At 32.4% G+C, this 72,089-nt stretch overlaps 6 protein-coding genes and 1 long non-coding RNA gene across 7 annotated transcripts in view; 4 read left to right on the top strand and 3 right to left on the bottom strand.

Annotated features, from left to right (window-relative positions):
* LOC131172594 (uncharacterized) overlaps positions 1-5,354 on the bottom strand; it is a 7,765-nt gene extending 2,411 nt beyond the window's left edge. The window contains exon 1 of the long non-coding RNA XR_009143121.1: positions 5,241-5,354. This is a non-coding gene — a long non-coding RNA (uncharacterized LOC131172594). The remainder of the gene's footprint in view (positions 1-5,240) is intronic.
* Positions 5,355-24,165: 18,811 nt separating this feature from the next.
* Positions 24,166-29,593, top strand: LOC110658801 (inactive receptor-like serine/threonine-protein kinase At2g40270). The gene is made up of 9 exons (XM_021816553.2): positions 24,166-24,558; positions 24,645-24,783; positions 25,654-25,725; positions 25,820-25,963; positions 26,056-26,196; positions 26,497-26,969; positions 27,557-27,747; positions 27,831-27,963; positions 28,747-29,593. The coding sequence occupies exons 1-9, from the start codon at positions 24,462-24,464 to the stop codon at positions 29,340-29,342; spliced, it is 1,986 nt and encodes a 661-aa protein (XP_021672245.2). The 5' UTR covers positions 24,166-24,461; the 3' UTR covers positions 29,343-29,593.
* Positions 29,594-30,751: 1,158 nt separating this feature from the next.
* LOC110658803 (non-classical arabinogalactan protein 30) lies at positions 30,752-31,530 on the top strand. Its single transcript, XM_021816556.2, has one exon. It carries the CDS (start codon positions 30,854-30,856, stop codon positions 31,394-31,396), a length of 543 nt encoding a protein of 180 aa, XP_021672248.2. The 5' UTR covers positions 30,752-30,853; the 3' UTR covers positions 31,397-31,530.
* A 104-nt stretch (positions 31,531-31,634) lies between these two features.
* LOC110632552 (uncharacterized) lies at positions 31,635-44,418 on the bottom strand. The gene is made up of 5 exons (XM_058133760.1): positions 44,174-44,418; positions 43,943-44,087; positions 43,306-43,463; positions 33,200-33,284; positions 31,635-33,108 (listed from the first exon to the last, which is right to left on the bottom strand). The coding sequence occupies exons 1-5, from the start codon at positions 44,266-44,268 to the stop codon at positions 31,894-31,896; spliced, it is 1,698 nt and encodes a 565-aa protein (XP_057989743.1). The 5' UTR covers positions 44,269-44,418; the 3' UTR covers positions 31,635-31,893.
* Positions 44,419-47,083: 2,665 nt separating this feature from the next.
* On the top strand, positions 47,084-52,999 carry LOC110658805 (uncharacterized). Its single transcript, XM_021816558.2, has 4 exons — positions 47,084-47,683; positions 48,828-49,310; positions 50,703-51,212; positions 52,509-52,999. Exons 1-4 carry the CDS (start codon positions 47,171-47,173, stop codon positions 52,590-52,592), a joined length of 1,590 nt encoding a protein of 529 aa, XP_021672250.2. The 5' UTR covers positions 47,084-47,170; the 3' UTR covers positions 52,593-52,999.
* Positions 53,000-61,688: 8,689 nt separating this feature from the next.
* On the top strand, positions 61,689-63,734 carry LOC110658806 (uncharacterized). Its single transcript, XM_058133759.1, has 6 exons — positions 61,689-61,824; positions 61,957-62,283; positions 62,437-62,513; positions 62,642-62,678; positions 62,793-62,892; positions 62,977-63,734. The coding sequence occupies exons 2-6, from the start codon at positions 61,980-61,982 to the stop codon at positions 63,605-63,607; spliced, it is 1,149 nt and encodes a 382-aa protein (XP_057989742.1). The 5' UTR covers positions 61,689-61,824; positions 61,957-61,979; the 3' UTR covers positions 63,608-63,734.
* Positions 63,735-68,777: 5,043 nt separating this feature from the next.
* LOC110649561 (GDSL esterase/lipase At2g40250-like) lies at positions 68,778-71,141 on the bottom strand. Its single transcript, XM_058135389.1, has 3 exons — positions 70,483-71,141; positions 69,304-69,565; positions 68,778-69,126 (listed from the first exon to the last, which is right to left on the bottom strand). Exons 1-3 carry the CDS (start codon positions 71,119-71,121, stop codon positions 68,930-68,932), a joined length of 1,098 nt encoding a protein of 365 aa, XP_057991372.1. The 5' UTR covers positions 71,122-71,141; the 3' UTR covers positions 68,778-68,929.
* Between the last annotated feature and the right edge of the window lie 948 nt (positions 71,142-72,089).

Here is a 72,089-nt window from a genome sequence, read left to right as displayed (position 1 = left end):
TATGACATTCTATTACTCTCTTATTCTACTATGGTGTCCTATTTGTCTTCATCTCTATCTAGAGATGCTCTTATCTCTTGGCTATTCATTGACCATTCTTCTGACATTTCAAGTATTCGCTATATCTCACTGTTCTTGACTTGATGTCTCATAACTTCAATCAACTTTAGTGCTTACCTCACTTTTATTACGCCCCAACATGTCTCTTGGTGACTTACCATCATTCCTTTGTTTTAATAATCTCTGTTTTCCCCAATGACATAACTTATGTTCCTTATTCCATGATATCCTATGAGTAGCTTTCCTGTAGCACCTAATCTAGGCATCTTGTTCGAGATCTTCACTCTTCTTATGACTTCAGTGGTTAAAACCTATAAATCTTCTCACTCCCATTATACTTTAAATTTTTAATCTCTCTTGTGTCATTACTAAGGTACTTAGACCAACCTCTATCGATCTTATGTAACTAGTCAGGTAGAGTCTCCTCCAAGGGCCAAGTGTATCATTTATCAATATTGGAAAGTAAACTGGGTCTCTCCTTCTAGGTAACAAAAGTGTTTATATTCTCTGACAACTCAACCCATGCGACTTATCAATTCTCACTCCTTCTCTGGAATATAAATATCTAGACTTCTTCCTATAGCTTCTTAGTATGTGGCCTACTTCTGACACATTAGCACTCAGATCGAGGCTCTACTACTCCTTTAATCTATCATCTCATAATAACTTGTTTTAAACGTCTCTTAGTGTGTTCCTAGCATACCTATTCCTCCTTATCCTCATCATTATAACTGGCTCTATCGAGCTCTTTTTCTGTCCTTTGCATCTTATCCACTTTCCTTTTCCTATTTTTTTGGTATTGTTGATATCTTTTCAACCTGCTGTACTTATTCCTTAATTTTAGTCCTATTTCACCCTTACACCTTTTTCCTTCAAGGATGTCCATCCCATCATCAACTTTAACTTTCATTTTATTTCTTAGTTACTAGTTCTATTACTTTGGGAATTCTAACCTTACGATTTTCTCTTACCAGCACATTCTTCACCTTTTGTAACACTTATAATTAACCATAGAAAATTCTTTTTTTTTTTTTTTTGCATCCCCTTTTTACCAATTTAACTATCAGAACATTATCATTCCCTACCTCTCTTAGTAGGAAATTACACATCCTAGATGGATATGAGCCCTTGAAACTATAAGTTCCATCTGAACTAACACGGCTGTGAGAAATGTGTGCCATGCCTTAATCCTAAATAAAATACTTCACATGTTCATTCTCCTTAATAAAATCACATATACTGCCCATAGCTTTCCAAACTTCAGCTTCATCTTTTCCTATTAGCAACAATCTCATTCGCTGTAACTCATTCACAATTAGTATTCTCTCCAGCTCATAATTTAAAATAGTCACAAGCCTTAGTAGCTAACTCAATTTGACTCCTGTTATTACTCTGATCGTCCTTTCATACTTAACACTAGGTATGCACTTACAGTCATTCTCATATCACGAAATTGTATATGAATTGGTGCCTACCAAACTCTCAAATAACTAGGTCTCCTTGACTCTGTCTCCGTTCCTTATATAACCCTCTAGAACCAATAGCACAAACTAAACTTGAAAAGAAAGAAAAATATCCTCTTATATTCAACTACGCCCGATTGTCCATATAATAACGTTTAATCTATGTTTCTTGGTCTTTCTCTTCAAATTTCATCATCTCTTAGCACAATTGTGCTCTACCTATAAGATATCATCTGCATTAACCCTTTACCGTACCATTTTCCTTCTTGACATAATATTTTATAATTTATTAACTTTACTTATACTCGACCTATGATTCATATCTATCATAGTTTATATTGTGCCCTAAACTTTTGTTGATTCCTGAAAGATTTCTCTCACTAATAAATTCTTCCAACACCAATTTCACCCTTATCTATGGTCATTAATTTGATCCTTGAACTTTCTAGTGATTTATAACCACCCAGACTTGTCACTTTTCGTTCTACCCCTACTATTGTCCTGTCGTTATTGCTTCACTACAAAGTGATTCTGTTGATCACACTAAAGACGCTTGCCTGACATTCATAACGAACCTCTAACTACCTTCTCACTATCTCAAAAGTCTAACCTAAAGCCTCTGTGTCATTATCTATCATTCTTTTCCTCTCATCATACTTATTTGATCCCTTAGATTAACTTTTATTCAACTTACTATTTACTAACTTCTTTTTCTCTACCTAATTAGGTAGTCCGCAATACCATCGCACACCTTCAAGCATTTACTCATTATTATTGTATTCCATACCTCCATCACTGTTCTCACTAATATGGTCCCATTTTGGGTTCTCCATCATTGTCATTCACCTTGCCAATAATAACACTTAGCCTACTCTATATCTTAACTTGTTCCTTTTATTACGCGTCCTTCAGGTTGTCCTTTCATTTATTTCCTTTGTCTTACCCAAAATAGAACTTGACTATTCTATCCCTGGTTCCATTCTTCTTCCTAACATGACAGCTGTACCTGCTAACTATATCTTCCAGAGTCTCTACCACATTATCACATATCTGTGCTACTCAGATTTGGTCCTTTGATCACTTTAGCTAGTACTCCCACTGGCATTTAAATTATATTGCATCTGCAATCAATTGTCCAAACTTTTATTCTGCACTTTCTTTATCCATTGGCCTTCTATGATTTATCTTCGCTAATTTATTACTCTTAATACTATTATAATTAGATTATATTATTGTTTTGAAAAATATGAAGTTAGAAAGGAACTCAGGAAATTACAGTCATACTTTTATCGTATGATTTCTATTCTTATCCTTTAGCTTACATAATACCCTTACTACCTCGAGAACTGATTCTGCAGTAATTTTTATTTATTATTATTATTATTTTCCATGTTTACTCAACTAGCCAAAACTTAAGATTCCGGGCACCCAAACCTGTCATCCAATTCAAAGGATTTACATCCATCATGATCTAATTATATATGATTCCTATAATGGAACTTGTATCCTCTGCAGGATACCCAAGCCAATTACTCTCTACCACACTCTACAGTCCCATCTGGGGCACTATTTGGTTGGTCACCATTATTAGTAATAACTTTCGATCCCTTCTGAAAAGATAGGACTACACCCTAACTTGCTGCAACAAAGGTACTACATTTACCACCTTGCCCAAACCATGTCAAATTAATGACTCTCCTATCATATCATATCTCTGTGAATCCTCAATTCATAGTTTCGACCTTCCCTAGGTAGTAGGGTTGCACTTTACATCTTGCTAATACACACAAGGTATTCTATTCTCACTAAGTTCTAAGCAAAACGTCTGTCATTCTGCAAAAATCATCCAAAATTCCATACCGAAGACTAGATGGTCTCACTCTATAGGTGTCACTTTTTTTTTTTTTTTTACTTTGCAACTAGTCCGAAACCTCTGGTCTGATGGCAACTTTTACTGTAACTCTAGCTCATGCTGGGGTAACTGAGTCACTGACTCTAGTTATCACCCAACTGTGACCTTTCAATATTCTAACTCTAGACCCCTAATCAAGAGTTTCCAACTCCTCTGCAGATATAGAACTCTGTTCTGGTATTACTGTACCAAAACAGAGACTGCCTGCAACATCCTCATCATAAGCACTACAGGGAAGTACGCAGCTCTACACAATAATCCCATGTCGGTACTGTAATCTGCAGCTTACAGAACAGATATCGAGAACATTGTATAGTTACTACGATACGTCCTGACAGACTAGGTCTCCCAATTTCTTATCTCTCTTGAATCTTTTATTATCACAAACTTATTCTGACTGGGTCATCTACTGATGACTGCCAGCAGTGGTATCCTCATCCTTATCTAGGGTAATCAGATTTTCAAGACTCACCTTTATGTATTCGTGCCTTGCACGAAATGGGCACACCATTTAAACCCATACAGACAGAAACATAGCATTTCTTGGAGTACGTATCCTCATGATAGACCTCATATGTCTACTAACTCTATTTCACATTTCTATGTACTCCACGAAAATCAAGACACTAATTGAGGAACTTTTATATTTCCCGAGGTATAACGCAGAATCTAGAAACAAAGATACAGAAAAGACAAAACAGAATCCTATACTCCGCATGTAACATCCTAACAAGACTCCTTTTACACTCCTAATTATATTATTTCCCATGAACCTAGAGCCTAAGCTCTGATACCACATTTGTCACGACCCAACCTATTGGCCGGACCGGCACTAGGACCTGGGCCAGCTTAAAGCCCCCGAGGCCCGTAGTAAGCCTAACTATTCCTCAAATCCATAACTGTGCCCACAATTTAGGCCCAATATGCATATAAAATGATTTAAATCAAATCGTTATAATTTCATTTCGAGCCAACTTAGCCTGAAATTTTGAAACTAAAATCGGGAGCCAGCTCAACCCTGTTACCTCATTTACAAACTGTTTAAATACCATACAAATCTTCATTTATTAATCTTAAAAATTTAAGTTCACACAACCTCTACCAAGGTCCACTCTATTTCTAACACATGCGGAGTTCTAGATTTTTAATTTAGAAAAGATAGTAAAACAATTAAATAATTGACGTTAAACTGCATGAGGAAGAAAACAGGTTGCTCAGAAAATAACTCCTCCCGTGGCTGTAAAATTTTTGAACAGAGTGAGCGTTCGACTCAGAGTAAAATATCAATTTTAACCATAATCTCTATAACTATCTGAAACTAATGCACCCTGTAGAGTAAAATGCAACATACACAATATTTTCACATCATAACATCAAAAAGGCAATTTGGAGCACTCACGCACCCTGTAACATCAATCATAATATATGGGAGCTGATCCCCTATACAGCTCTCTTAAATCCAACTTTGGTGCCGTGAAGAACTCACTGACTTCCACTTAAATACCAAATCGAGGGTCCTGAAGAACTCAAGCGTGACTACCCCTCAAGGAACGGTCCCAAAGAAAGAACTCAAGCCGTGACTACCCCGTCCTATCCATAGTCCACACCACATCACACGCACGCCAACGCACGCACACCGCTGCTCCAAATTACCACAACAACACTCATGGCACATTAATGATTATGAATGCAACATAATTCGTGCCTAGAGTTTAACTACATAAATATATGCATATAAGTGATGCATGTGCATTTTGAACATATAATAATATCGAAATTACAATTAAAATTAATATTTTACTCACAGTACACCGTCGACTATTGTGGCTGCTGGATGCAGGAAAATAGTTGATCTCGATCACCTAATAATTAAATTATAAATTTATTAGTACTAACTCAAAATAAAACTCTAAAGAGGCAATAGACCTAATTCATGCCTGGAAATCCCAGAGTTTCCTATACAGGACCTACCCAACCCGCAAAGAGGCTCAAATAACACTTCTAAATTCTCAATTTCCACAATCACATCTCATTAATATCACATGGCCCCTCCCGGGCCCTCCAAATCGACTATACTCAAAATTTTAAAAATTACGCTTTAGTCCATATAATTGACATTTTTCAAAAATCCACTCAAACAAGCTCTAAAAATTCTAAAATTTTGCCATGGTCCTTAATAATATTATAAGGCTATTGCAAAATGAATTTTAATTTTATAATCAACCATGAATATTTTATTCAAGATTTTTAGTCTATTCCATAAGTTTCCAACTTAACATATTCTTAATTCAACCCAATTAAATATTCACATATTTAAACCTCCATCCTCAAGCTTCAACCAATTATATAAAATTTAATTATCTTAATTTCAATTAATCTTATATGCCCACATGCTAAAAATATAACTAAAATCCATCCATATTTCTCAAAAATATTCTACGATCACCCAAAAATTCAACTAACACCATAGAATATCTCCAAATAATTTTACTTTCATCATATATTTTTCTTAGAATTTTTCTCCAATTTTTCCTGTTTAAGAAACATTGAATTTATGCTCAACAGACAGAGAAATAATAAAAATTGTCTTATCCGAAGTTTATCTGTGTCTCAAAATTCCAAAAATTTATGAGGAAGCCTCGAAGTTGAACCATCTCCATAGCTCATCGGCCATACCACCATGTTCCTCTCCTCTTCCTTAGTCCATATGTGGTCTCGGATCGTCGATCCAACGGTCGGATCGTCGTAGATCTGACGAAAAAGCTTGAAAAACCCGAAACTTCTCTCCTCCATATCTCACTCATCCGACCTCCATTTGCTTCAAAATTGGTGTCAAAAGAAAGCTCTCGGAACAAGCTTTCCAACGCCACCGGAATCGCCTCGATCGGACGTCGGACGAAGCCGAAATCGCGCCGGAAAGCCGCCCATCGTGGCGCGTTTTCTCTCTCCTCTCCCTCTCTTGCCGCCGTTTCTGGTGGTCTTGGTGGTCGCCGGAGGGTCGCCGGCCGGTGGGGAGCTGCTTGGGACGTCGCCGGCCGGTCACCGGAGAAAGGAAGAAGAAGAAGAAAGGGAAGGAGAGGGAAAGAAGAGAAATGGGGGGGGGGGTCCTCCTCCCGTTTTTCTTTTGAAATTTTTTTTTTTTTTTTTTTTTTTTTTTAAAATGGCTGCTGTGACAGTGGGAAAACCCACTGTCACACGCCAATTCCCATCAATCAATTTTTTTTTTTTTTTTTTTAAGGGTTGTTACAAGCTCACTCGATTGTTTTACTAGTCTCTTTACCTGCGACAGCAATTAAAGTCATAGCTGAGTACAATGACTTAGTGGTGCACAACATACTAAAAATACTAATTTAAGCATAAATTAAATCACACTTATCCAAATATGGTACTGAACATGGTACACAGATGCAAAACCCAATTTAAAATTTTAGTCAAATAATTTTTCACTTCAGAAGTCACAAAACAAATTTTATAAAAACACACATTCATATCATGCCATTAATATATTGTTTATCTTAATAGCCAGAGGCTTATGAGGCATACCAAGTCTAGCTAACTCAAACTATGGATACCCATTCAAATTTCTTTCTCTACTGGCACACACCTCAACACTTCAGCCAGAGAGGGAATTCAAAACTATTTTTTCCCACTAGTCATGCTAGTGAGGCATTCAGATATATGGTCATGACACTGTGGTTTCAAAACTATCTTAACAATTTTCTAAACATTTATTTGTAATTCATCACATACCACTAAATTTTCCAACAATTTAGGTCAAAACCATATTGTTCCATTAAATCACAATTTTCAATACAAATAAGTCACAATTTATTCATTCAAAACAATTTGCCAAAGAAGATTTACAGAAAAATTCTATGTTGTGCAGAAACCTGGTGAGAGTCACCTCTAGGCCTTGACTCAATGTTTCCTTTCCTTTCTCCGTATTCTTTTTAATTGAAACACATAATTTACAGTGTTTCAGTATCACAACTTATAATAAATCCAATAAATAAATTCATATCTACTTAATTCTAATCTTAATATGCTTAAAATCATGTTCTTAAAAATTTGCATTTCAGAATTACTATTTATGGCACTATTTAAGTCAAAATGTTGACTTTCTCATGCTTAGTAGGTATGTGAATTTCAATTACACCCACATACCACATTTTGGGTGCTTAATTTGTTGGTTTTGGTTGCCCCTTCAATTTTTAGGTCTCCAAATGATAATTTCAAATTTTTAGTTTTTGTACCCTGTCTTTCATTATTTCATTGGCCTAATTACTGTGAGAATTTGGCTAAGTGTCCTTTATCAAAGTTGTTCCTTATTATCTTATCTTTAATTCCATTTTTGAATCACTCCATTTGGAGTTTTGTAGCCCAAGATATGGTCATTTGAATAAGGCTAGCAGGATTGGTTCTTAACCCAGAATTCTGGGCTTATTTAGGTTCTGGCAGTTTTCGACAACTAACTTTAGATGGCAAAATGACTTGGTTATGGGCAGAATTTGGGTTAGTGTTCTTCATAAAAGTTGTAGTGCTATGTCATACCTTTCTAATGCCATAAAAATCAGGTCATTTGGACCTGTCTAGCCCAAGTTATGGCTAAATGAATAAATACTGTTCATTTAGTTATTTTTGTATAGTGGCAGTGCACATTACCCGGATTTGACCTAATTGTTCACTATCTAAGTGTCATTTTCTGAGCATGGTCTCCAAATGAAAATTGTGTCTTTATGTGTCTAATTTCATTCTAAATTTTCCTCACACAAATTGGTTGGTAAATTTTCAGTTTTGGTCCCTAAAAGAGACCTAGGTCAAGCTGCCAGATTAGGAACCCTACCTAATCCGAATTGCATTTTAATTCTACCAATCCCAAAACATCACAATTGGTCCCAAGTGACTATTTCTAACCTCAATTAAGGTCATTTGCATCAATTGACCATTTTCTTCTATTTTTCTCCCAATTTCAAGAGGCTTAAGAACCCTAATTCCTCAATTATGTAATCTAATGAAATTAAAGTTTATAGATCTTGTTTACATGCTTAATTCAACTAAATTAACACTTTAATTCCATCAAATTCTTGAAATTCCATTTCCCTCTATTGCTGGCCAAAATTTCCCTTTAGTCCCCCATAATGGTTTTTGTTTGATTTTAAATTAAATTCTAAGTTAAGTGAATTAAAAACATAGAAATTAAACAACAAAATTCAAGTTTATTTACTAACCTCAACTTTGATTTCTAATTCTCCAAATTCTTCAATCTTCTTTTCTAGTTGAGATAACAAGATTTTATGAAAAATTTTAGAGAACTTTAGGGTTAATTGATGGGATCAAAAGCTTGAAACAAGCTTTAATGAAAAGTTATCAATGGAGGTGGGGTGAAGGAGGGTCTCGGCCAAGTTGATGGGAAGAGAAGAAAGTGATTTTCCTTTTTAATTTTTTTTGTATTTATGTGTAATTATGTGTATTTGACTTGGTCAAAAAAATTGGGTAGTTAAAATTTAATTTTGACATCATTCATGATGTCGCAAAAGTGAGGTAATAATTCAATTTTCCTTACTTTTTCTTTTTCTTTAATTTTTTTAGTAGTTTTTTAATTTAATTCTCAATTTTGAAATTTTCATTTTTCCGATTTAATTGGGCAGTTAAGTCAGGAGTCGCCTCTAGGGGTGATTTGACCAAATTGCCCCTCGCCGGTCTGAACCAATTTACAAGTAATTCGATATTTCTTCCGGATCCCTGATTTAATTATTTGACCTACTTATCAACTCTTTTCTGTGATTTTCTCTTTTTCACTAGTTCGCAATAGTCCTTAGGATTGTAGCATCACAATTTCTAGTCCAACATTAGGGTTAGGACTGACCTCGCAGTCACTTCCCAGTAATTTCACCAATCAGTGTGACTCCCGGCTCATTTAACCTTTTATGTTCTGTTTTTCTTATTTATACTTAACTATCTGGAAATCACTAATTATTTGTATTCAGGGCTTATCTAGATGTCTTAGATATGGTTCTAATCCCCTTAATTGTTTGGATCAACACCGATCACGGGAACAGTGAAATATACCAGGCTATGCATATAGGGGTGTTACAATTTCAATACCCTTATAGGCTAGTCGAAAATCCCATTCAGTCCCCCAATGATAGTTTTCTTTTGATTTAAAGTAATTTCTAGGTTAAGTGAACTAAAAACACAAGTATTAAACTAAAATTTTAATTGAAAGAACTAACCTCAAACTTTGATGCCCAAATCCTCAATTCTCTCTCTTTTCTCCTTTCTTTCCTTCTTCAAACTCCTTCTTAAGTTGGGATAACAAGGTTTTATGAAATAATTGTAGGGGAAATTAGGGTTAAGTGAGGCAAATCAAGCTTGAGTTCAAGCTTTAATGGATGTATTTTAATGGAGGTGGGAGGTGGGTGCTTGGCCGACCAAAGTGGTGAGGGAGGAAGATAATGATTTTTTTCTTTTTCTTTTTTTTTTATGTAATTAATTGGCTATTTGACTTGGTCAATTATTGGGGAAAGTTAAAATTACTTTTGACATCATATGTGTTGTCATGTGTGTGATGTAACAATTCAACTTTTAATTCTTTTTATTTTTTTTTATTTTTCCTTATTTCTTTGATTTAATTCTCGATTCAAAAATTTTAGTTTCTCCTATTTTATAGGACAGTTAGGTCAGGAGTCACCTCTAGGGGTGAATTGACCAATTTAGCCCCCACCGGTCTGATCCAATTTACAAGTAATTCAATATTTCTTCCAGATCACTGACCTAATTATTTGACCTACTTATCAACTCTTTTCTGTGATTTTCTATTTTCCACTATGTTTCCAATAGTCCTAAGGACAGCAGCGTCACATTTTCTGGTTCAAAATTTGGGTTAAGACTGACCTCGCAGTCACTTCCCGGGAAGGTCACCCATCGCTGTGACTCCCAGCTCATTTAACCTTTTGTGTTCTGTTTTTCTTATTTATACTTAACTATTTGCAATTAATAATTATTTGTATTCAGGGCTTATCTAGGTGTCTTAGATGTGATTCTAATCTCCTTAATTGTATGGACCGACACCGGTCATCGGAACAGTGAAATATACCAGGCTATGTATATAGGGGTGTTACAGTTTTAAATATTAATATTAAATTAATTAACAAAATATATTATTGCATAATTGTTAGCTTTGGTTTTAAGATTTGATTAATTGTTATTAATTTGATTATTATTATTATTATTATTATTATTATTATTATTATTATTATTATTATTATTATTATTATACACATATTTGCAGTTTGGGATCCAATTGAAAAGAATTTTGGACTTATTTGAATTCACCCAAAAAGTTCAAGGACTAACAACGTAATTAAAAGTTTAAATAAAAAAGATTTTCAAAATTGCACAGAACCCCCCCCCCCCCCTTCATTTCTTGCTTCCCAATTTCATTCGCTCCCTCACTTTCTCTTTCTCGTTTTCCCTTTCGGCCGACCAGCAGTAGCACCGATGAGACACCGATGGATCCCCCCCATGCTAGGTCAACTACCTGACGATGGTGGCACACGGCAATAGGCAACAGAGAGAGAAATAGAGAGAGAGAGAGAGAGAGAGAGAGAGAGAGAGAGAGAGAGAGAGAGAGAGAGAGAGAGAAATTCTATGACCAAAATCTAGTCGTTTCAGCTAGTGCTCGGTGACCCCACTAGCCCCAATCGATTCCCCTCTACCTGGGGAAGCTTTTTCGACCAGTCTCACCGCTGGCAGCCACTGAATTCATGCAAAACAAGAAGAAAGAAAATGGGTTTTTTTTTTTTCGAGCTTTCCAATCAGATTTCCAGTGATCCGACTGTCGTATCAACAATCAAAGACCAGCGATAGACTCAGAGCATCGAGACTTTTGAGATGAGACTTACCCCGCTCCGATCGGACACCATTTGAAAAAGATAATCATCGGATGGTTCAGATTGCTTGGTTAGATTTTTTATTTTTTTATGCCTGAAAATAAAATATAATTATATGATTATTATAAACAATTTTTGGTCTTCGTTTAGATGCAATCGGATCGGCGATCAATTGCACTTGGGACCGAGTTTCCAGCTTGGTTTGGGTGTCCGATGAACTATCCTGAAAGAGGTCATGTTTATAGTCATTTCAAGCATTTTCAGACATTCCAGATATATTCCAGGTAGCAGAATTTATAAAGATAGTCTCTAACTCGAGTTGTATAGTTTTTACCTTGACTAAGCTAGCTGATTAAATCTATAATATATTATTGGCTTTGTAAAATTAGCTAAAATAATTTTGATTAATATAAGGACGATGTAGAGGAGCTCCAAGAATATTTTTATAATTTTTTGAAGTGCTGAAAATAATTAATTGGACTGTAGAGGATTTAGAAAATCAAGCTAGAGTTTGAAGGATTGGATCTAGATGAAGATTCTTATAGGCTCCGGATAAGCATTATAATTATTGTTGTGGGCCTAAGGCCCTGTGTGTTACAGTTGCTGCATTTTTCTTGTAGGAGGGTTAGGTCCAGTTATAAGGAAGATTCTGCTAAAATTTTGGCAAAACCTTAGGAAATTATTTTTATTTCTTTAATTAAATTAATTAATTAATTTTGTCAATTAATTTAATAGAGGTTAATGGGTCTGTCTAGGCAGTTGGTGCTGACCAGCCTTTTTTCTCATTTCAGCCAGACCAGCTGTAATCGGGTCAATCAGTCTGTGAGTTGAATATTAATTATTTTTATAATTTCAATATTAATTATATATTTAGCATGCTCATATATTTTATAAATAATTAATTATGCACATAAATAATTAGTATATTAGGGACATTTTTAGTTGCTGCATATTTAATTATTATTATTTAATGTGATTGCCGCTCTGAGAATAATTTAAAACGGTATGTGTGTATTGGCGTGAGCAAGGTGTGGATATCGATATAAATAAGACGGATAGTTGTGGCTGGAGCTTAACTTGCTGAGACCCGATCCTTATATATGGATAAGTCGGGGTGAGTATGGTTTTGAGTTGATCTCGCTGACTCCCGCACTTGGATTATTAAGTGAAAGTCTGTCTTGAATTGATTTCGTTAGCAGGTATTTAAATAAGAAAGCTGTATAGAGAATTAACTCCCATATATATATATTAGTGTGATACACTGGGTGTGTGAGTGGCTCCAAATTAACTTCTCGTATGAATATTGGGTGAATTATTTGTTTTATGTGTTGGATGTACATTTCATGGTAGGATTGTACTAATTTTAGATAGTTATAAAAATTGCATCTATAATCAATATCTAAACTCTCTGAGTGAAACTGTGACATCCTTATTTCAGATAGTCCATATGTTCTATTGTTCCGGTGACCAGTGGCTGTCTGGAGAGCCAGAATGTCTGTAACTATATTTAAACTAGAGTGAGGAGTCATAAATAACTTAAATAATGAAAATAAAAATTAAGGAAAAATTTGAAGAAATGAAATGGAGAAAGGTTAAATGAGCCATAGCCACAGCGATGGGTTACCTTAAAAGGAAGCGACTGTGAAGACAGTTGTCGACCCTATACCCGTAGAGAAACCCTGTGAAATAATTTTTGAGACTTAAGTGAAGAATTACTGAGGCTTAGATAACAATAGAATGCAAGGAAACCAATGTCAATCCGTAAAGACAAACCATGACCTAATGAAGGGCATTTTGGTCATTTCACTTAAAGAGTTGATTTTTGACCAAAATATCACATAAACTAAATGAAATTAAATGTATTGAAATGGATTTTAAATAATTGGAAAGGAATTATATATGAATGGAAAATGTGGATGGAAGAATGAAATTAAATTACAATTTTAAAAATGAGTAATTGGAAATTAAATTGCCTAATAAGACAAAAGCCGTTTAACTTTAAATTAATATAAATATCTTATTAAAAAGAAAAGGAAACAGAATTTTCTTTCTTCCTTATCTTCTTTGCCATCCCATACCCTCCCTTCTCTCTCAAAATTCCACCATTGAAGCTTGCTCCAAGCTTCCTTATCATCCATTCCTCCATGAAATTCCCTTGAAAGTGAGAAGAAAAGTTGGAATTAACGATTGAACACAAGGAAGTCAGCTATAAAACCAAGGAATTTGGAAGGAAAAGAAGAGGAAAAATTTAGTTGACAGCCCCAAAGAGGTGAATCAAGTGCTTTGGGTTGATTGAAGTTGAATTTAAGTGGAAGAGCTCTTGAAAATCAAGGTTAGTGCTATTAAATCTTTTAGATTTTGAAATTTTAGCCAATATAGTTAGGATTTTCTGAATTTGGAGATTTGTTAAATTGTTGCTGAATTGATGTTGTGAGATCAATTATGGATTATTTGAAGTGCCATGAATGTGAAGTGAAGTTTGGAAATTGGGTGGAATGGAAAATTGGGAGTATTGTTTCATTGCAGGAATTCTGGACCTATAAGTCCAGTATGTTTAAATGACCATAAGTAGAGCTATGTTGCTCTAATTGGTGTGAGATCAATTGAATATGAAACTTAGGACATAATATAACATTTTTCATTAAGAAACCTTGTCCAGAAACCTTGTCCAGAAACCAAACCCAAAATGACAAAAAATTGGCTTGAATCTGGGTAACTATATGCTAGACCTGGAAAAATGATCATATAAACAGTAAATTTTCAAATAGCCATAACTCACTCTAGGAAGGTCAGAATGACCCGATTTTTGAACCATTGGAAAGTTTAGACATAGGAGAACATTTCCTATGAAGAACTTAGAGCTCAGTTCTGATCCTAACCTAATCAAATTGCTAACTAAAATTAGCCCAATAAAACTACTAGAATCACAACTGCCCAAAAAATCTTGGATATTGACCATCCGACCAGTTGTGGAAAAAATACTATAACTTACTCTACAAAACTGAAAATGTAGTGAAACCAAAGCCAAAATCTTTATAAGACCTAGAACTATAATTTTGATGTTTTGACCAAAACCCATAAATGAATGCAACTTGGAAAATTGCTAGGAGAATTCAGGACTTCCTAATCTGAAAATTTCAGCACTTAGACAAATTGACCAATTCACACCCGAAGGGTAATTAAGCCATAACTTTTAGTAGAAAACTCTAATTGAGATGAGCCAAATTGATATGGAAACTTAAGAAATAGAACTACAATTTTGGTTTAGAAACCTCACTCAAAGTTTGAGTGTAAGAAACCCAAATGTGGGTTACAAAGACTGACCTGAATAATTAAGCCAAGTCAGTTATTTGGCAACAATTCACTCTACATAACTAGAAAAATTATGATTCCTGAACCTGAGTGATCCTAAGACATAAGGTAACAACTCATATGAAAGATATTAGGTCTAAAAAGGACTGTAGCATACCCAAATAATTAGACTAAATTGGACTCCAGAATCTGTCTAGTTCTAGATCCAAAAAGGGTCAATGAACCAGTTATGGTAATTTGACCATAACTTGAGTTACAAAACTCCAAATAGAGTGATTCAAAAAGAGAATTAAAGTAGAGACATTAAGGAACAACTTTGATGAAAAAAGTTAGTCAAAATCCCACTGTAGATAGGTCCAATTGAACAGTAAACTTAGGTGATAAAATTGAAATTTTAGAAATACATCTAGAAAGACTTAAATTATTATTGGCAACTAATGCTAATATGTTTATAACCCAAAATATGGTACTACCACACATTTAGAATTTGTATTCCTATTAATTATAAAAAAGTTAATATTTTGCATGACCAGTAAGGTGAATAGTAAACACAATGACACATAATACATAAGTAATACAACTTGAAATATGAAATGTAATTAACATAAATGTATTGTTTAGAGTATAAATGAGATAAAGTTATAATTTGGACTTACGTCTTTATTTCAAATAGGATAATAATACCTTGTATAGAAATTGGTACGTGAGAGGTAATAATGTGAATACTAATTTATATAAATATTATAATGATTAGATGAATCACATGAATGTGTGAATGGGTTAATTGCTCTCATCATGAGAGAAAGGAAAATATTTCGATGTACAAATGGTACATGAAAATCGATTAATGTGAATTGCAATTAACGTGAATGGTATGATGAATGCATAAATTATATAAAAAAAAAATGAGATTTGGAGATTTATGCTTTTACTATGAATAAAATTAAAATACTATGAACTATAATTTAAACATATAATAAAATAATAAAACTTATGAACATTTAATGGTACTAATGTGTCCATATATTGCCTAGACATGTGTGTCAGATTAGCATGCCAATAAGGTATTGTTTGAGCAGTACTGTGTAAGAATTTATGCTTGTATTTATGGCTTTATGCCCGCTTTCATGGCTTGTATGTTCGATTATCTGTTACCATGGCTTTTTAGCCATATCGATTGCATATGTGATTGACATTCCATATTTCACGTTCCATGGTATGACGGCCCGAGATACCGCAATGTCCAGTGCCCAGTGACCCGCTTATCCAGTTTAGTCAACCTGTCATAGGTTACTTAGGCAATGAAATAAATTAAGAATATTAGAAATTAAATAAATGAGTTAGAGAGACTTGAAAAGAATTCGTTAGAATTAAGAATATTAGTTATTATGAAATGATCCAAACCACATAAAAATATTATTAAGTAAAGTGATGAAAGATTAGCAAAAATAGGTATAACTTAAATAAATATTATAAATGTGCCTTCTATAACCATATGAATATAAACTTAGTATTTTTATTAATTTTATATATTAAGTACTTCCAAAGAGGAACAAATTAAAACAAAAGATGGTTAATACTAGAAATATATGTTAAAATAAATTAAATTATTGAGTATCCAAATAATGCTTCATTTCTTTTTTTATTTGTATATATTATTTTCTTGTTATATTATGGCACCACTAAGCAGCAATGCTTAGCGCGATGGATTATTTCCTTCGTGCAGGTACTGAAAATAAAACCCAATGGATATTAGACTGAGATTTTAGAGTCCGGATCTACAGAAGTGTTAAAAGTGTACAAGGTTGTCACCTCCTCAGCAATGCATATAGATAGGGCTTACAAAAGTCGTATTATGTATTTGTGCATTATAATTAGTTATTATATTGAAATGTAAAATTATAGAATTGTAATTAATTTGTATATCATGTATAATGTGAATTTATGTAATTAGTTTGTAAATTATATAATTAATGAAAATTTGAAAATTTTGATATATGAATTGAGCATGGAATGAGTTACAAGAGTTAAATGTGAAATGATTATGATGAGCATGGATGAGATTTTTATTGTAAAATATTGTTGAAATTTTCAAACAGGTAAATAGCGAGACACATCAAACGGTAATAAATTAGGAGAAATTTCGTTAGTTTCTCATATGAATTTAATTTATTTTAAAATATAACGAGTTCAAAATTTTTAAAGGGATAAAGTAAGATAAGATAGGGTGCTCCGGCACCGAGTGTGACATGCCTTACTTGGCTACACTGTAGATGGATGAGGGGTGTCACAGAAACGCTCATTCCTGTTTAAATTTTTTCTCATGTTGCAGGAGGAGCGAGTTTATTTCTTATAATCTAACTTGCATTTTTCCTTTGCAGGTTATGCTTCTTATTTTAATAGTTGTTGTATCTATTTATTTATTTGTTTACTTATTTATTTGTTTAATAACTAGAACTACACTATGATATTGAGTTATGTATTTATGGTATTAATTAATGAAATTTTTTTATGATATTAAATAGTTTATATATGATGGTGTCAGGGTTGAACTGGGCTCCCCCAGTTTTGATTTCTAATAGTTATCGGGTTGAGTTGGCCTAAATAAAAATATAATATTTTATTTTATTTTATTTACATGTTGGACCTTACTTTTGGCTCTGGTTATGAGTTTGAAAATAGTGAGACTTACTAAGGGCCTCAGAGGCTTTATGTTTGCTCAAATCCTAACGTCGGTCCGACTCATAAAATCAGATCATGACATTTTTAGCCATTAGTTTAAAAACCAAGAATGTGCTTAAAATCAAAGATACAGCATCAATCTTTACTTTATTTATTTATTTATTTATTTATTTATTTTTATCTTTTTTGATAATTTATGATAGTAAATTTTAATATTCAAGCAATGTAAAAAAAAAAAATAGCAAACTAATTTCTTTAAAATTTTCAAATGTATCAATGGCATAAAAAGAAATCATCATATGGTTCATGAAACATAATTATTCATGATTGATTGTTGTATGACCATCCTAGTTATAAATGGTAATTTTCTCTTTTTTTTACCCTAATAGCATTCTTCATCATTGAGGACAAAAAAGTATAAGAGAATCCAAAGGCCAAACATGCCCTTACCCCTCAACAACTTGATCCATAAAACCTCAAAGACTTGCCCATAACAATTAAGGTGTTTGGACTATGAAATGAAGCCCAGGATTTGATGGTTTAAACTCAAAACCCAGATAGTCCAAGTCTAAAAGATTTTTTTTTTCTTAATTTCTTTATTAATTTAATTTCAACTTAAACTCAAATTTAAAATTTTATAATGTTAAAAATAATTTTAGTATTATTAAATAAAAATTCATTAATTGAAAGAAATAATATATTAATTGATATAATATATTTAAATTTTTTAAATTAAATTTTGATTAATATAAAGAAGAGAGTCTCTCATCTTGTCAATAAGATTAATTTTATCAAGAGTTTACTAAATATTGATAAATGTTTGTAAAAAAAATATAAATTATTATTATTATTATTATTATTATTATTTCTCTATTTTTAATTTATTATTTTTTTATAAAAATAAGTAAGATTTTTTTTTTTAAGTACGTGGTTTTCATTCTTTATCGAAAATGGTATTCAAGTAAAATCGTCGTAATAATAATGATTTCAAAATTTAAACTTGTAAAATTTGTCTAAAAATAAATTTCACACTACTGATCCAAGCATTTGATAGTAAATAATAAATAAGAAAATTAAATATTCAACCAACTTATTCATGTAAGTTTGGTGGATTCGGATCCCACCATTTCCATTAATAAGAAGTAAATGCCCATTTCTTGGGGATCCGACCACAAGCCATGTTCCATCCGCTTTATACAAATGGAAACAGTTAAAATTTCCAGAGTTAAGTCAAATATTGAAGAATAAAAAATTATTAAAAATAATTATAATTTTGAATCACTAATCATTATTTTAAAAAATAATTTAAAAATTATATTTTTAAAACTTGAATTCGATATCTCATAATTTTAAAAATGATATGATACTATTGATTTAAACATCAGTGCTTATTTATTAAATATTTTTAATGAATAATTAATAATATAAAAATTAAAAAATAACATTCAATAAATCAATTAAATGAATACATGAGAAATTAAATTTTGATGCTACTAACAACCACTACCAAACAAATTTTAATTCTATTGATGTAGACAAGATAAATAAATTCACTATTGACTTAGACTTGTAGTGGGTTGCCTTATCCATGCAATTGGTTGGTGCAAAAAATTTCCATGCACTTGCAAGTGATTTAAACACAAATGTCACAAAAGCTTTTATGTTGGAATGGCTCAACAAAGATGGTAACTATTTTTCTTACCCTCTCAAAAAAGATTGTGACCAATGGCTATTGCTTTTGCTTTGATATCTAGCTAATTATCATTACATTTTTTAACTGTAAAATAAAAATATAAGTAATATAATATAAAATAAAAATACAAGCTATAATATTCTTTGATTAAATTAATTTTAAAAAAGAAAAAAATAATATAATATATTTAGAAACCCAATTTTTTATGCTTGTAGCATATGTAATGTAAGACTTGTTCAAAATGATAGGTAATGAGAATGAAATTTTGTCATGGCTCAAGACTAGATGAAGATGACCCATGTTTTACTTCATTCCTAATTTGGATGACCCATAAAAGAGGGCATTAACATTCCATATTCAACCCATTTCTGTCTCATATGAGTTGGGTGGCACAATTATTCACTTTTGGTAAAAGGACTTTTGGTCAAATTCTACTGCCCCTTCTCCACATATTCAATCAAAAGTTCCTAAATTTTCATTGTATTCAATCATAATGATATATAATAAATGAATCAACTCTATGTTACACTTAAAGAGTATTTAGTATGAGATTAACGAGAGATAATTATTATCTTATAACTTTTAACTTTTATTAATATTATTTGGGTATTTAAAATAAAATAAATTAACTTTTTACCTCATTAATATTTACATTTTTTTAAGAGGTTAAATATTAATTTAGAGATTTAAATTAATAATTACCCTTCTTAAAAATTAAAAATTATAAAAAATAACATTAATTTTTAAATTTTTAACTTTTTATTAAACTTACTTGTAACTTAACACTAGAATTTCATTTTAAAAATATAAAAAGAGTAAAAAAAATTTTACTGTTTAGTATTATTGTTAAATAAATTTTTTTAATAATAAATTAATTAAAAGTATGAAAAATTAATTTGATATTTATTATACTTAAAAAATAATATTTAATATATATATATATATATATATATATATATTTTTTTTTTTACTTTAAAATTTAACGCCAAATGAGGAATTGCTCATTTCCGTATGAATAAAAAAAATAGGAAATGCCACATGTGAATCAATCAAAGCATCATAAAGACGGCAAAACAAGTGGGTCCACTCAGTTCATGATGCCATTGACTAATTAATCATATGTTCATGACAACATGGAAATTATATATGCTAAAACACTTATGTTACTAATTAATTATAATTATTATTTTAAAAAATTAATTATAATTATATTAAGATTAATTAATTAGTATTTTTTTTTAATCATTGTATCATGAATTGCCCACGACTTATATTATATAGAAAATAATGTTTAACTTATTAATATTAATAAAAATGAAATTTATTTTTTCCCTTTTTATACTTATGGTTACTCGTTAATGTCAATAATTTGAAATTAAAAATAATAATAAATTTAAAGATATTAATTAATTAATTGATTAATTTTAATATTTTAACAATATTTGGTCTGCACCCAAATAAGTTAATCTCAAACTTCATCGACTCTTGCTTTAATTCAGTCATTCACCTATGTTTGTTTAACTTAATTCTAAAGGTGATATGATATCACAGCAATTCCAACCCGATTCAAATTAATGTTTTTAATATTATTACTGCATCAAAATTTAAAGTTACAAAAAAAGATTTTGTTGGTTTAAATTTGTAACATTCCTAATTTTTAAATTTATTATTTTATGGATAATTATTAATATTTTATTTTATTTAAATTTTGAGAAAATTATTTGAAATTTTTAAAATTTTTGAAACCGGATTTGATTTTTTAAAAATATAAAATTTTGGTGATTTTTAAAAATTAATTTAAAGACCATGTGACAAAATTAAAAATATATTTAGACCCTACGAATTTTTGTGAGTTTTTTAAAAACTTTTTAAAATTTTTGGGTATCGTTTTTGGTATCAAAGTAGAGTAAAAATTCAATTTCAGGTATTCTGAATCGAACCGGTCCTTTCTTCTTTTTTTCTCCTTCCTTCTCTCTTCCCCCGACGCCTTTCTTCCCTCTCTCGTTTCTCTCTCCTCCCTCTCCCTCCGGGCCGACCACCGCTCCCCCACCCCTCTCCGCGTCGTCGTCGGCCTTCCCCACCCCTCCCCCACCGCCGAAAACTGCGCGAAAGTCTCCTTCACGTGAGCGTGCCTCTTCGACTTCCAGGGCCGATTCCAGTCAATCCGACCTCCAATCGAACTGGGTCTTATCCCAAAACACATCTACACTTCGAGAACTTTCCATAGATAATAAGAACATAAAAATTCATTGAGCGGTTTATCCTATTTTTGCTCAGAAAGTTTTAGCCTATTTTGATTTTTGAGCTAGATTTCTCGAAAACCGTAAACCCTACCAAAAATCCGAGATTACCGGAGTGCTCCACTCCACGAGAGCTTCGCGGCAATACCCATTTCAAATTTTTTCGACATCATTTTCCTTTGGGCCCCGCGAAATTTCGCGGTATTTTTTCAAGCATTAAATGAGTTTAGAAAATTTTATAAAAATTATATACTAACCCCCGTGTTGTGAGCTTCACGTAGGTACCTTCAATTCGGGAAAATTCAATAGTTGCTCGGGTCTGTAAATTTCGGGTCAGGTAGGCAGGCTAAAAGTTTCAGATTTGGGTTGAAATTATAGGTTATCTCACCGTTTTCAGACGTTTCGGACGCGTCCCCAAGGTTGGAATTGGCATAGGTAAACTCGAACCCTACTTTTTCTTAATTATTTAGTGTCTGATTTCGATTAAAAATCTATAAAATATTCATGGTAGGTTGCAAAAAAAATATAATTCCTTTGTATTAGCTTAATAATATTGCTAAAAATAGCGGGGCAAAGTTTTAGAATTTTTAGAGCTCATTTGGGTAGTTTTTGCAAAAAGGGTAATTGTAGGGACTAAATTTTAATTTTTCAAATGTGGTTGTTGACTGTTTGATGGGCCCAGGAGAGGCCATGTGATGTGATTGAGTTGTGGATGTGTGACTTTATGAATATAGAGTGTATTTTGAGCCATTTTGCAAGTTGGGTAGGTCCTAGATATATGGGAGACTCAGCCAGATTTTCAGCACGACTTAGGATGTCTCTGGTCTTTTTTAAACTTGTATTGAGTCAAATATATTAAATAATTACAATGAAATTTGTCAGGTGAGTCAGGACAGCCTTCCTCCTCCTTCTAGTCGCCATAGTAACCTCGTTTCAAGTCTGTGAGTAAAATATTAATTTTAATTATAATTTCAATATTATTATATATTCAGACATGCTCATGCATCACTTATAAATATGTATATATGTAGTTAAACACTAGACACATTTTATATTGCATTCTTAATTGATGAAGTGCCATGTATGTTGTTTATGGTAATTTGGAGCAGTGTGAGTGCGTTGGCGTGCGTGTGGTATGCGGTATTGGATATGGATAGGACGGTAGACGAGGCTTGAGAGACATTCGCTGGGACCCGGTACTTTATGGATAAGTCGGGGTAGGTACGACTCAAGATGATCTCGCTGGCTCCCCGCATTTGGATTATCAAGCGAAAGTCCGACTTGAGAGACACTCGCTGGCAGAGGTTGGATTAAGAGAGCTGTATAGGGTATCAGCTCCCATATATGTACTATTTGAATATTATTAGGTGTATGAGTGCTCTGAATTGCCTTTTTGCTGTTATGATGTGATTTGTATGAAAATTATGATTATATTCTATTCCACTCTTTATGATACATTAGTTTTAGATAGCTATATAAATTGTGGTTAAAATTAGTATTTTACTCTCTGAATCGAACATTCACTCCTGTTCACCTTATTTTTCTAGGATACAGGAGATATTTTGTTGAGTTTTAATCTGCCTCCCTCTCCCTCGCAGGTCATCTATTTATGTTTGTGATAATTTGTATAATTTTGCTAACTTCTATAATTTCGCATGTGGTAGAAATACTTACTTAATTTGGGTCTATATTATAATTGCCATGTTGGAACTGTAAACGTATTAAATGCATACATGATTAGATTGGATAAGGAAGCTGAGCTCCCATTTGATTCTATGATATTATGCGTATGTGGAGGGTGAGTTGAGCTCCCCATATTGTTATATATTGTGTTTACAGGTCAGACGAGTTAAAAGCTCCCCGTTATCCACATTATGGCTGGGTTTTGTCCGATTGAATTCTTGAATTGGGCTTAAAATGGGCCTTAGAATTGGGTTAAGGAATAATTAGGCTTACTATGGACCTCGAAAGTTTTAGGCTAGCCTAGATCCTAGTGTCGGTCCGGCCCATAAGTTAGGTCGTGACAAAATTAAAGTAAGCTTATCTTATACTTTATTGATTCTGTCTAGGTTCAATCATTTTCTTTTGTTCGTTCATCTCAATTCAATAATAATTAAAATACCTTTAATCAGTTTTTATCCGGTGATACTAAGTTTTCTCCTAATATTGTATTAAAGATGCACTCTTTCATGTCATCTTAATACATTCACTCTTTTTTATAAAATTGAATTTTAGTTGATAAAAAGTTAAAATTCTCATTTTTATTGTTTAAATTATTTATTTTTATTAATATTTATTAATTATTTAATTATTTAATTCATGAAAAAGTGCATTCTCATGCAAAAAAAGGTTAAAAATGAGTTGATTTTAAGGTCATGAAATAGGACAATTAGCCGTTTTTGCATTGAATTAATCTCGCACAAATTGAAAGGCAACATCAAAGAAAGACACCAAATTAATTTAATAATATTTAATCTCAACGGAAAAAAAATAATAATATAATTAAGATTTTAATTAATAGCATAAACCGTCATTAAGAAATAATCCAATTAACTATAGGCCAAAGTGGGCCCCCCTGCCTTACACAAAGGTAACTGACCAAGTCTATTGTTGCGTTGCCCTACCCCTGCATGCACCCAACGTGACTTTATTTATTGTCTTTTTCTTTTTCCTTTTAATTTTTTTTTCCATTGAAAAATATTTTATTAATTTTTATATTTACAATAACATTCCAAAATGCCGGCAATTGAATGAATCCCTAAATTTGCTACTTTAATAAATTATTTAAATTAAAATTAAATTAATTTATTTATATATTAGTTCAACAAATAAATTAAATTACTCAAAAAATTTTATATATATTTATTATTTAATTATATTTTAATATAAATTTTTAACATGTTGAGAGAGAGTACGCGTTTTCCAAAGCTTTTCTTTTTTTTTTTTTCTTCTCTTCTCTGTTCCCTGGGTCCAATATAACAGCTCGCTAACGAGCGAACACAGTTTCTGAAAAATTCTCTTCTTCTTCTTCTTCTTCCTTTTATTATTACTATTTTCTATTCTGTTATTTGATTATTTTAGTCTCAGATATTTCCAGTTTCGGCTTCTTCAGTTCAATGCCTATCTGAAGCTTTTGATTTCTCTCTTCATAAGTTTTGGGCTCAGCTTATACTAATCCTCTTGTCGGTTAAGTTTTCTTTAGCTTTCATGGACAAGAGGAACTGGAAATTCAGCAGGTTTGGTGTTCTTCTGCTGTTTTTGCTCTACCGGAGCTTTATTTTGTGTTGGTCGCTCAACGACGAAGGTATGTATGTATCTAGGTACAAATGGGTTTCTGTTTGTTTCTTGGGAAAGTGGAGAAAATTTGAGTTGGTGGCGGTGTTTTTGTAGGTTTGGCGTTGTTGAAATTTAGAGAGAGAATAGTGAGTGATCCGTACGGCGCGTTGAAGAACTGGAAGGATGAAGATGGAGTTGTTGATCCATGTCCTTGGTTTGGAGTTGAGTGCTCTGATGGAAAAGTTGTAATTTTGTATGTATCTCTCTGTTTCTCTGCTAAAAAAATTTGCCTTTCAATTGTTTTTTGTCTTCTGATGCTGGGAAAATTTAAGGGAAAGGAAGAAAATTTTTGAAGTTTTGAGACTGGGGATCCATTGTTTCTTTATATGGATACTTAAGTTAGCGTAAAGTTTCCTTTTTTTTTTTCTTTTAAATTTGTAATTACTGAAGGTAATCAGGGAAGTCAACGACGAAAACATATACCTTTTTGGGGTTTTAGAAGGCAAATTTAAGTCTGTTTTGATTATTGGTTTTCAGTTTTGGAGGAGTGATACGTTGAATTTCAGTATCCTTAGGTAGTTAATTACACTTAGCATGCTAGAATCAAAGATTTTATCAGATCAAAGTAATTATTTACTTCTATAGAAATGTTTATATTGTTTGAGCTAATATTTTACATGTTGTGTTAAATGCTACCAACGAGCTTTGGCTTGACAGTCGTCTTCTCCAATGGGAGCCTTATGAACCAAAAAGAAATAGTGTTAATCGCTTCTTTGGCTGCAGCATTGTTAGTATATCTTGCAAAATGTATCATACCAGGCTCTACTGTCCTGGGAAACCCATAAGTTCCCAGGTGATATACAAGTTTTGCAACCTAGTTACCTAGAGTCCTCAAGTTTTACCTTTGGTTTAAAAGTTTCGTGTTTTGATTTGAATTTTGAACTTAATGGATATCAGTTCACTTTGAATAACATTTGAAAACTGAGTCACTAGTGGCCCTTTTTTGTTTTTCTTATTTTTGCTCACTTGCTCTCCATTTTCTAGTTATTGGTTACTTTTAAACATAATATTACCAGCTGATATACCCTCCATATGATTCTAAAGAAGAATCTATATCATGCAGGAACTTGAAAGATCTTTGTCTTGGAGGAACACTAGCACCTGATCTCAGAAACCTTTTTCACATAAAGTCTATGTGAGTATCATCTAGGCAACCGCAATTTTCAGAGATTTTGTTTTGATTGCAAAAATTTTTGCCTTTAACCCTAAGGCTTAATGCTTCACTGCAGTATTTTGCGCAACAATTCTTTTACCGGCGTAATTCCTGAAGGAATTGGAAAGTTGAAGGAGTTGGAGGTGCTAGATTTTGGATACAATAATGTCACCGGACCACTTCCACCTGATCTTAGCAGCAATCTCTCCCTGACAATCCTGTAAGTTGATAATGTCAAACAATTTTATTTTCATGGAGGTTAGGTTCTGCTTCCCTTAGTATATTAACCCAATTTTTCTGCACATATTTTAGTCTCCTGGACAATAACAGCCTTCTCGGCAACTTATCACCTGAAATTCAACAACTGAAAACGCATTCTGAATTTCAAGTGGATGAAAACCAACTAGAGACTGCAGATAAAGGATCATCTTGCAATAAAAGATCAACCATGTGGTATGTCAGTTGAATATTCTCTTATTGGTCATCATAAAACATTTCTCTGGTCGTCTATGGGAAACCTGAGACAAGTTTAGTAGCACTAATGATGTTTTTTCGCTCTCTGGGACTGAACCATTGGATGAAGCTTCTCCTTAATGCGTAACGTTAAGAAGGGAATGGTTCGCTGCTCTGATACATTGTTCAGTGTTTTCATGAATTTTGTCTTGCATATCCTGTTTTTTTGCCTTTTTTTCTTTATTTGATTCCTTGCTTTTCCTAGCTGTTACCTTACAATTTTTCCCCATTTTTTGACAGGAATTCTGTTCAAACTGAAAATGCAATCAACAAGCGACAGCTGCAAGTGACCAGTGCCCCTCAAGAAATTGGATCACCATACTTACGAAGCCGTTTCCTTTTTCCGCCACCACCTCCTGAATCTGGACATGGGAAATTTGTGCCACCACCATCTTTGCTTTTGCCTTCCCCACCTGTGAATGTTCCTTCCCCATCTCCTCCACCGGAACCAAATCCGCCTTCCTCTTCTCCCCGTGCAAATGATTCTTTTCCATCTCCACAGGAACCAAATCCGCCTTCACCTTCACCAATTGGTGCTGCTTCAAGATCCTCTAATAGTTCTAGCAAAAATATTGCAATAACTTCTGGAGCCATAGGGGGTACTCTATTTGTCATTTCCATTATCATCATATATGTCTGTAAAATTAATAAGGCTACTGTCAAACCCTGGGCCACAGGATTGAGCGGGCAGCTTCAGAAAGCATTTATAACTGGTAATTCTTCTTTCTAGGAGGAAAAGTTCAACTTATTATTTATTTTGTAGGATTTTTAATGACAATTAAAGAATCAAGAATGCATTAGTTAACGGATGACAAATGTTTACCAATTTTAGCACCTAATATTGCTCTTGGATAGATAGGCTGGCTGTGCCCATCTTGTTGTTCCTAGCAAATATTGCAAGTCATCCATTGAGACAATGAGCTAGTCAAGCTACTGGATTTTGATTTCTAAACTCAAGACTCCATTTTCATATCAGAAAGAAGTATTCCTGTTGAGTATTGGCCCCCGGCTCCTCCCCACAGAAGAGAGAGAGAGAGAGAGAGAGAGAGAGAGAGAAGGGAAGTAGTATATCTTGTGAATACTAGAATTTGGTCTATGTTTCATCAAGAAATGCCATTGGGTTAGTTGTTTGATGGTCAAGTGCCTGCCTCATAGTGCAGGATGCGAGGGTTTCTAACTTTGAACCATTTACATGTGAATCTAAAGAGCAAGCAGCTCCACATATTTCTGTTGCATGCTGACGTGTTGATGTTCTACCCTTGTTCTCCATCTACTCATATCATTCAGATTTGCATTTCAGGTGTGCCAAAGCTTAGGAGATCTGAGCTTGAAGCAGGCTGTGAAGATTTCAGTAATGTAATTGGTTCTTCACCAATTGGCACACTGTACAAGGGAACATTGTCCAGTGGTGTTGAAATAGCTGTGGCCTCAGTAGCAGTTACATCTTCCAAGGACTGGCCTAGGCATTTAGAAGTTCAATTTAGGAAGAAGGTACTCTATGAGCTAATCACATTTAACTATATGGGTTTATGATGCAGTCTGGCATTCTAATTCCTTCAGAATTTATGTTTCAGATTGAGACATTATCCAAAGTGAATCACAAGAATTTTATCAACCTTCTTGGATATTGTGAGGAGGAGGAGCCCTTCACAAGAATGCTGGTTTTTGAATATGCTCCAAATGGGACACTCTTTGAACATTTACACAGTAAGTTCTTAGCATTTGGTATTTTGTTGGACAGAACAGAGATGGGTTATCATAAGTTCCATTCACTACTTCTTGATCAGTTTTGCTTTAATTCAGAATCTAAATATTCATTCTATTGAAGAAACTATGTCATCAATTCCAAATATATGCATCTGGCTTACATTATACAATGAAAAATTGACGAAGTACACTTCTTTTTCCTTGTGTCCTATTGAAGAAACAATGCCATCAATACCAAATATAATCTTGCACAAATGACATGATAAACTTCCATTTGAGAAGATAAGAATATGAAGAAAAATAAATAACAGCAGAATGTAAATTCTCTTGTAACAGCAATGGTATGAGAATCTTAGCTATTAATTGATTGTTCAGTCTTCAGTATAATCTGAAAGGAACAAATAAAAGAGGTACGAGAAAAATGAGAGGAAGAGAGGCACATATAAGAATGTGGAATTATACATCTAAATGGAATTGTGGATACAGAAATGACAAAAGATGCCATTGCTTCCCCCACTTGCTGGCATATTGTTCTTTTGAATTAGACAACAAACTAAAGAAACTAGTTCTGCATCAATATTCAGAACCTGTAAATCTTTTGATACTACTTCTCTTCACATCATTTTTTAAGTCTACATTGAGTTCCTGCTCCTAGGGAAAGAAGGGTGAACATTTTACTCTCTCTCTCTCTCTCTCTCTCTCTCTCTCTCTCCCCCTTCATTGTTCATTTCCTTTGTGTTCAATTTGGTAGTAGCAGATATCTAACAACAGTTGGTCCTGCAGTTAAAGAATCTGAACACCTGGACTGGGGAATGCGGTTGAGAATTGCAATGGGCATGGCGTACTTCCTCGAGCATATGCACCAGCTGAACCCCCCAATAACTCACAACAATCTGACCTCTTCAGCCATTTCTCTTGCTGAAGACTACGCGGCCAAAATTTCAGATTTCAGTTTTTCAAATGTGATAACAACTAAGATGGAATCATCTGGCAAAAAGTTCTTGGATACTCCAATGGCACATCCAGACAGTAATGTTTATAGTTTTGGTGTGGTGTTATTTGAAATGGTAACAGGCAGAATACCTTACTCAGTGGACAATGGCTCACTTGAACACTGGGCATCAGACTATTTGAGAGGGGACCAACCCCTTAAAGACATGGTTGATCCGACTCTAGACTCCATTGAAAAGGAGAAGGTGGAAAGAATTGGTGGAGTGATAAAATCTTGTGTCCACCCAGATCCAGAGCAAAGACTAGCAATGAGAGAAGTCACTGCAAAATTAAGAGAGATAACAGGAATAACGCCAGATGCAGCAACACCAAAACTCTCTCCTCTTTGGTGGGCAGAGCTTGAAATTTTTTCACCAGATGCTAGCTAAAATAGGAAGACCAGACTGTAAGTACGAGCTTAAGTTCTCATTGGCTCTAGCATATAGTTGGCGAGGCACAAAAAAGCAGTTACCTATAAGTTTATACTCGTGTCTGAGAGTTGCTTGTATATAACTTAGGAAGGGCGGAAATATGGTAAATGCTTTCCATTTTCTTTTAATATTTTATTTCTTTTGGATTTTCTCTTTGGAATCTGGTGTGAATGCAACACAAGCACATCTATATACAGGGTTGTTAGCGATGTCTCTCTCTCCCCTCACCCTCTCCCTCTCCCTCTCCATGGAGTGTGAATGATTTTTAATAAAAGCTTAGCATATCCTAGACTAATTCAACTTCAGCCGTAAACTAGTTGTATCATTTGTTAATTTCAAGGAAGAGCTGCTGGCAGCCTGCTGAAATAAAATTTGCAAAGGTCAACCTCCAAGGCATATGCTGGAAACTGCAGTGTGATTTCGTGTAGCCCATACTTTTCTGCTCAACATTCAACAGGATGACTAAATTATCTAATGTTTGTGCTTATCATGCCAACTCACAGAAGGAAAAAAAAAAGTAAATTAAAAATATTCAATCCAAAACTAGATAATAATAATAATAATAATAATAATAATAATAATAATAATAATAATAAAGGAGAAAAAGGAAAAAAAAGAAAGAAAAAAAAATCAGAAACGGCTCTAGGTGTTGAACTCATATCCCCAAATACAGAGTTACTTTCGCACCGTATTTAGTTTTGATTGAAATTTAAATTGGAATCCTTATAGTTCTAAAAATTACCCTAATTCTATTAAGCTAAAGCTTTGCGTAATTTTTATATGAACTTCAGAATTATAATGCCTTTTTAGAATCCGTTTGTTTCACAGAAAATAATTTCTATATGAAAAATATGTTCAAAAAAATTTTTTCAATGAAAATATTTTTTGTTATTTTTTTGTAATGTTAAATTAATGGTATATGTTTATTTCATGTAATAAGTGTTTTCATATTTTAATAAAATTATTAAAATTTAAAAAATAAAAAATAACTTCTTTTTTTAAAAAAAAGTCATTTTCTTTAAAAATAATTTAGTTTTTTTATCAAAAAAATATTTTCTATTAACTAATTTTCTTAAGTGTTCCAAACGTTAAAAAAATATAGAAAATATTTTTTGAAAAAAAAAAATTCCGTGAAATAAACGTTGCCTTAAATTGGTTTTTCATGTTGTTAAGTTCTTTAACCTTCTTGAGATATGTCGGATCTAAATTGAAAATTTAAGGGAGAAAAAAAGTCTTCTTTCAGGGGCTTGTGTCTCATAGCTATTCTGTTGTATAGATAATAGGAGGAAGGTGGCCTCCACGTAAAAAATACCAACTAATATCATGAACAATGATGGTGGTTAACATGCAACTTAGTAGCCCCCACGTCAATCTATGGTTAAAAACTCTATATATGGCAATCTTTCCAAATAGCTCTATACCCTGTAGTGTTTGCTCTCTAATCTCCATTAATCTCCAAAACCCTCTCCATGAATATGGCAATCAACCAGCTCACAATAGCCATCTGCTCTCTCCTGCTGCTCCCTTTGGCCTTCCCTTCAATATCTGCATATGAAAGTGCTCCAACCAAACCAGGAGAGAAGATAGTTGATGTAGTTGTTGAAGGTATGGTCTACTGCCAGAGCTGTGACCACTATGGTTCATGGTCTTTGAATGGGGCTGAACCAATACCTTCAGCAAAAGTTAGTGTCATTTGTAAAAACCACATGAAACAAGTGAGTTACTACAAGGCATATGAAACTAATGAACATGGCTACTTCTATGCACAACTTAATGGCTTCAAGATGGATAACAACATTTTGGACCATCCTCTTCAATCTTGCCATGTGAAGCTTGTTTCATCTCCTCTTGCAAATTGCAGTCTCCTCTCCAATGTTAACTATGGAATCAATGGTGCTCCTCTTCGCTATGAAAACAAGATACTGCGAGGAAGTCATTATGAGGCTGTTATCTACGCTGCAGGTCCCTTGGCTTTCCGTCCTGCTTATTGCTCTCCTGAAACTCATGTCTAATATGATCACAATTCATGTGTTTAACCCTTCTTTCATCTTCATTTGGTTTCTTTTTCTTCTCTTTTATGGGTCTTAAGTTTGTTTTGTTTCTTGAATAAGTTGAAATTTGTTGCATTGGAATGTTATATTTTAAACTGCCAATTTCCCCTCTTTCTTGTTTTTCTTTGGTACTATGAGGAGCATTACCATAAGCCCCAAGACAAGTCTAGCCAGACATTGTGCAAACAGTGCAATGAAATGCAATACCAATTTTCCTGCTTCAAGGCTAGTAAATTTTCCAACTTTTTTAACATAAAAGTACCGGACACATGAAGACCACATAGATTAGAGGAATATAGCACAAGCATACACGAAATTTGCATCTTACAATTCGTATAAAGAAGGATCAAAGAGATGCCATCTACTTGAAAATTTTCGGAATTCAAGTACTTGTGCATGATTTAGATCACAACATGTCCATGAGCTGAAATTTCCTACAACACAATTAACACTTGCTCCTAAAAGTCCAATGGCATTCCAAACATCTTATTTATCTCATCCTTTGCTTCTTTGGTAAAAAAAGTAGGCTCAAACAAGTCAGTATCACTTCTGCCAGATGATCTTGGTGGTGGCTGATCTTTTTGATGTTCCAAATCATCATCAGGAAGTATTGAAAATACACCAAGATCTTGTTTTGTAACTGGTGCTTTTTCCTGCTTCTTTGGTCTCTTGGTCCTTACAAAATCTATTGGCTTGCCAAACATGTTGTTTATATCATCCATAGCCTCCTTCAAGTTAATTGTAGGATCTACTAAGCCATGGTGCCAAACATTTTCGACTGCTGGGTCATCCAAGATGGTAGACCCAACAAACCTATGAACAACTGTGTCTTCTCTAAGCTTTATTTGGGGTGAATTCTCTGAATCCACATCATCTGAGTTTTCAGATGGTAAATCCTTTGGAAATGGGAATACAAAAGCATTCAAATGTGAAGCAGATGAGCAAGAGCCTTCTGCCTGGATTTGACCGTCACTCTGTTCTGAGTTGTCATTCCCATCAGGTCTGTCTCCATTCTCATCACTTTCTTCATCGTCGATGAATATTTGAAGTGGTTCTTGTTGAAGCTGGAAAGTTTGAGCTCTACCATGCTTAATCAGTAAGACATCTTCTTCTTCTTTTTGATTTGATGATCCAGTTCTATTATCCAAGTTTTCATCTGCAAAGACAGTGTATCCACAGTTCAAGTTATGTTCTTTTGTTCGACTTCTCTGTGACCTCCTACTAATTGGAGCAGTCTCTAGAGGCTCTTTAAACATGCTATTGATGGCATTCATGGCTTCCTTCATATTTATGGTTGGATCCACCAGTCCATGATGACACGCATCTTCTGCTTCAGACTTTCCAACTATGGCGGTGTCTACAAACTTCACCACAACCGTGTCATCACCATGAAACATCCTGGATCCCTGTGACTCTGTTCCAGTAGTCATTTGCTGCTCAAATATATCTCTAGGTGTAATCTTTTGCACATTATCTTTCTTCACAGATGAATCACCACGTTCAACATTACATGAATTTCCTAAAATCATGGCATTGTTAGATTCATTCTGCAGCTTCACATTCTGAGAACTTCTATCCAGTATCTTTTTAGGCTTCTCCTCAATGTTGCATGCATTTTCATTGTTCTCTTCGGTCTTCCTGGATGACAGAGGTTTTCTGCCAGGCCTACCTTCCTGGAGCCACAGATCATTTTTCAAATGTTAGATAATAGACTTATTGTTAATGACAATGAGTTAAAACATGCAAAATCAACAATGGCACTACCTGGATTTTTTTGTTCTTGTGTCTCTCCATGCGTTGAAGGAACTGCTCATATGATTTCTGTAGTTCATCAACAGGCTCTGCAAGGCTGTTCAAAAGTCGTTCAATGATGAAAATAGCTTAGGTTCAATTTTCAAAAAAAAAAAGGGAAATCACAAAACAATATATGAGATTACGTAGCTATTTAACATCTAAAATCACAGAAAGCACTACAACAGTGAATATTTTTTTCCCACGACAATAGAATTCTCTGCATGATACAGGCACCACAAAAGGGCAAGCTCTGTGCAAGGGTTGTCATGATTATCTCAGTTTGATAATTATTAGCTCAAGGAGTAATAAGGACGAGTCCGCCTCTCAGGAGAAATAAGGATGCCGTGTTTTTAGGCTTGAGTAAAGGAGTGATAAGGTGAATTCTGTAAATATTGTATATTTGAATGAGTCTTTGTGGTTGAGATTCTTTGGGTAATTCGTTCCCTTCCAAGTGATAGTCTTCATTATTTTCTCCTCCTTTTCAGCAACCTCTGTTATTATTCTTTTTATTTAAGCTGAATGTATACTGTCAATTGGATTATTGAGGTTTCACATTAATAAAATTACATCTTCTTCACTTTATTATCTTGGTATCAGAGCCTCAACGATCTGCTCACCATGGCTTCTTCTCTGAATGTAGCCAATTTTGTTACCTTAAAGCTCAAACAATCAAACTATCCTCTGTGGAGAGAACAACTTTTGAGTTTAGCTGAAAGTCAGGAATTGTCGGATCATTTGGTTAATGGCTTTCCTGAAGATCAGAAATTCGTTACCCCTCCCAATCCAATTCCAGAAAACTATCAACCACAGCAATCAGATATCTTCAAGGCGTGGCAAAAGTCTGATAGATTACTTCGTGGGTGGATCTATGGCACCCTTAGTGAGGAATCACTCGGACTTGTCATCGGACTAAGTTCATACTGTTTGGAGTGCATTAAAAGATGCATATGCACAAGATTCTCAAGAGAGGGAATTTACCCTCAGACAGCAATTGACCTATTTTCGCAAAGATGAAAATCGGTCCATCACTGAACATCTGCGTTTGTTTAAAGAACTCTGCGACAGTTTAGCCGCTATCGGGAAAAAAGTACCCGATGAAGAAAAAGTCTTTTGTCTCCTTACGATGCAGGACCCGATGCGAAGCGTTTACTACGATGCTTAAACCACGCGACCCAATTTTAATGAACTGGTCTCTCAACTTAAGAATTTAGACCAATGACGAGTGTGGTTTTCCACACGTAGCGAATTTGGTCTTGATCAAATTTCGCATGTGGCTTTTATGGAAATCAACGAATTCATCCGATAATTCCTCGAATCGGCGTCCTAGATTTAATTCCCAAGGCGTGGTTTTCAAGCCCGACAAGCAAAACCCTTTTCCAAACAAAGAGTCGTATTCTTCCCAACGGCGACCTCCCCCGGCTGGTCGTAGAAGAATGACACCAGCTGAACGAGAGCTGTATAAGAACGAAGTGTGTCAATACTGCAACAGAGATGGTCACATCGCGAAGATTTGCTGGTGGATTCCACAAGAAAAACAAAGCAGCCCTGCTCAAGCTCTTTCGGCACTCACATTGGATACTGATGTTGTAGATACTGACTGGGTTGCAGACTCTGGTGCATAGAATCATATGACGGGTAACAAAAATCTATTCCATAAACTTACTGACTATTATGGACCTGATTCCATAACCATCGGCGATGGAACGTTTCTATCCATCGATGATGGTGTTGGAATGACGTCTATAGAACAGAAGCAAAAATTATCACTTTCAAATGTCTTTTCTGTTCCTGCTCTAAAAAAGAATTTACTTTCTGTAGGCCAATTAACGGATGATTATCACGTGAATTGTGAATTTTCTAATGTTTCTATTTACATTAAGGATCGTGAGGCCAGGCGAATGCTGCTACAAGGGCCACGGAAAAATAACCTTTATATCTTGTCAGGGAATCCGAAAGCATATTTTTCCAATCGATTTAGGTCTGGAACAGCAGACATATGGCATCAACGATTAGGACACCCTCAACCTTCTGCGATTTCTATTTTGTTTAATAAGAACCTTATTGATGTTAAAGGTTCCTTGCATTCTAAATTTTTATGTGATAGCTGCCAATTAGGCAAATTGAGCAAATTTCCATTTAGTTTGTCTTCCAATAAAAGTACCACTGTATTTGAAAAAGTTCATTGTGATTTATGGGGACCAACCCCTGTTTTATCTTTTGCCAAATTTAAATATTATGCTTGCTTGGTAGATGACTATTCTAAATACTCTTGGCTTATACCACTAAAGAAAAATCGGATTTCTTTGTTGCTTATAAAGCTTTTGAACAGTTTGTGCTAAGACAATTTGGGAAGACCATCAAGGTTTTCCATTCCGATGGAGGAGGTGAGTTTTTGAATAATGCTTTATCTTCACATTTTCTTTCACAAGGTATTAAACATCAAGTGTCGTGTCCTCATACACCCGAGCAAACAGGTGCTGTCGAACGACGACACCGTTTTATTCGTGAATTAGGATTGACGATGATGTATCATAGTCATGTGCCATTGTCTATGTGGGTCGATGCTTTTCAAACTGCTGTTTTTTTAATAAATAGGTTGCCTACTTATGTGCTAGGGAATGAAACACCATATTTTAAATTGCATGGAACTCATTTTGATTATAGCTCCCTACGTGTCTTTGGTTCTAAGTGTTTTCCATATATATGGGACACAAGAGGTCATAAGTTTGATCCTAAGTCTTGTTTATGTGTTTTTATAGGGTATAGTGAAAAACACAAAGGTTACAAATGTTTCAATCCCAAAACTAAGAAAATAATAATATCTCGACATGTGAGCTTTGATGAAAATGTTTTTCCGTATAAATCTGCATCTCCTAATAAAATGTTTCTTAGTGAGCTTATGGATTCTTTACAATCTCTTGAGATTCTTGATTTTCCACTAAGTAGTCGGATGTATTACCAGTTCCTATACCAGCAACACATGACAATCGGACTATAGGAGATCATGAAACAGAATCTGATCCTACAAGTGAGTCTCCACTAGCAGCTCATCATTCACACTCGATCTTTGTTCAAGATGACGGGATGCATCTAGAACAGGCTGAACAGCTGCCTCCACCTCCATTGTTTTTGTCAAATAGAGTTGAAGACACAGTTCAAAATTCCTTAGCAGCAGAGGACGTTGTTGGTAAACAAGTTGCTGCAATTGAATCAGACTCGGTGTTTTTGTCATCTCAAACTAATACTCATGTACCTGGTACTTCTATGATTGATGGTACTGTAATCAGTCTACCAACAGTTCATACGGATCAAGAAGAGTTGCTTCCTGAAGTCTGTTCATCATCTTTGGCTGAAATATCAGCTGAACAAGTTCAGGACGAAGCATTGCAGCCTCGACATTCGATGGTCACCAGGTCACAGTCCGGAATAGTTAAGCCAAACCCAAAGTATGCTTTACATGTGTCTATATCTCCTGATATACCTCCTGAGCCTAAAACTGTTAAGAGTGCTCTTGCACATCCAGGTTGGAAACAGGCTATGATAGAGGAGTATCAAGCTTTACAGTCAAACCACACTTGGGAACTTGTTCCTAGACCAGCGCATGTAAATATAATAGGGTGTAAGTGGGTTTTTAAAGCTAAAATAAATTCTGATGGGCATTTGGATAGATTGAAAGCTAGACTAGTTGCCAAGGGGTTTCATCAACTAGATGGTGTTGATTACACCGAAACCTACTCCCCTGTTATTAAACCAGGAACCATACGCTTAGTTCTTTCTGTGGCTTTAGTGAAAAATTGGCCAATTAGACGTGAAAAATGCATTTTTGCATGGATTTATAACAGAAGATTTATATATGGATCAGCCACCTGGAATGAAAGATCCTAATTATCCTAATCATGTTTGCAAATTACAGCGAGCATTGTATGGTTTAAAACAGGCTCCGAGAGCCTGGTTTAATAGGTTGAGTATGTTTTTAATTGATTATGGTTTTTTTTGCAGTTTAGCTGATCCATCCTTGTTTGTCATGCATACATCGACAGGTGTATTGGTTTTATTAATTTACGTGGATGATATGTTGTTAACAGGATCGTCTATGGCTCTAGTTCAGAATTTTTGCGGTATTAAGCAAGGAGTTTTCCATGAAAGACCTTGGGCCATTGCATCATTTTCTAGGCATTCAAATTCAATCGACTGACTCTGGGTTACAATTGAATCAAACCCGTTATGCCTATTCAATTTTGGAAAGAGCTCAGATGGTGGATTGTCAGCGATGCCCACTCCACTTGTTCGGCGACGATCTTTATTCTGGACCGACACGATGGTGATCCACCTTCTTTCGAGGGCTTGTGGGTTCGTTCTGATGTTGACACTAACGGCCGGATTTGTCCTATAGTGTCAACTATATTTCTCAATTCATGCAGTCCAACTTTGTCTCACTTAAAATATGTTAAATCGTATATTACGATATCTCAAAGAACAATACATTTTGGCTTATTTTTAAAAAAGATACCTCACTTGTTCTTAGTGCATTTTACGATGCGGTGGGCGGATGTCCAACCACACGACGGTCTACTACGACTCTTGTACTTTTCTTGGTTGCAATATCATTTCTGGTGTGCCAGAAACAACACCTGTATTGCGCGTTCTATGCACCGAGGCGAAATATCGTTCCATGGCTCACTGCTGCGGTAGAGCTTACTTGGCTTGGATATCTCTTACAGGACTTGCAAATCTATCCCAAGCAGCCTTTATTTTATATGGTGATAATCTTAGTGCACTACATTTATGATCAATCGATGATTACATTCACGCGATAAGCATGTTGCTCTTGACTATCACTATGTTAGAGAGCGTGTTGCTCAAGGGGTTTTGATCACAAGATACATTCCCTCAGCATATCAAATCGCTGATATATTTACAAAGTCCATGACAAAGGCTCGCCTAGCACAATTTCGACGCAAACTATGTCTCCACCACGGACATAGTTTGAGAGGGATATTAGCTCAAGGAGTAATAAGGGCGAGTCCGCCTCTCGGGAGAAATAAGGATGCCGTGTTTTTAGGCTTGAGTAAAGGAGTGATAAGGTGAATTACGTAAATATTGTATATTTGAATGAGTCTTTGTGGTTGAGATTCTTTGGGTAATTCGTTTCCTTCCAAGTGATAGTCTTCATTATTTTTCTCCTCCTTTTGACAACCTCTGTTATTATTCTTTTTATTTAAGCTGAATGTATCATCAATTGGATTATTGAGGTTTCACATGTAATTTTATTAATGTAAATATACAAGGTCTCCCTTATCCTTGAGCTAGCTAATATCAACTACAAACTATGTGTGAGACATAGTTTTATATAGTTAAAGTGCTGCTAAGAGCCTTTGATTATCACCATATAAAATTTGCAAGTCTGTAAGATATCCAAGCCAAGTAAGCTTCGGCGGTGAGCCATGGAACGATACTCGCCTTTACCGCATAGAACGCGCAACTGTGTTGTTTCTTGGCACACCAGAAATGATATTGCAACCAAGAAAAGTACAATGCTTTGTAGTAGACCGTCGTGTGGTTGGACATCCGCCCGATCGCATCGAAAAATGCACTAAGAACAAGTGAGGTATCTTTTTAAAAATAAGCCAAAATGTATTGTTCCTTTGAGATATCGTAATATACGACGAACATATTTTAAGTGAGACAAAGTTGGACTGCATGAATTGAGAAATATAGTTGACACTATAGGACAAATCGATGGGTTGTCAAATCGTAACGAACCCACAAGCCTCGAAAGAAGGTGGGATCGACTGCGTGTAACGATCGTGTCATTTGTCGAACAAGTGGAGTGGGCATCGGTTGACAATCCACCATCCGAGCTCTTTCCAAATTGAATAGGCATAACGGTTTGATTCAATTGTAACCAGTCGATGATTGAATTTGAATGCCTGAAAAATGATGCAATGGCCCAAGGTCTTTCATGGAAAACTCCTTGCTTAAGACGCAAAAATTACGAACTAGAGCCATAGACGATCTGTTAACAACATATCATCCACGTAAATTAATAAAACCAATACACTGTCGATGTATGCATGACAAACAAGGATGGATCAGCTAAGCTGCAAAAAACCATAATCAATTAAAACATACTCAACCTATTAAACCGTGCTCTGAGCTGTTTTAAACCATACAATGCTCATGTAATTTGCAAACATGATTAGGATATTAGGATCTTTCATTCGGTGGCTGATCCATATATAAATCTTACATTATAAATCCATGCAAAAATGCATTTTTCACGTCTAATTGGCGAATTGGCCAATTTTTCACTAAAGCCACGAGAAAACTAAGCGTATGGTTCTGGTTTAATAACAGGAGTAGGTTCGGTGTAATCAACACCATCTAGTTGATGAAACCTTGGCAACTAGTCTAGCTTTCAATCTATCCAAATGCCCATCAATTTATTTTAGCTTTAAAACACTTACACCCTATTATATTTACATGCTTGGTCTAGGAACAAGTTCCCAAGTGTGGTTTGACTGTAAAGCTTGATACTCCTCTATCATAGCCTGCTTTCCAACTGGATGTGCAAGAGCACTCTTGCTGATTTAGGCTCGAGGTATATCAGAGATATAGACACATGTAAAGCATACTTTGGGTTTGGCTTAACTATTCGATTGTGACTCGTGACCATCGAATGTCGAGGCTGCAATGCTTCTCACGAACTTGTTCACTGATATTTCAGCCAAAGATGATGAGCACTTCGTGAAGCAACTCTTCTTGATCCGTATGAACTGTTGGTAGACGATTACGATACCATCAATCATAGAAGTACGGTACATGAGTATTAGTTGGAGATGACAAAAACACCGAAGTCGATTCAATTGCAGCAACTTGTTTACCAACAACGCCCTCTGTTGCTAAGGAATTTTGAACCGTGTCTTCAACTCTATTTGACAAAAACAATGGAGGTGGAGACAGCTGACTTTGTTCTAGATGCATCCGTCATCTTGAAAAAGCATCAGTGAATGATGAATGATGACCGCTAGTGGAGACTCACTTGTAGGATCAGATTACATTTCATGATCTCCTATAGTCCGATTGTCATGTTTCTTGGTATAGGAACTGTAATACATCCGACCTGCACTTTCTTCGTAACTTAGTGGAAAATCCCATAAGCAAAGAGATTAAAACAAAGAATCCAAACTTTGTCAACAAACATTTTATTAGGAGATGCAGATTTATACGGAAAAACATTTTCATCAAAGCTCACATGTCGAGATATTATTATTTTCTTAGTTTTGGGATTGAAACATTTGTAACCTTTGTGTTTTTCACTATACCCTATAAAAACACATAAACAAGACTTAGGATCAAAGTTATGACCTCTTGTGTCCCATATATATGGAAAACACTTAGAACCAAAGACACGTAGGAGCTATAATCAAAATGAGTTCCATGCAATTTAAAATATGGTGTTTCATTCCCTAGCACAGTATAGGCAACCTATTTATTAAAAAACAGCGATTTGAAAAGCATCGACCCACATAGACAATGGCACATGACTATGATACATCATCGTCAATCCTAATTCACGAATAAAACGGTGTCGCTGCTCGACAAAGACTGCTTGCTCGGTGTATGAGGACACGACACTTGATGTTTAATACCTTGTGAAAGAAAATGTGAAGATAAAGCATTATTCAAAACTCACCTCCTCCATCGGAATGGAAAACCTTGATGGTCTTCCCAAATTGTCTTAGCACAAACTGTTCAAAAGCTTTATAAGCAACAAAGAAATCCGATTTTTTCTTTAGTGGTATAAGCCAAGAGTATTTAGAATAGTCATCTACCAAGCAAGCATAATATTTAAATTTGGCAAAAGATAAAGCAGGTTGGTCCCCATAAATCACAATGAACTTTTTCAAATACAATGGTACTTTTATTGGAAGACAAACTAAATGGAAATTTGCTCAATTTGCCTAATTGGCAGCTATCACATAAAAATTTAGAATGCAAGGAACCTTTAACATCAATAAGGTTCTTATTAAACAAAATAGAAATCGCAGAAGGTTGAGGGTGTCCTAATCGTTGATGCCATATGTCTGCTGTTCCAGACCTAAATCGATTGGAAAAATATGCTTTGATTCACGACAAGATATAAAGGTTATTTTTCCGTGGCCCTTGTAGCGATGCTGTCGTCTGTCGATCCAATGAAAATAGAAACATTAGAAAATTCACAATTCACAGGATAATCATCTGTTAATTGGCCTACAGAAAGTAAATTCTTTTTTAGAGCAGGAACAGAAAAGACATTTGAAAGTGATAATTTTTGCTTCTGTTCTATAGACGTCATTCCAACACCATCGATGGATAGAAACGTTCCATCGCCGATGGTTATGGAATCAGGTCCATAATAGTCAGTAAGTTTATGGAATAGATTTTTGTTACCCGTCATACGATTCTATGCACCAGAGTCTGCAACCCAGTCAGTATCTACAACATCAGTATCCAATGTGAGTGCCGAAAGAGCTTGAGCAGGGCTGCTTTGTTTTTCTTGTGGAATCCACCAGCAAATCTTCGCGATGTGACCATCTCTGTTGCAGTATTGACACGCCGTTCTTATCGACTCGTTCAGCTGGTGTCATTCTTCTACGACCAGCCGGGGGAGGTCGCCGTTGGGAAGAATACGACTCTTTGTTTGGAAAAGGGTTTTGCGTTTGCTGGGCTTGAAAACCACGCCCTTGGGAATTAAATCTAGGACGCCGATTCGAGGAATTACTGGATGAATTCTGTTGATTTCCATAAAAAGCCACATGCGAAATTTGATCAAGACCAGATTCGTTACGTGTGAAAACCACACTCGTCGGTCTAAATTCTTAAGTTGAGAGACGATTCATTAAAATTGGGTCGCGTGGTTTAAGCATCGTCGTAAACGTTTATCTTGGGGTCCCGCATCGTAAGGAGACAAAAGACTTTTTCTTCATCGGTACTTTTTCCCGATAGCGGCTAAAGCTGCAGAGTTCTTTAAACAAACGCAGATGTTCGATGATGGACCGATTTTCATCTTTGCGAAAATAGGTCAATTCTTGTCTGAGGTAAATTCCCTCTCTTGAGAATCTTGTGCATATGCATCTTTTAATGCACTCCAAACAAGATGAATCGTTTTTAGTCCGATGACAAGTCCGAGTGATTCCTCACTAAGGGTGCCATAGATCCACCCGCAGTAATCTATCGACTTTTGCCACGCCTTGAAGATATCGATTGCCGTGGTTGATAGTTTTCGGAATTGGATTGGGAGGGTAACGAATTTACGATCTTCAGGAAAGCCATTAACCAAATGATCCGACAATTCCTGACTTTCAGCTAAACTCAAAAGTTGTTCTCTCCACAGAGGATAGTTTGATTGTTTGAGCTTTAAGGTAACAAAATTGGCTACATTCAGAGAAGAAGCCATGGTGAGCAGATCGTTGAGGCTCTGATACCAAGATAATAAAGTGAAGAAGATGTAATTTTATTAATGTGAAACCTCAATAATCCAATTGACAGTATACATTCAGCTTAAATAAAAAGAATAATAACAGAGGTTGCTGAAAAGGAGGAGAAAATAATGAAGACTATCACTTGGAAGGGAACGAATTACCAAAAGAATCTCAACCACAAAGACTCATTCAAATATACAATATTTACAGAATTCACCTTATCACTCCTTTACTCAAGCCTAAAAACACGGCATCCTTATAGATTATAATATTTACCTTGGTTTATTATAAACACGGCATCCTTATAGATAATAATATTTACCTTGGTTTATGTAGACAACAGAAACATAGTAATATACCCAAATGTTTTTCCATCAAGGTAGAGGAAGTCAGAATGTGACGCAAAATGAATGAAATGGAAGTGCAGCAGAAAACCAACTACATTTCATTATTTCTTTGGTTAATAAACTTTTTACCCAAAAATAACGAGATGCAAGTGCTCTCTTATATCAAACAACATCCAATGAAAAGATAATCTCTAATTAGTTCCTAGATAAGAGATCCAATCAAGGGAACAATGGTTTCTTCTATTTCGAAAACATAGATACTTACTTCTGCACCCCTAAATGATACATCTTCTCAGCCTCCTCAAATTTCTTCATCTTCTCATAGTAAAGCGCATAGGCCTGATAGAACAATGATCTCTTTGACCCTATGGCATTCATTTCCATGGTTCTCAATAATGCTCTTGGTTCATCCACATAATCCATCTGCTCAATCCCATTTGAAAAATAAACAGATTAATAAAATAAAAACACAGTTATTGCCAAGTATAATTGGTGACGAAATTTTCACAATATTAAACAACTACTAACAAGCATGATCAAAAACATTTTCGGTTTGCTCAGTTTATTAGTGAAAATAATATGTGGCAAAGTTAAAATCACAAAAAAAGAAAAAAAAAATGCAGACTTTCCGTTGTTTTTACCACTACTCGGTTTGGTTGCCAAGAAAATTCAGTATACATAAACCAATTACTACTCGGAAATATAAATTCCTTTCTTTTCAATTACTCAGCAACCAAACAACCGATCAGAAGTTAAGCAAAAAACTAAACAACCCAAGTTCAAAATCATCAAGTACAAAACGTGAGTTGTCTTAGAAACCGATCCAATAAATTAAACAAAATCCCAACTGAAGAAAATCTCAAAAACCCAAAAGAAAATATGAAGCGGATAAAGCCATTTACCAGCTGTAACCAAACACGAAGATACCGTAAGTCATTTCTATAACGACGATCAGACTCAAAAGTCTGTGTGCATTTCTGCAAAAACCGAGGCAACTTTTCCTTCAATAAATTTTGGGGCAGAGTTTCCTTCATTTTCTTAATGCCCCTGAAAATAAATTTGATTCAAACTCAGAACTGGAAAGACGGAGATAGAATGTACCCATGAATTTGTATACAGAGAGAGAGTAGTACCGAAGCCAGGGGAGAAGAGGGTCCTTGCCAGAATAGGATTTGATATCTGAAATTAAAGAGGAGAAGAGATCGTTGTGAAGAGAGTTTGAGGCCATTAAAGCTTGTTTGAGAGATGAAAATGGTGGTGATTTCTGTGTTGAATTTGAAGCATAAGCAAGGAGATACACAGAAGGAGGGGAGGCTCTGGTTTTTGAATTTTGGGTGCTCCAAGCGCTAGCTTCAGGAATCTTGGGCTCACTTGTGTGTGTTGCTCCGATCAAAGTAATTGGTGTTTTGAGTTCTTTGTCATTACACGTGGGAATTTAAAAAATATTTATATATTTAACATAAATCTAAAATTATTTATAAAAATAGTGTTTACTTAAAATAGGGAATTAAAAAGGTAATTTTAAGGAAAAGTATTTAGAAAAAAGGCTATTTAAAAATGTATTTTTAAGTATTAACACGAATACTCAGACATGTCAAATTAATATAAATATTACTTAAGAAAATATTATTTTTTGAAGTAATATCTAGTATATTATGTTAGACAATATAAAAATTATTTAAGAAAATATTATTTTAAATAATATTTTCTTATATATTTAGACGAAAACTTAAGAATATGTGAAGTTTATATAATTTATTTACATTATTTTAATATAACTAAAATTTACATAGACTGAATTTATATGAAATTATTCCTTTCATTTTTAATTTTCATTTTAAGAAATAACAACGCAAAAAATATTTTTATGTTATTTAATATGATAAATAATTATAAAATTAACAAATATAATACAACACATTTTAATTAAAAACTTGTTCCAAATAATTGAAAAATTCATTCCATATTAATAATAAAATAAAAAATTATTATTAAATACATTCATATAAAACTAATTTTTTAATTAGCATTTTCTTAAACAAATATACATTTGCAAATAGTTTTTTAAATTACACTATTTTAATAATTAATCCTCCAATCAATAAATGGCATATTACTTAAAACCAAGTAGGTTCATATATAAATGCATGTTTATGATTTTCTATTAGTTATTTTATTTTGAAGAAAATAATTATGGGTATAAATACTTTTATTGGTAGCTATAATTTTAAAATTTGCTTCTGAAAATTTTAAAAAATTTTAAATAAAAACCAAGTCATGTATCATGTTCTTCTTACATTCCCCTCGTGTGAGCTAAAATTTTACAAGAATTTAATTTAATTAAATTTTTTTTTTATTAATTTTAATATTTGAAATAAAAAGAATTTAATTTTTTTAATTTAAATTTTTTATTTAAAAAAATATAAACAAAGTATTATTATGTGAGAATTTAATTAAATTCTTTTCTTACAAATAATTTATACATTATGTTATTGTTTGTTATGTTAGTCAATTTTTTTTAGAATTTTTTTTTAAATCTTTGCATGTAATTTTGATTAAAATTTAAATTCATATATATATATATATATATATATATATATATATATATATATATATATATATATATATATATATATGAGGACCGAAAAATATTAATAAAAACTTGACACTTGTATTAATAATTAATTAACACAACGCATAATAAAAAAATAATAATTTTATTTAAAAAAAAATAAAATACTTAAAATTTATAAACTTTAAAATATTTAAAATTTTATTTTAATTAATATTTTTCATAAATTTAATTATTAGTATTAGATAATGCTTAATTTCATAATTTTGTTTTAAAATATAAAATATATCTAATACAAATATAATTTTAGTTTATATATATATGTATTCATTCTTGCTCCATTTCTGTTCCATCTGTACAAAATTCACATGAATATATGTATTCAAATTGGTATCACATAAACTTATTAACTTACAGATAAATAAGCAGAAGTGAAGTATTGTGAATGCTGGAATAATGCACGCGTGGTTTCTGCATAAAAAAAAAAAAAAATCATTTGGCATACAGAAATAACATTAATTCTAAAATTATTAAAAAATATATGCTAAAAATTTGCATTATAAATTTATAATTAACCTATCAACATGTGACGCCATCCATCCACTGAAGATGTGTCTCTGGTTTTTGCAGTTTGATTGATGTGCCTCTGCAATGAATTAACCAACCTCTCCTTCTGATAACTCTATCTGCGATTTGATATCAGAATTTTTCTTATTTAAATCTAATTTATTATAAAATCAATCTGTAATATATATAAACATTTGGTGGAAATTATAGATATATTTAAATATTAATAAAAAAAAGGAAATAAGAACTGGATACACTTCCTACGGAAAATGCTAACAAGACACAAATGAAAGTGCCAGCGTTATTATTATTATTATTATAATAACAGCAGCATCCTCTCCAGCCGGTGAACCCGCTCCAGAACCACCCGGTGAGCCACCCGCTGAACCACCGGAGCGAGCAAAGGATATGCGGACATGGGACAACAATATGATTAATACAAGAAGAAGAACTACAGATTTCGGTGCTAAGTTGAAGGCCATGGCAGGATGTGTGTGGCTGTATGGTGAAGTGTATATTACGAATAATGCTATGGCTATACCTAAGCAGTGGTCACGTGGGTTTATGGTAACTATAGATTAATGCTCTGAAAGCTAGGGGTTTGATTATTAATGGAAATTTCGAAGCTGTATCATTGTGAAAATAAAATAGATTATTCTGATCAGATTTGTAGAATAAAAAAATATTTTCAGTGTTATATAATTTTAAAATATAATTAATAAAATAATTAATTTCCCAAACAAATTTCTCAACCCGATTTAGGCCCAATCAGCATTTGGAAAGAGCCCAGTTCATGGCCCATTGGCATGTGGATAAATTGAAAGAAAAAACTAACAATGGCCAAAGATAAGTAAATACACTAAAGTTCAGGGACGCCATTGCAAAAAAATAAAAGCCTCCATAGAGAAATAGAACAAGCAACAACTGCAGTGACGTAGTTTCAATACAGTGCTTATCGTACAAGTCGCCGTCTCTCTCGTCTTCCATTTCAATGGCAGTTGAACTCGAATCCATCTCTGGAAACCCTAGCAATGGCGAGGAAGACATTGACGAAGAAGACGAGGAAGGAGAAGAAGACGAAGGGGAAGAAGACGAAAAAGAAGACCTTGAAGAGGACATCCAACCCGAATGGCCAAATTCTCGAACCTTAGAGTCTCGAGCACGAAGAGAGCGGGCGAAGGTAGAGAATCTCTTCCGTCGGATACAGACTGAAACGGTGCCGCTTCGTGTCCACGATGTTATCATCAAGGGCAACACCAAGACCAAGGATTCCTTAATTGAAGCTCAAACGGCTTTGCTTAAAGACGTTTCGTCGATGCAAGATTTGCTGGAGGCTTCGAAAGTAGTGAATTTCAGGTTGCAGGCGCTTGATGTCTTTGATTCGGTTAAGATCACGCTTGATTCGGGCCCTCCGGAGCTTCCTGGGACGGCTAATGTTGTGGTTGAGGTTGTGGAGACTAAGAGTCCACTGTCTGGAGAAGTCGGCGCATACACGAAAGGAGAGGTATGTTATATGTTATATTTTGCTTTGTGTTTGTGGTTTGTTTTGACTTTTGGCCACATTGTTTTTGAAAAGGATTTGTTGTTGAAACTGATGATTTTGTGGTGATTGAATGATGAATGTGGTGTTTAATGCAAAATTTTGTGCTTATGGTGTTTGTTCAATGAAAATTAGGGTTTTAAGCTTAACTATCTTACAACTCTTCTGTTTGTTTCGGTTATTGAATGATGAATGTGGTGTTTGGTTAGTGAGAACTGAAGGAGTAGAAACAAAGGAACGTTTTGGGTTTATTGTGTTTGTTTACGGGAAGTTAGGATTTTGAAGTTTCTTACATTTCTCTTGGCTAAGTCATTTGTTCAGTTTGGTTCTAATGAATGTTAATGCAACTCGTAGAGAGGCAGGAAAGTTGGTCATTGTTACATTGAGTTGGATTTGTATGTGATGGTTGGAAAAAAAAATTGAACAGATAAAGTGTGCTTATCGGTGTAGGTTATGAACATTGGAATGTTCAGCATAAGGTGCCTTGCCTAGTGTCTAGGAATGATGCAAGATGACATTGGCTTACCTTTGTGTGTTATTGTATAATGGTTTTGGTTATGATGTAGTGGTTTTTTGGTTCAAATTGTTTAGGACAGGGTATCGTTGTAATTGCTGGTTCAATGATTGTGGAGTTATTTCTGTGTTTGATTGTTAAGAAATTTGGGGAAACCAGTGGAAAAGTTGTAATTTTGTGACAATAGAATCAGTTAATATCTAATTCAATACTTATGTTAGTGGGAATGACAAATGTGCATTGAAAGTGTGAATATGGGCAAATATGTTGATCTGGCCTCATAATGGCATATGTGCAACGTTATAATCCCTTTGCTAACTTCTAATACCTGGAATATTTTGCATTTGCTTATATGTGAAATGAAGCTGATTCACTGCAGACATGCTAATGTATGCTTGGGTTTTCACTTATCAGCCAATTTGATCAGCATATTCCATTCGATCCTAGGGTTGACTTTTTCTCATGTATTCTGAATAATTTCTGTATATGGAAACTTGCGTTGAGAATCAGAATTTGGTTCACTTGTATAAAGCGTAAAATTCTTTACAAAAAGATTAATTGTAATATTATCTGAGGTATAGAATGATCTTGTAGGCTAGATCTTCAACAATTGAAGGAACAGTCAAGTACAAAAATATATTTGGTTATGGTGATCTTTGGGATGCCTCTTTAGCATATGGTGGTGACCACATGGCTGAGGTAAGTTCTGGTGTGTATTTGCCAAGATTCAGAGGACTTGCTCCTGTGACAGCAAGATTATTCCTGCTATCCCAAGATTGGCTGAAATTTTCTTCTTTCAAAGAACGATCATTGGGCCTCTCTCTTGGTTTAGTTTCAAGTAGGAACCATGACTTGGTGTACACTCTTTCATGGCGCATTTTGACAGATCCATCACAAATGGCATCCAGGTCAATAAGGAGGCAGCTTGGTCATGGTCTGCTTTCATCCTTGAAATACACATTTAAGATTGACAGGAGAAATTCACATTTGAGGCCAACACGTGGGTATGCTTTTGTGTCTACCACTCAAATTGGTGGTCTTGCACCTGATAGTCGGAGCTTACGGTTTTTGCGCCAGGTTTGATACTCCTTTCATGCTTGATATTGTATTTTTCCTTGTAATTACTATATCAATTTTGTTCTAGCATTATTTTTTTGGCTGCCTTCAGGAGATATTCTCTCCATATATATGTTTTACAATTGGTTTATAACTTCTAGAATTTAGTTTCAGTATCTTAAATTCGAATCCTTATATAGTGGTTTTCAGTCCTAGTTTTTCAGGATTTGAGGACACTATGGCTCATAAGCTTTATTATCTACTGACCTTTTTGGTTTCTGGAATAGCCTATAGCTCTATTGATTACCTTATATTTCTTCAGTTGCGCATAGCTAATAGTCTATCTTTTGTGTTGTTCAATATGTTTCATATTTTATAGTAAAGATGAGAAAATGGGGAAAAAAAATGAGGATAAAGAGCAAGGATTTTCTCCCTGTATTTCTGAAGCTTCTTCATTTATTATTGAAGTAATTAACATGCTAGCTTATGCTAGATAACTAAGGAAATGTTATTACTGTATTACTGTATAATACTCTTGCACACTATATACAAACTAAGACAAATGCTCTGCTTGACCAACTAGTTAACAGAGAAGAGTTTAGTTATTAAACTCAACTCAACTCAATTAAACCTTTATCCCAAAAATTTGGGGTTGGCTATGTGGATTCTCTTTATCCACTCTAAAGGATTTTGGGTTAAATCCTCCGAAATGTGTAATGCTTCTAGATCATGTTGTACTACTCTCCTCCAAGTCAGTTTAGGTCTACCCCTTCTTTTCTTTCTATCATCTAACCTAATGTGCTCTACTTGTCTAACTGGAGCCTCCGTATGTCTACGCTTTACATGACTAAACCACCTCAATCTCCCTTCTCTCAACTTATCCTCAATTGGCACTACTCCTACATTTTCTCTAATATTCTCATTGCGGATTTTATCTAGTCTAGTATGGCCACTCATCCACCTTAACATTCTCATCTCTGTAACTCTTATCTTAGACACATACGATTCCTTCAGTGCCCAATACACACTACCATATAACATGGCCGGTCGTATGGCTGTACGGTAAAATAACGAAGATCAAGAGTTTAGTTATTATACCACATTAATATTTCATCCCTACAAACATGTTGCTTGACTCTTTGTTGGGTGGTGGAAAGTTGTTTTTCCATTAATTGCTACTGTGTTGCTGACGAGGTCCAAGAGCCTGAGTTTTTTCTTACTGGTCTGTTTATCTTATGTCAATTATATATTGTTATGTTTGCTACATTTCTTTTGAAATTCTTTTATAATACCACGGTCTGCCTTTATGAATGAAATGTATTTCATTGATCTTGTTGAGATTTTTGTTATATCTTTATTCTTTATGCATTCATATATCTCATGGACTGTTACTCTTTTTGGTATTTTATATAGGAGCTTGATCTTCGTTATGCAGTCCCTCTTGGGTTTTTGCGTTCTGCACTCAATCTTGGGATCTCTGGTGGTCTTATTTTTCCATGGGGAACTGGATTCTTAAACATGCCTTCTCCCCTACCAGAGAGATTCTTCTTGGGTGGTAATTTATCTCCAATTTGCACTTTGGGAGGTCCAATAGCGTTATATGGGTTTAGTACAAGAGGACTGGGCCCCACTGAGCCTCGAAGGCAATTGCAAAATAATCCAACTGATGGTAGTTCTGAATCTGGGAGAGATTATCTTGGAGGAGATCTTGCTGTTACTGCTTTTGCAGATTTTTCTTTTGATTTTCCATCCAAGTGGTGTCAATCAAAAGGTATCCATGGACACATGTTTGCATCTGCTGGAAATATTGACAAATTAACAGAAAATGCATACCAAAATTTCTCTGTGCGAAAGTTTGTGGAATCATTTCGAACCTCTGTGGGAGTTGGGATTGTTGTTCCTACAAATCTGTTCCGTCTGGAGGTCAGTTATTTGTCTTTATCTTGAACCTAAGCAATAAAGAATAATTCACTTTGGGTTGTAGGATAATAGAAGGTAATCCCCTCAGAACATGAGCTGGATTTCCTGGTACTTTACTCAGAAATTCTTTTACCTCTTGGATTTGTGTGTGGTCATCATGGTTTTCAGAATCGAACCCGACCAGTCGGTCAGACCAGGTTAACCGGAAATTGGAGATCGTTCACCTACACAGTTTTTTACAAATCTGCTCTGAACCTCTTTGAACCGGCCGGTTAACTGGCGACCTGGTCAAACCCGGTCGGGTTTAAACCCTTAACCCTCAATTCATTGATTGAGCCAGGTTTGAAAACCTTCTTGACGGATGAACTTGGGGTCCACTCAACATAGTATCATGGAGTGATTTCCTTCTACAAAGCTATTTACTCTTCTTTTTTCTTTTCCCAAGACACAAGTAATTAATATAATACATGCCACTTGTTTAGAGCAGTTAATTTTCATTGCTAAAAATTTTAGTTTGGCCTTTAGCTTGGGGACACTTGCAAAGGGACATCGCCTACTTTCAATTTTTTAAAGTTAAAACCTTGAACTCTAGAAAAACCTTCTGAGTTATGACTAGTCTTCCCTTCCAATATCATTTGTAGATGAAGGGATTTAAAAACAAATGCCACACATTTATTTATAAAACTATGCAGTGTTAAAATGCTTTATTTCCAAGCTGCTTCTCTGTGTTTCTCTGTTCTTATGTCTGAGTTTTGATGTAAAAATTTGAACATTGAATATACTGCTTATGGTAAGCTTGGCATTTTTTTTGTTTGAGAATTGTTAGTTGTGTAAACATGACAATCTTGAATTACGCAATATGACCCCATGTTTATGTTATTTGTATGGCTTTTATTTCTGTCAATTATATTATGAAGTTGGATGGAAGGACATATTGTAAGGAGTATTGTTGCTGGGGTCTGTGCTCTTCATATAATGGAAATTTGGAAAACAAAGGTTAGTGTAAATTTGGAAACTTACAAAATTGATTTCTAACTTTCCATTAGGAAAACATTTACAACACCAGACTCCATTTTTCAGTTTCCTGGGAATAATTTTCTGTAAAACATACCACAACTAAACAAGGAATTTGCTGCTATTTGTTCTTGATCACATTAAGGCAGGGTCTATTGTTGTGCAAATTCCATGTTAGGGTGTTTTTCTTTAAAATATGTCTTTCTTTTGTTTTCGTTTTGCGATTTCTTTCTACAAGACCCGACCCTGGTATTTCTTTGCTAATTATGTGGATTTTGTTTCCAGTTAAACTACTGCTACATGTTGAAGAAATTTGATTATGACCATGGGAAGTCAGGGTTTCGGGTCAGCTTCTCCACACCAACATAGAATCTGGAAGATAAGTCTGGCAGACTTAAGTTGAGCTCTTCTTTACTTTTTGCAGGGAAGTATCAGAACACCTTCATTTTTTTCTTTCAAATGTAATTTTGATTTGAGAGTCCGAAAGTTCAGTGAACTGGAATTTTGTGAGGTATAAATGGAGGGAAATAATTCAACATATCAAGAATTAACTTGGGCCCTATTTATAAGGGGGGTTTTGATGTAACTGTGAACATTCCAATTTCAAATCTGACTTTGCAGAGGATCTGATTAGATCCTGTTTTGTTTGTCACTTTCTTGGCAAAGTAATTTATTCTTAATAAGGGGCTTCAGTTGTTTACTCGTGACAAGTCATGTGAGAGTTTTTGCTTGTTTGAACTGCAAGACTATTAATTTTAAGATGTCTTCTGATGAAACATTATGTGATGCACAACTTCAATCATCTTGAAGGTATATCTTAGTAATGTGACAATCTTTGCTGACTGCTAGACTCAGGTAGAGATCTTGTAATCTCAGCCTGAAGCCCATGCACTTTTTTTCATTCGTTGGCACTGCATGTTCTAACTTTATGGTCATTAGCTAAGTTCTTCCTGCTCTGAGAAGCTTTTACGTGGAATGCAGCAACCATTTTTTTTTTCATATGAACGATACTCCACAGAAGTAGACGATAAAATGTTGTGATCAGTGGCTAAAAGGCTCCAGCACAAAACTGTCGCTGCATATAAGAATATAGGTGTGTGATATACAATGAGTTTTAGCTTAGTTGTATAGCATTCATATGTAGAACCATTCGGGTTAGAGTTGAATTCTTGTAAGTGTGAAATGAAAATATATATATATATAGAGGGAGAGGGATGAATACCATTGATGATAATGGGTGTAATGGTGGCCGGAAAGCTGTGTAATCATATAATATTAGAGTTGGCTTCCTATTTGAACTTTGCAGTCTCTTTCTATGAGTTAGAAAGACAAAGTTATGCGCAGCCCATTGTGACTTTCGTGGATTTGGAAATGGGGAACTGAGGAAATGATAAATAACTTGAATTCTTTAGTAGTTTTGGGGGCTCAGAATGAAAACTGACTACCAATTTTTTTTAATATTTTAATGCTGCTGAGGTAAATATATCTGGACTCTGGTATAATTGTTGGGCTGCCACGCTGAGGTCAAAGTAGATCAATCTCTCTCTCTCTTGTTTTTTCCCAGTCAATCGGCGTCAGACCATGGTGGGGTTTTATGCTTTCATTTGTCAATTAAAATTTGTTGTAAGAGGAAGCCAGCTCTATATGCTCTACTAAGTCAATAACAAAGACTTAGTCAATAACAAAGACTTAGTTTGAGAGAAATTGATTGATCCCTACTGGATTTTTTTAATATATATTCTTGTTTTTATCGAAATTTTGCGTAATTATGTATTCATATGCTTTGTCCAACGACTAGAGCAAATTCCAATTTTTTATTTTGTCCTCTTAAATCTAAGTTCAATTTTTTTTTTCTCCCCTTCTTTATAAACCAGGCTGGTTTCAGATTGAAGTCATAGTTTGATTTTGATTCGATTTTAATTCTATTTAAAAGTAGAAAAAGAAAATAATTTAATTTAGGCACTATTTATTTTATGAAAAATATTTTTCATATTTTTTAATGTTTATGACACTCAGAAAAATAAGTTAATAAAAATATTTTTTTAATCAAAATAAAAATTAAATCATTTTTAAATAAAATAAAAAAAAGAAGTCATTTTTTAAGAATTTTAATTTAATTTCAGTCTTAATGAGATTGAATTGATTCCACTCTGATTTTAAATATGAATCGAACCGTAACCAGTTGTAATTCTGGGATTATTAATTTAAAGGTGAGGCCTATTTTTGTTCCAATCCACATATTTCATGGTTGAGGAGAAAGGAATTGACATCTGAAGGGATATACATGTGAATTTCAGCTGCTTTCCACACAAAAGTAGAATAAGAAATGTTTGAGGGTGTCAACTAATTGCTTTTTAAATTTCAATTAGATTACGCATTTTATATAATTGTGATATGTAAAATCCATGAACATATCCGTGAGGATATGACTGACTTAATAGATTTAAGTTTCAACATTCATTTAATTAAAATTTTAATATATATATAAAATTGATTTTACCTTTAATTTCTGTCCATTCCACTCCTTCTCTAAAGTCTTACCTTTACACTAATCTTAGATTTAAATTTTAATCAAACCCAAATTAAAAAAGAATCTAATCTTTTATGTTTCATTTAATTAGCAAAATAAAATAACTCTCTTATAATTCAATTGATTGAAATCTAATCTCTCACTTTTTTTTTTTTCCCTTTTTATGGAGATCTCATGAGCAATATTCACATTAAGAGAGGGTTGGCAGCATAAAGAAATCTAACTTTCATATCTTCCATTCATGATCATCTTCACATAATTAATTACTAAGATTTTTTCTTTTTTAAATAGGAAGATTGGATAAGTTATGACTTAAACCTTGACTCGGTTAAATAAAAGATTTGCCTTCAGTCATTTGATTAAATCAAGCTAGATAATTAATACAATCACTTTACCCTTTTTGACTTTGAAAAAGTAACACAATCTTTTTCTAATTTTGTCTTTTTGATAACTAATGACCTTTAAATTGTAGTTTTATAAGATTGATTTAGGGGAAACAAGTTATAAAAGGTATTTAATTATTAGTTAATTACCATGCTTAAGGGGTGATTATCAGAACTGCAATCCATGAGATTCATGCAAATAATTTATATTATAGGGGAGTGTAAATTGCTGGTAACATGTCACTCTGCATCTATTGGCAGACTTTAAAAAAAAAAAAAAAAGCTTGAAAAGGAGACCATAACATACCTTTGAAATTATAATTATAATATTAATATGTTTTCCACAATAATATTCCCTTTTTTGCTTTCACAACTTACCCACAGAAAGATATATAAAATTACGATTGAAATTTAGATTTGAGATATTAAATTTTAAAGATGATTTTAATATTATATTATAATTCATTAATAAATTATTTTATATATTTAATGTAAATATTTTGCAATTAAATAAAAAATATTAAATTTTAAGAAAATAAAATTTTTTAAAATTTCAATCATTAAATTTAATTAAAATTAAATAAATTAAATTAAATCAAATCAAAAGGCACTAAATTAAAATTATGATTAGAATCATGAAATCGAGAAAACCCCATAATTCGATCTCATTTTTCTAAATTTTAAATCGAAAAATTATTAATTCTAGCAAAAAATAATCTAATGGCCATCTTGACACTGCACTCTTTTTCATATTATGCATAGTTTCTCTAACAATTTTAAATAAATTTTGGATTTTTTAATGTAAAATACATGCATGATTGGGTTTGGAGAGTGTAGATTATATTTTCTATATTTTCTTAAATTAGCATATTCATAGTAAAGAGATTAAATTTCTCATAATAACTATAATTATTATTTAATAATAATTTTTTCCTTTCAATCTGAGTGTGAAAACTTTTTCTATATGAAGGGTACGTAAACATCAATTAATTAATTACTAATTAGCATTTTTGATTAATCAATTATATACTAATAATTTAAGCATACCCATCTCAAACTTCTGTCTAAATTGATCGATTTGATATTTGACGATTTCCATAAACATGCATGCGATAGTAATGATTATAAAAATATAATCATCAATTTAATGGTAGCTCAATTATTCATCCTGTTGAGTTTATATATATATATAAATCCTTAGTCTTTACTTGGAAAGCCTAATGACATTCTAATATTTCAAAACATCCCATCTCATACACTTTTAAAAATAAAATTTAGTAAACATTATGTATATTAATTGGTATTAAAATTAAAAAAGAAATTAATTAAAAGTGTCACTTAATCTTTTTAGTAAAAATTAGAGCTAATTTATATATTTAATTTTTTTAAATTTATTAAATTATGAAAATTCATAAATGAAATAAAATATTTTAAATTTGATGGTGTCATTAGTTTTTTTTTTTTTTTTTTAAGCAAAAATCAGAAGTTAATTTATGCAATCACTTTTTTTTAAAAAGAAAAATATGGATTTGCCAAGTTGGAATGATGGCATTGCATGAGATGTGGAAGAATGGTGCCTGATGATGATGATGATGATGATGAGAGAAAAGAAAATGCAGGAAAGAGACAGACATCCCTAAATCTAAAAGGATAGGCAAAGGCAGATCCGCATTAATAGCTTCACGTATTCTCTTGCATGTTATATTAAAAAAAAAAATAAGAAGAAAAACAAAGGTTCTGATTACAGTTGACTTTGCAGCTTCTTTATTAGCTTCTTTCTCTTTTTTTCTTATCTAGCAAATTAATTAATAATTAACAATTCAATATTCACTAATCTCATATACCATTTAATTAATTACAATTACCTTTTTTTAAGGAATTAATTACAATTTCTTATCTCTCTTGCAATGTTATAATTTTTTCATATGAATTTATTTTAACAATTTTACCTTTTATTGTTACAAAATATTTGATGGGTTTAATATATAAAAAATAGATTAGACATAACTTCATCCTAAAAATCGAGAAAGTTTATTCAAGTCTTATATATAGCTTAAACAACTCATCTCAAATCAATATAAGACAATACACTCTCTTCACATTCAAGTATAAATGTTTGAAACGTCAAGTTTATAAATAAACGCATTTGTGAGCAGCTCAACATTTAAATACAGTAGGCTTTGATACCATTTAGAAAAAATAAACTGAGTATAACTTTACTCAAAAACTAGCTCAAAAAAAGAAAATTTATTTAAATATAATATATAGCTCAAACATCTCGTTCAAACCAATATAAGACAACATGATTTTCATCTCTTTTATCTTATAATAGAATAAATCTACTTTTTACGATAAATTTGTATTTTAAATGAATTAAAAAATACATCCCATTGTATCAAAATTAATAAATTTAGCTTTTGTATGAGAAAAAAAAAAAAAAAAAGGAATTGGTGGATTCTTGACTTCCAAGGTAGTTGATTGACTTGAATTATTGAGGCATTGGTCTAGATATATAGCTAGGCAAAGTAAATCAAGCAACCAATTTTGCCAAAAAAAAATTAAATTATTAATAGAGATTTTAAAATTGCTTTTTGAAAAAGTATTATTTAAATGATATTAAAAATAATAATTTAAAAATTATTTTGTTATTTTAAAAATTTTTACGACTAAAACATATTAAATTTAAATTAAAATTCAAAAGGATTCAAAAAATATTGTTGAGATAACAATTTTTTTTTTTAAATCTCAAATAATTATAACAAACAAATTGTAAATAAATTTTAAACATTCTTGGCATTTATAGCCATTAATTCTACCACTAGTGTGTATATATATATATGGATGAATTTTTTCTGAGAAACTCATTTCTTGGAGGGCCTTGAAATGGTGTCAAGATCCTTGTGAAGATGAGAAAGTAATTTTTAGCTAAAGAAAAGTGGAAGCTTTGGTTAGTGGTTATATGTATGTCATATAAAGAGATTCAACAATAAAAACAATGTGGCCTTTCAATTTATATATGTATTTTGATTAATATTTTAATTCACGAGGATGGAATATATTAGCTTTAATTCGTATACATATATAATCAGAATATATAAAACTATTTAATAAAACTAAAACTTGTAGTATTCCATAAATTGAAAAGGAGAAACATAATTGTTTGTTTAAAAAATAATTTATTTACAAAAATATTTTTTATTATTTAATTACAATATATTAAATTTATGCGATTATATCATATATATATATATAAATATTTTTCACATTTTAATAATATTATTAACATGTAAAAAATAGAAAATAAATTTCTCTTTTCATAAGAGAAAGTAATTTTTTTTTAAAATAACTTAATTCCCTCTTTCATTAGGAAAATATTTTTCATTAACCTATTTTTTTAAGTATCCCAAATATTAAAGAATGTAGGAAATATTTTATAGAAAAATATTTTCTATGAAATAAACAGAGCTTCAATCTCATTATTAGTCGTCTGTAAAAGAGTTGTAGTTTGATTTAATTGCTAAAAGTATAGCACTCGGCAAATTTAGATTTAAATCTTCAATCTCCCGTGTATATATATATATATATAATTTTAATATTTAGGTTATAATTATTATAAATTATTAATTTTTTGAATTAATTTCAATATTAATTTATTGAATACTTCAAGTATGAAAATCTAAAATTGACACTAAACGATTTTCTCAATTGCCAATCCAAAATGCATTTAAACCCACTTTGTTGGTAATCACGAAGAATTAGAATGGTAGGAAATGAAGAAATTTGAGTTATTTCGAGTTTTAAAGCATTTAAATTTTATTTTTTAGATGAAATTGAACAATATTATTTATAATAAATACATCTATATGCTTACATTTGACGTAGAAATTCCTTGAAAAAAATTCTCATGTTTAATTACGTGGCCCACCCAAGACCATATAGTAATCATATTAAATAAGGAAATATACAATTTGGTCCCTATGCCCTATATTATTTATATAGTCCATGAATTTTGAAAAATTAACTATATAGCCTCTGAGTTTTGTACTATATTATATTTTAGTCTCTGAATTTTGAGAAATTAATTATTTAGTTCATAAATTTTACATTATATCACACTTTAATCCATGTAATTTTAATATATAGAATAATTTAGCCATTCTGTCGTTGGATGAAATTGTTATAAATATTAAAATTACAGAAACTAAATTATTCTATATTTTAAAATTAAAGGCAAAATAATTAATTTCTTAAAATTTAAGAACTAAAGTGTAAAATAATGTAAAACTTATGAACTAAATAATTAATTTTTTAAAATTCAAAGACTAAAATATAATATAAGGTAAAACTCTGAAACCAAATTATAAATTCTCTGTTAAATAACCAACAAAAATACTCCAAGAAAGTCATATTTTGCATGGGGTGTTAGGTGGGTTTTGTCCTAATTATAGTGTGGAAAAACATGGAGACAAGGCATGTCAACAAATTTAATTTATTATGAATTTAAAATATAAATTTATGAGTCCCATATATAAATCTCATTATATATATATATATTGATTTTATGATGAATTGATTTAAATAAAAATTTGATGATAATTAATAATATATAAAAACAAGAAATTATTCAGTATATTGATATATATATATATATATTTATCATTCACATAAAAATAAAATTCACTCTTTTTATTTCACAAAAATACTATTTTTATTTGAATGAAGAAAAACTAAATTTATATGAACTATAAAATTTTTCTGGAAAGAGAAAGGGTTGTTGAGAAGAGAGGGCACAGGGAGGAGTCTTTACGCAGGGACAAAGACCTGTGTCCGTGATTGTCGACGCAAGGACAGTGCCCTTTTCCCCCCCAAGTTTGCGGGTGAGTGACAGCCTAGCTTTGCAATAAATATATATCCTTAATTAACTTTAGTAGTCTATATTGAAACTACGTCAAAATTGTAAAATTTTTAATTATATTTAATAAATAAAATATGTATATTTTTATAATCTTTACATTATTATTGAATTTTAATATTAAAATTATTTCTAAAACTATTAAGTATCGAATTCGAGGTATAATTAAAATTCAATTAAATATATAATAGCTTATCTTAATTAATAAATATTTCATAATTTTTAGGTCGAACCCTCCATTTGTGAGAACAAATATACCTTTTTTTTTAATTATTTTAATAGCATAGTCACAAGCAAGTATGAATATGAGATTATCACCTTAATTTAATTTTTCTTTTATGCTATTGGCCATTTTATAGGAATTTAAAGAGGTTTTAGGGTATATTTGTTTTTATGATGTTCTATTTGTTAAATATATAAAATAATTTTTGTGGCTTTCAGCAATAAGTTTGAGCTTTTAAATTGAGAAATTTTTTGATATAATATAAAATTTTTTAGATTAAAAAATTTAGAATTTGAATTTTTATTCTCCTCACTAATTTATTAATTAAATATTTTAACATAATATAAAATAAATTTATATTTATTTATATTTCAAATTTAATGGACATTCACATATGAAAATGTGTTAAAAATATTTTAAAATATTTAATTAATTAATGGACTCAGATCTTTTTATTTGAAAGACTCTAATCATATATATCTGTTAAATTTATTTAAAAATTATTGAAATTAAGGGCTTTAATTCTTTGTAATTCTACTCTATTTTTTTAGCACTTTGTTTTATCAAACTCATATTAGCTCCATTGAAAACAGTGTTGCTCTTCTAATCTTTTGTATCAATCTCCCTCCTCCAATAATAAGAAAAATAATAACTATACATGCAATTTCTAGAAGCAAAACTATTTAATTTGTAAAATTCAATATTAAATTTATGATGATTAATGTGAACATATGAAAAAGCAATGGAAATTCGACAACATATGAATCAAAGTAGTCATTTAATTCAATTTTTTGTTTTTTAAAAAAAACTGATATAAGATCATGAAGGATAAGCTCTTGAGCATGTCCAATCACTCACGAACCTTAATCAAGGCCACATGAGATACTCATTGGGCTCACCCCTCGAGGTCTTCTTTTTTTTGTCGTAATGATAGAACGCGCATACCCAATACTTAGAGATAGGAATTGACATTTTGATAAAATCATGATAATTTTATGAAAAACCTCTCATCATATACAACCGCTACGCATGCATACTTAACAACTTATATGGGATTTCAAAAGACTCATTTAATTCAAATTTTAAAATCAATTAATTAGTCATCTAATTTACACATTTTATAGAATGAGAATGTCATCCACAATTAAATATCAATATATACAGTTTTCTTTTTTTCTAATTTTTTTTAATTTGCTTTTAAACTTTATTAAATGAAAATATATCATCGTATCGTATCAGACACGTTAAATAAATGTTATTATCATATGAACATCATACATACATACATTAATGCATGTGAAATTATATTATATGCATGCATGCTTCATTAACTAAATATAAAAAACAATAAATATATAATATAAAAAAAAAATTATATGATATATATTGACAGATTGAGAAGAGTATCCCCATTTGTTAAGGGTCTAGGGTTTTCAATTCCAAGTGTCTTATATGTCTCTGACAGTGCTTATCATCATCATCATCATCATCAACTTTTTATTCTCTCTTAAAAAAGAATTTCCAAGCCTTCTTTTTTCTTTTTCTTGTGTGAGGTAAGGGAAATATAAAACTGAAACATCACAAAGTCATTTCTAACACAACCAAGATTACCATTAAATTTCCTTTTCTAATCACTACAGTTTCTTGAGATTCTATTCTCATATTCTTGAATTGATATGATAAAGGAATTGAAGACAGCTAAGAAAAGATGAATAGAAGTGATAGTTTTCAAGGTTCCAAGTCAATTTATTCTCACAAGAAAGTCGGCGAAGATGGTGGTGATGATGAGGAGGGGGAGGAGGAAGTGGACAAAAGTTGCGGCTGCGGACCAAGAAATGGAGGAGACACCACAAGCAATAATAATAGCTCAGATGAAGAGAATGAAAAGAAGGAAAGAGAAGCTACCAGATCTGTCCGGCAATATATTCGTTCGAAGATGCCAAGACTCCGGTGGACGCCTGATCTCCATCTTTGTTTTGTTCATGCAGTTGAAAGACTTGGAGGGCAAGAGAGTTAGTACTTGATCATCAACTATACATATATTTTCTTTCCTTTTTGTGATTTTTAATTGGGGTTTTTCACTTATTAATGGGATTTAATTAGTTCAATTTAAGGAAATTTTTACTAATCACATAGTGGCAATTAATTATATATCGTTGTTTTAGGAGCAACGCCAAAGTTGGTTCTTCAATTGATGAACATCAAAGGCCTAAGCATAGCTCATGTGAAGAGCCATCTTCAGGTATACATATATTTCAATCTGTATGGAAAATTTCATAATTTATATAAAATAATCAGTGATCATTTATGGGTTGATCAATCTGATCTAGTTTCTTTTTTGGGTACAAATTTTCAATGTTGTTTTGTTAGATGTATAGAAGCAAGAAGATTGATGATGCAAATCAAGGTGATTATTCTCTTTCTGACATAAATTAATTATGATAATTAATATATTATTAGGGTTTTGTTTTCTGTTGGGTTTTATACCTTCTTTCTGAGCTTAGGAGAGAATTTTTCACAGGGCAAGGGCTTTTATTTGAAGGAGGTGCTCACAATATCTTCAAACTTCGCCAGCTTCCTATGCTACAAGGTTTCAATCAGAGGCCTTTTACCAATTTAAGGTAGGATAAATTAATTGAGCTTCTAATGTTTGTGCTAAGTAACAAGCTATATATGTTAAATTGTTAATTCTTTTTCCATTTCAGATATGGAGATGCTTCTTGGAAAGGTCATGAGCACCACCAGATTTATGGCCCTTACTTGGGATCATCAGGAGGAGCCCCACTCAATAGAAGCAAACATGATGGTTCGGTTTCAGACAGATTTCTTGGATGCAATATCAGTCATAATTCACTTAATTATCATTCCAAGTCCAATAACAATGGACAAACCACCATCAGCAGAACTCATGATCAGTCCCTCGAAGGGCTTGTGTCGTTTCGCAGATCCTGGCAGATGGAAAGTAAAAGAAACTCGTTGGATTTCAACTTGATAACCAAATTGCAAGAAAGAGGAACACATGAAGGAGAAGAAGAATGTTTCAGGAATAATAGCTCCATTAACAAGACCTGGAGAACAATTCAAGAAATACAAAACAGGCTAAAAAGGAAGACTATGGATGCAGATTGTTGCAACTTGGATTTGAACTTATCCCTGAAAGTAACAAAAAAAGATGGAATTGAGAAGGGTTTGCAGAGTGATGTTAATGAAGTTGATAGTTGTTTATCTCTTTGTTTATCTTCATCTTCGAAGCTTATTGGGTTGAAGCAGGAAGATGAACAAGGTGGAAGTAGGAAGCATGCAAGATGGGCAAGTACTCTAGATCTGACTCTATGAATAACTAGAAAAAATACATTCTAAGTGAGATCTTGAGGTACTTGTTGCTTAATATATGATCATCTCATATTTGTACCAGAACATTACTAGAGGTAATTATTAGTCAATTATATACTTTTGATCTTCTTCTTTTGTTGTTTGTGTGCACAAACTACACACATTGGATTCTGGGTATTGTTATCAGAGTTGAATATATATAGGGCTTTCTTTGTCTTGGAAACTCTAGCATGATCATATCAAAAGCTAGAATTCCCAGTAAAAGAAGAATTGAAAAGAACAAGATCTTGAAATAATTAATCAAATCATCCTGTTGAAAATCCTTTAATTAATTATTGTTATCTCTCTGCAAATGTATATATTACTGGGAAAAGACAGACATTGCTCTCTCTCTCTCTCTCTATATATATGTAATTCTGGATTTGGACAAATGTACCTTAAAAATGAAATGTGTTTTATCTAGGGAACATCTAGGAGATTAATCACTAATTAAAATTTTCTTCTCAAAGCCTTTAGTTTCCATGAAGGGGCAGAGACCTAGCTATATGATCACAAGAAGTTAATTGATTTAATTAATCAATATTGTTGTTTCCAAGAACAAAAAAAATGAAATCCTTGAAAGTAGTTTAAACAATTAGGGGGGAATCTAGCAGGTGCAACTCTTTTTGTTGAATTGGAAATTTAAAAAAAAAAAAATAATTGTTCTGTAAACCAAAATTTTTTTAGGTACGTATATAGAATCTCGCCTATAAATTTTATATATTGAAGGCTTTCTAATAAAAATGTTTAATTAAATTTCAACATAAGCTAAGGTATTCTAAAATCTAAGTCTCTATCCTGTGATTAGAGGGTTAAAACTGTTGTTAAGTAAAAATTAAAAATAAAATAATTTAAAAAATATTATTTTATTATTTTAGTATTTTAATAATTAAAATTTATTAAATTTAGTTTTAAATTATTTTTTTTATAAATCAGGATATCCTCTATATTCATTTTACGATTTACAGAAAAAATTAATCCCTTTAGAGTTTGTAACTATCTCTCTCAACAACATTTTTTCCAATGATCAAACTTGGATTCTCCTTTTGGAGCACAGTAGGCCTTAATTTTAAATTATATTTTTAATAGTATCTAATTAATATATTTACAAAAATATTTTTTTCAATAACCGTTCTAACCGTAATATCAAACAGATCTAAATCTAATGGATTTTGCATGAGCAGTGTATTAGAAATAAGAATTTTTACAAAAGTAAAATTTTAATTTATTAATAAAAATATTTTGAAAAGGGAGTAGCATTATAGATCCAGATAATTAATTTCTCTAAACTTCATGTTATATTAGAGATATAAAATTATTTTTAATATCATCACTTACAAACTTAAACTTTTAAGTTAAATAACTTTGATATGGTATCAGAATCTCTTAAAACTTTAGTGAATTTTTTTTTTTAATAATTGAGTCATTATATATTAATAATCTGCATATTTTAGTAATGATTCTAGAAGAAGATTGCTTTAAGTTACATTTTGTATAGCCCAATTTTTTTTGTAATTTAATGGTTATAAAATTTCTCAAATTCTATGAGCAAAAGCATTCATATACACATGAATTGTTAATGGAAGAAGTCACAGAAGAACTTTAGAACTAAAAAAGGCAAACCTAAAATACAGGTATACCTAAACTATATAAAGAGAGAGCACATGCACGTGTGGCTGCAATAACCAATATTATGTCTTCACTTTTACACGTGCACTTGATTGCTTTTTTCACAAATTCATGAAAATCAAATTTTCATTAATTGACCATAAAATCAACAGCTTTTTTAAACATGGCTTCCATTTTTTTTATTAAATCTATGCATTAAAAAAATTAAGCCTTTTAATATCATTAAATTTTAATTTAAGTGATATTGAGTCGACTTTAAAATTATAAATTTTCGAATTTAAATTTTTATTAGAGTAATAATGTTTTGCAATAAATTTTATTAAATTTTTGGAATGAGATTATTAGAAATATTAATTAATTTCTCTTAAAAAATAAGTGTAATAGACACCCATATTAATTAATCTATTTGATATTATTGTTAAAAGTGTTATTAAAATTTTTTTTATTTATATATATTAATTAAACAATATTAAAAATAAGTTTAAAGTTAAATTTAAAATGATTTAATTATAAGAATTTTAAAACAATTAAATAGTTTTTCTAAATATTAATTAAAATAATATATACATATATATATATTTTAAACTATACAACCCCAATTCTAAAAATTGAACCTTAAGTATTAGACTATCAACCAACAACAAGCACATAACTACACATTTAATATTAGATGGAGCTTGAAGACTTCCATGAGAGACCAAAATGCATAGAACAAATTAGCAATGCATGATAAATCTTATTTATTTAATTCAATTGGAATCTTATGTTGAGTAGTAGTCAATTGCAATATATTATAATATTGAAAGAGGGAGAAAGCAGATGTGGCTAGAATCAAGATTCTAAAGCACATGTTTTGACAAGCAATTTCTACCTAAGTTGACCATCCACCAACCAAGTTTTACAAAGTATTCACAATGCCATAAAAGACAGAAAAAAAAAGCTTGACATATCAACAAAATCAAAAGTAAATTAATTTATAAATATAAAGGTTATTGATGTGGCTTCTACTCTTTCTTCAATAAATTAATTTTTTTCTCTATAATATGGAAGGAACCTCAATCTTACACATTAGAATATATATATATATATATATATATATATATATATATTTCTAATTTAGTTGAATTAGCTAGATAATGACTCTCCTTCTCTTCTATAGTCAACACGAGACATGCCTTGAATTAATAACTAATTTAACTAGACTTTGAAAAATTTGATTCACACTGAAAGTTTTTCAATTTTTATGTTTTATTTATTTAATTAAAATTTAAATTTAAAATCTTATAATTTCAAAAATAATTATAATATTATTGAATTAATTTTTATATATGTTTGGATAGATTTTAAAAGTTGACCATAAATTTTAGGAATTATAATAAAAATATCTTTAAAATTAAAAAATGTAAAATAAAACCATTGAATTTTGAAATTTTTCATAATAAAATCTTTTTAACCCTCACTAATAAGTTTATAAATAACATGCTGATGTGGATAAGCCAGAGTAGCGATCACATGGACAATTATTGTTGTTTTTTAAAGGTAAAATTTCTCTAATTACATGCTATACATTTAGTATTTTATTATCCTGTATAGCTGAAATTCTCTTATGATTGATCTATGAAGAAAATCATAGTCAATTTTACTATTGTCATATAGAGGAAAGAAAATTGTCTATATCATTGTCACTCTGAATTGTATAAATCAACTATTAAGAGTTAAAAAGATTTTACTATTCAAAATTTTAAAATTTAAAAGATTTTACACTACATTTTTAAGTTTAGTAATTTAATATTTCTAATTTTAACAATTTAGGCTCAATTATTTTTGTTAAATTGAGTGAAAAACTTTATTTATGGATTGAAATTTTTATTTAAAAAATGTTTTTATTTCTGACATAGCATAATCATATAGAATATTTTATTTATTATAAATAAATTTTATATCAAACATTAGTAATAATATACTTTTCAAATTAATTTTAATTTTAATTCTATATTAATAATATATGCAGTTATTATTAATTGCCATTTCCATAGTTGGCAATTTTTTTTTTTTAATCAGAAAGGTAATTTATTGGGGCAATAAAATTAAAAAAGAAAAATGTAATAGTTGGTATCCTTTATTTATGGGCCAAGTTGTATTAGCAATGGGGCCTATCTTCCCTGTACATATTAATGCATGAATTTGAATTTGGGGTTGGATCCCTGCATGGGGCCAATCTTCCATGTGATGCATATACATATTAATGGATTGAAGAAATATATCAACATCTGATTATAAATAGAGCAAAGGCACAAAATGAACCGCATACTCACATTTATAATTCAGTAAACAATAAAATCACCCAAATCACTTTGCCCACAGAGACGAGAAACTCCATAGCCATCGCAAAGCATCACCGGACGGAGCTGGGGCAACAAAATGCCTGCCCTACAATTTTTAATATAAAGATATGCCCAACTCAACCCTGCAATCTCTATTTCATCTTTCAGACGAAAAAAAAAAAGATTTCATCTGCCAAAATGAGTACGAAATTATCTGAATTTATATTCTTAGAGATGATTTTATCATCATATTGAATTTATAAATGCAAATATGAGAAATCTTATTTCCTTATCTGTTTAGATCATCTAATTAATATCCGTTTGTTTCATAACAATTTTAAAAAAAAAAATATTTTTCTTATTTTTTAGTACATGGAGCACTTAGAAAAATAAGTCAATGAAAATAAAATTAAGTTATTTTTAAGAAAAATAATTTTTTCCTTTCAAGACAAAATTATTTTTTATTGATAAAGCCTGAAATTATTGCTTCACTAATATGGTCCTTGATGACAAGACCATCCGACGCTTAAATTAGAGAGGGTAGTAGTATAGTAAAAATATAATAGAAAGGGAAGAGAAAAGAGAACCACAAGAAAGCAAATCCCTTTCCATCCTTACCTAGCCTTTTATAGAGAAAAGTAATAGGAGTATTTTCTTTGACATATTTTAGAGAATATTTTTTAGGGGTATATTCCTAAATAAAGAGATATATATTATATATGATTATTTTATTTTATAAATTTTGATAATTTTATTAAAATATAAAGAAATTTATATATACATAACGTAAAATACATACCATTAGTTTAACATTATAATCGCACAACCAAAAATAACTTGCAGAAAATATTTTTTGTATGTCTGGATTCCTCAAAATGAAAAATATTTTCTTGGTCAAAGAGAAAATTATGCTATTTTTAAGAAAAATGTTTTTCTTTGTTCAAAAGAGGAATCCATCTTGTAGATTTTGACAATCTTATTAAAACGCGAAAACACTTATACATATATGAAATAAACACATACTATTAGTTTAATATTTTAACTAAATAATAAAAAATATTTTCTAAAAAATATTTTCTTAGAAAACAATTTTTATAAAAAAATAATTTTTATATGTAAATTGTTTTTTCGAAACAAATGTAACCAAATATAATTTCTTTAAGAATTCATACACAAGAATCTCATGAGAAGGAGGCCATTTTATTATTATTTTGGTAACAAGGCAATTTATTCTTTATATGGCTATAATCCTGATAACACTATCAGCTTTCCAAATTGAAGAAGGCATATCTATATATAGCATTCTCCCATTATTTATACTAGATTGATTATTCTAATGGCCAAGAACATGTGAAATCACAGTCAGGATAGCAACTTCTGCAAGATATCTATACGTTTTTAGTGATGGATGCACAGCATCCCAGAATACATATTCAGATCGATCTGAGCATATTGGTGTTGTCACATTGCATGTACTTCCAACTTCTACAAGCCCCGTCCCACAGCAACCTTTAAGCGTTTGCTTAAATCCTGAGAGTAAAATATCACCCTAAATAAGGCGAATTAAAAATTATTCAATTTAAAAATTTAAATTTAAAATTTAATATTTTCAGTATTAATCTAATTAGAAAAGAAAATTATTTTAAGTTCTCTGTTAAATCAAATTTTTTTGTTAATCAGTGTAAGAAAAAAAAAAAAAATTCTCACCATACTTATTGGGGTTATAAATGAAGTCTTCCATGGGATTATATACGTTATAATAGGCAACCTTGGAACCTTGGAGTACTTGAGTTTCCAATCTTGAGGCTAAGAGTTGAAGCTTTACATTATAAGCAATACTGTCATTGTTCTGCTGCTGCACACACATACGTTGAGATGTATTGCTAAATAGAGTCACTTCTAATGGCAGGCACCCAATGGGTGACAGACTCGTCACTACAAACCTTCTCCCTCCTCTATTGTACAGTCTCTGTACCCATTGAAACAGTGTAAATACTCATTAACGTAGAAGATTTTTTTTATAAGCAAGATGAATTTTATTAATAAAAATTCTGAAAAATTTTAACGCACAGCATTTGACTAAGACTTGGTTATCATACCTGTCCAATACACTAACTTAGAACGAAGTATGCTTAGGTGAAAAAGCATGGAAATTATACTATACAGGAACAAACAAGACCAACAACACGCAGTAGGGAGGAACAACCAGCAAGAAATGCAAAATCATGGCAACATTAAAATGGTCCAAAGAAATTAGAGCTGTAAATGTCATGAGTCCATATAGTCAACCTACAGATCGACTCAATTTTAAAATTTGAAATTCAACTTGATTTGTTCGAGCTTGATCTTGATTTGATAAAGATATTTGAAATATTCGAGCTTCACTTAATTAATTACAACTATAAATAAAATCTTAAACATAAATAGTTATGAGTGTAAATGTAATCGAGGTAAATTGATTCAATACAGTGTCAAGTTTGAATTTTATATAATTTTAAAATTCAAAACTTGACTTTACTCGATTGAGATTAGTTTTAAAAGTTCGATCTCACTCAATGAAATATTTGAAAAGCTCAAGCTCAATTTAATAACTATATAAAATATAAGTTTAGAATATTAAATAGAATCTCAAATAAGCTAAGTTGAACTTAATTAGAGATTGATCAACTTCTTTTTTTCAAATATATATATCAATATATAAAGATAAAAGTGTAATTTTAAAATAAATTCGATTAGGCTCACAAGTCGCTTAAGTCGAGCATTATGCTAACTGAACTCGATTAGCTAAGTTTTTCAAACTTTAATCGAGTCGATTTCGAGTATTTTTCAAGCAGTATGTGACTCATTTGCACTCCTATAGTTGGATATCAAGAAAAGGGTAAGCACCTGAATGGCAGCTTCAAGGTTCTGGAGCAGATAATCTTGGTAACCTGAAATTGTAAACTCTGATGTTCTTGCAGGCGAATCATAGAAGTTAAACAGCAAGTCATTGCTCCCAATACTAAAGAAAAATAAAGCATTTTCCACTATAAAGCTAGCCCTCCTGTCACCAACTAATCCCTTTATCCTTCTCAAAGCTCGATCAAACAAATCTAACTGAGTTGAAATATTAAGCACATTAGAAGATTGTGCTGTCAAGGGATCTAAACCAGAGCCAGCTGATCCAAAACTGGCTCCAGTTAGGAGGTCCTCATCGGTGAGTCTAGGGTCAAGATAAGGTGGCAATGATTCTTTGAGGGCTAATGAAGAGACTATAAAATCTATTGGTAGCTTCCCATTGGAGAACCTCCCAGTGGGTATATGGAAAGGGAAATCTACGCCATATGGAGGGTGATCAGAGCGAGTATCTGTGGCAAGATAGTTGTTGTTTCCTGCATCGATTGTGGAGTCTCCAAATCCGAAAACAGCAGTTATATAATTTATGTTATTTGAAGATGAAGCTGCAGCCATTAAAGATGGCAACAGAGAGAAGAAGGAGACAATGGAGAAGATGATGCGCATTTGGGTGGTGGCTTTAGGTTCCATTTCTTGATTGTTAATGTGTGTTTCCTTTAACATGTATGCAAGCAAGAAACGAAGTATCATGTATATAGATTAACGTGTTGTGTTTTAAAAATTCTAAATATTTATGTGCATTTTAGGTTGTGACCACTGAAATCTATAGTGTGGCCTCGGAATTTAATTGGTTTAATTTTCTGCTCTGACTTGATATATATGTCACCATTAAGTACATTGTTATTCTTATGAAATTATTGGCTGTATTATAGTTAGGTCGGCTAGGTGGGTGCATGGAGAAGGATTTTCTGGTTCTTTAGGGTTAGGGCTCCTGGGTTTGGGTTTGGATTTCTTGGTTGTGCTGGACTTGGATTTCACAGCTTTTTATTTGACTGAATCTCCTGTAAATCTGTCTTCTGAGCCATGTTTAATGCAAATGAAATTTGTGTTTTCAACAAAAAAGTTAAGTCGATTATTTATTTCTTTGTATATTTTTTATATTGTATTTGGAACTTAAATTATATTTATTTATTTTTACTTTATATTAATTATCAGAGATTTTCTATGGTTAGTTTTTGCCCACGAAGAATTAATTTTATTTTTAAAGGAAAATTTTTGAGGACAAAAATTAAGTTACTTCTCCAAGCAATTTTCGGAAAGAATTTTTCTACATTGACACGATGCATGCAACTCAACTCAACTCAACTAAGCTTTTATCTAAAAAATTTGGGGTCGGCTATATGGATTCGCTTTCTCCACTGTGAACGATTTTGGGTTAAATTCTCAGAAATGTGTAATGCTTCTAGGTCATGTTGTACTACTCTTCTCCAAGTCAATTTAAGTCTACCTCTTTTTTTCTTTCTATCCTCTAACCTAATGTGCTCTACTTGTCTAACTGGAGCCTCCGTATGTCTACGCTTTACATGACCAAACCACCTCAATCTCCCTTCTCTCAACTTATCTTCAATTGACACCACTCCTACCTTTTCTCTAATACT

The sequence above is a fragment of the Hevea brasiliensis genome, chromosome 14 (genome assembly GCF_030052815.1).
Source record: "Hevea brasiliensis isolate MT/VB/25A 57/8 chromosome 14, ASM3005281v1, whole genome shotgun sequence".
NCBI lineage: Eukaryota > Viridiplantae > Streptophyta > Magnoliopsida > Malpighiales > Euphorbiaceae > Hevea > Hevea brasiliensis.
This window is presented reverse-complemented; position numbering and strand designations above follow the sequence as displayed.

Coding starts and splice junctions, on each gene's coding strand:
- LOC110658801 (XM_021816553.2), top strand. CDS start 24,462: ATGGACAAGAGGAACTGGAAATTCAGCAGGTTTGGTGTTCTTCTGCTG. Junction 24,784..25,653: donor GATGGAAAAGTTGTAATTTT/GTATGTATCTCT, acceptor TATATCATGCAG/GAACTTGAAAGATCTTTGTC. Junction 25,726..25,819: donor CTTTTTCACATAAAGTCTAT/GTGAGTATCATC, acceptor GCTTCACTGCAG/TATTTTGCGCAACAATTCTT.
- LOC110658803 (XM_021816556.2), top strand. CDS start 30,854: ATGAATATGGCAATCAACCAGCTCACAATAGCCATCTGCTCTCTCCTG.
- LOC110632552 (XM_058133760.1), bottom strand. CDS start 44,268: ATGGCCTCAAACTCTCTTCACAACGATCTCTTCTCCTCTTTAATTTCA. Junction 43,464..43,942: donor TTCGTGTTTGGTTACAGCTG/GTAAATGGCTTT, acceptor GGGATTGAGCAG/ATGGATTATGTGGATGAACC. Junction 33,285..43,305: donor TATCATTTAGGGGTGCAGAA/GTAAGTATCTAT, acceptor ACTTTTGAACAG/CCTTGCAGAGCCTGTTGATG.
- LOC110658805 (XM_021816558.2), top strand. CDS start 47,171: ATGGCAGTTGAACTCGAATCCATCTCTGGAAACCCTAGCAATGGCGAG. Junction 49,311..50,702: donor GCTTACGGTTTTTGCGCCAG/GTTTGATACTCC, acceptor TATTTTATATAG/GAGCTTGATCTTCGTTATGC. Junction 51,213..52,508: donor CAAATCTGTTCCGTCTGGAG/GTCAGTTATTTG, acceptor TTTTGTTTCCAG/TTAAACTACTGCTACATGTT.
- LOC110658806 (XM_058133759.1), top strand. CDS start 61,980: ATGAATAGAAGTGATAGTTTTCAAGGTTCCAAGTCAATTTATTCTCAC. Junction 62,284..62,436: donor AAGACTTGGAGGGCAAGAGA/GTTAGTACTTGA, acceptor TCGTTGTTTTAG/GAGCAACGCCAAAGTTGGTT. Junction 62,893..62,976: donor AGGCCTTTTACCAATTTAAG/GTAGGATAAATT, acceptor TTTCCATTTCAG/ATATGGAGATGCTTCTTGGA.
- LOC110649561 (XM_058135389.1), bottom strand. CDS start 71,121: ATGGAACCTAAAGCCACCACCCAAATGCGCATCATCTTCTCCATTGTC. Junction 69,566..70,482: donor ACCTTGAAGCTGCCATTCAG/GTGCTTACCCTT, acceptor CAATGGGTACAG/AGACTGTACAATAGAGGAGG. Junction 69,127..69,303: donor TTATAACCCCAATAAGTATG/GTGAGAATTTTT, acceptor TTTTACTCTCAG/GATTTAAGCAAACGCTTAAA.